This window comes from Vidua macroura, unplaced genomic scaffold (assembly GCF_024509145.1).
Source record: "Vidua macroura isolate BioBank_ID:100142 unplaced genomic scaffold, ASM2450914v1 whyUn_scaffold_203, whole genome shotgun sequence".
Classification (NCBI taxonomy): domain Eukaryota; kingdom Metazoa; phylum Chordata; class Aves; order Passeriformes; family Viduidae; genus Vidua; species Vidua macroura.
Window position 1 is genome coordinate 1 of NW_026530581.1, and position 62,110 is coordinate 62,110.

The window sequence follows — 62,110 nt, forward strand, 5'->3', positions numbered from 1 at the left end:
AAAATAAAAAGGAAAATTAAAAAAAGAAAAAGGAAAGAAAAGAAAAAAAAAAAAAGAAAAAAGGAAAATAAGAAAAAAAAAAAAAAAAGGAAAAAAGGAAAATAAAAAAAAAAGAAAAAGGAAAGAAAAAAAAAGAAAAAAAAAGAAAAAAAAAAAGAAAAAAAGGAAATAAGAAAAAAAAGAAAAAAGAAAGAAAAGAAAAAAAAAGAAAAAAGAAAAAAGAAAAAAGGAAAAAAAAAGAAAAAAAAAGGAAAAAAAAAGGAAAAACAGAATAAAAAAATAAAACAAAATGAAAAAAAATTAGAATAAAATAGAGCTAAATAAATTTAAAAAAATAGAAAAATGAAGGGAAGAGAATGGAATAAAAACAAACTCGGAGCAGCTCTGGCTCGCACACTCACAGATCCGCGTTCGGGATTCCTCTGAAAGGAGGAAATGAACTGAATTAATGCAGAAAATGAAAATCGGCTGCGGGAACAATTCATTTTCCCAACGAAGGGAACAGAATTTTCTATTTCCCTCCAGGACTCACCGAGCTCCGCGTTCAGCTGGGCTGGAAAAGGAGGAAAAAGGAGAATTTCCATCAGGGGAATCGGGCAGAAATTCCCATTTCCAAATTCCCATTTCCGAAATTCCCATTTCCGAAATTCCCACTTCTGAAATTCCCATTTCCAAAATCCCCATTTCTGAAATTCCCAATTCCGAAATTCCCATTTCCAAATTCCCATTTCTGAAATTCCCATTTCCAAATTCCCATTTCCAAATTCCCAATTCCGAAATTCCATTTTCAAAATTCCCACTTCTGAAATTCCCACTTCCCAAATTCCCACTTCCAAATTCCCATTCCCAAATTCCCATTTCCCAAATTCCATTTCCAAATTCCCACTTCCAAATTCCCATTTCCCAAATTCCCAATTCCAAATTCCCATTTTTGAATTCCCATTCCCAAATTCCCATTCCCAAATTCCCATTCCCAAATTCCCATTCCCAAATTCCCACTCCCAAATTCCCATTTCCGAATTCCCACTCCCAAATTCCCATTCCCAAATTCCCATTTCCCAAATTCCCATTCCCAAATTCCCATTTCCGAATTCCCATTCCCAAATTCCCATTTCCAAATTCCCATTTCCGAATTCCCATTCCCAAATTCCCATTTCCAAATTCCACTCCCAAAATTCCCAATTCCAAATTCCCATTCCCAAATTCCCATTTCCGAATTCCCATTCCCAAATTCCCATTTCCAAATTCCCATTCCCAAATTCCCATTTCAGGAATTCCCATTCCCAAATTCCACTCCCAAATTCCCATTTCAGGAATTCCCACTCCCAAATTCCCATTTCCAAATTCCCACTTCCAAATTCCCATTTCCCAAATTCCCAATTCCAAATTCCCATTTTTGAAATTCCCATTCCCAAATTCCCATTCCCAAATTCCCATTCCCAAATTCCCATTCCCAAATTCCCACTCCCAAATTCCCATTTCCGAATTCCCACTCCCAAATTCCCATTCCCAAATTCCCATTTCCCAAATTCCCATTCCCAAATTCCCATTTCCGAATTCCCATTCCAAATTCCCATTTCCAAATTCCCATTTCCGAATTCCCATTCCAAATTCCCATTTCCAAATTCCCATTCCCAAATTCCCATTTCAGGAATTCCCATTCCCAAATTCCCACTCCCAAATTCCCATTTCAGGAATTCCCACTCCCAAATTCCCATTTCCAAATTCCCATTCCCAAATTCCCATTCCCAAATTCCCATTCCCAAATTCCAAATTCCCATTCCCAATTCCCATTCCCAAATTCCCACTCCCAAATTCCCACTTCCCAAATCCCCATTCCCAAATTCCCATTCCCATATTCCCACTCCCAAATTCCCAGATTTCCGGGGCACTCACCGATCTCTCTGTCCCTTTGTTCTGTGGGAAATCGGGAAAAATGTTCCAGATATTCCAAATATGTCCCAAAATCACAGGGAAATCAAATATTATTTCCATTTGTACGGTATTTGGTAAGGTAGGAGATTTACATAAATGTATTTATATTGAAATATAGTTATATTTATATATTTACATTTATATATTTAAATATATTTATATATTTAAATATTTAAGTACAAATATTACATGTATTATTATTATATATATCATATTATAATATAGAGTATATATAAAAATATAATATAATATAATATAATATAATATAATATAATATAATATAATATAATATAATACAATATAAATTTTGTTATATAACACATATAATTATATTATATATATAATATATAAATAATATTTATAATTGTGGAAATATATAAATAGTATTTGCATATAATATATAAACAATTTATATTTATAATTAATTTTATTTATTTATACAATATATAGAGTATATCTTATATATACTATATATAAATAATACATATTTATAATTAATCCTTATTTATACAGTATGTATTATATATTATATGTAAATAACACATATTTTTGATTAATTATATTCATTTACACAATAAATATTATATATATTATTTATTATCTTTATAAATAATACGTATTTAAAATTAATTATAATTATTTTTACAATATATATAATATTTATTATATATTATATATATAAATCATATTTTCAATTAATTATATTTATTTGTACAATATATTATATATTATATGTTATGTATTATATATTATATATTATATATTATATATTATATATTATATATTATGTATTATATATTATATATTATGTATTATATATTATATATTGTAAATTATATATTATATATTATATATTATATATTATATATTATATATTATATATTATGTATTATATATTATATATTGTAAATTATATATTATATATTACATATTATATATAATATATTATATATTATATATCATATATTATATATATATATCATATATTATATATTATTTATTATTTATTATATATTATATATTATATGGAAACAACACACAATTATAATTAATTCTATTTATTTTTACCGTATATATTCTATATTATATCTATAAATAAAATATATTTCTAATTAATTAATTCTCCTGTTTTTTATTCATTTTTCCTGCGTTTCTCTCACCGAGCGCCTCCGAGAGCTCCTCTGCACAGGGAAAAAAAAAACCAAAAATTCCTCAAGTCGTGACCAGAACGAGGCGAAATTCCCAAATTTTTGGGATTTGGGGAATTTCAGCCTGGGGGAGGGGCCACACGCACCGATCCTGGCGTCTCGGATTTCTGCATTGGGGGGGAAAAATACCGGAAAATTCAAATTATTACAGAAAAAAAGCCTAAAAAATTCCCCTCTGTCCCATCCCTCATCCCGGGGGGAAATCCTGGGATTAGAACAGAATCAAAAAATCGATTTTTGAACAGAAAACTCCAATTTCACGTTAAAAATCTTTATTTTTGTGTCGAAATCCTGAGTTTTTAATTCAAAATCCCCCCGAGTTGGAATAAAAAATAGCGAATTTTATCATCCAAAGCCCCAAATATTCACTGAAAATCCCAAATTTGAATTTGGTTTGAATCCTCCCCCCGCCCCAAGCCGGGATTTGGGTGAATTTTGGGATTTTGGACTCACCCAGCGTCGCCCTGAGCTCCTCTGGGAATCCAAAGGGAAAAAAAAACAAAGTTAAAATAATTGAAAATAATTTAAAATAATTCAAAATAATCCAAAATAATCCAAAATAATTCAAAATAATTCAAAATAATTTAAAATAATTGAAAATAATTTAAAATAATTCAAAATAATCCAAAATCATTCAAAATAATTCAAAATAATTTAAAATAATTAAAAATAACCCAAAATAATTTAAAATAATCCAAAATAATCCAAAATAATCCAAAATAATTCAAAATAATTCAAAATAATTCAAAATAATCCAAAATAATAATTCAAAATAAGTCAAAATAATAATTCAAAATAATTCAAAATAATTTCAAGTTATTGGATGGGTTTTGGGATATGATACTATTATTATTATTTTTATTTTTATTATTATTTTTATTTTTATTTTTATTTTTATTTTTATTACATTTAAAATTATAGGATGGGTTTTGGGATGCGATGCTGGTTATTTATTTATTATTTATTTATTTATTTATTTATTCAAATTATTTATTTTCCACTTATTTATTCCACTTATTTATTATCAATTTATTGATTTAAATTATTTATTATCCATGTATTGATTCCAATTATTATATTATCAATTTGATTCCACTTATTTATTATCCATTTATTGATCCCAATTATTTATTATCCCTTTATTTATTCCAATTATTTATTGTCACTTTACTGATTCCATTTATTTATTATCCATTTATTGATCCCAATTATTTATTATCAATTTATTGATCCAAATTATTTATTATCCATTTATTGATCCCAATTATTTATTGATCCCAATTAGTTATTGATCCCAATTAGTTATTGATCGCAATTATTACATGATTCCAGCCCAAGTTCAGCAGGAAAATGAGGGAAAAAAGGAGGAATTTGGTGCTGGGAAAGGCAATGAACGACTCACCTGCTTCTCCTTCCTCTTCCTCCTCTTCCTCCTCTTCTCTTCCTCTTTTGCCTCTTTTTCCTCCGTTTCCTCTTCTTCCTCTTCCTCCTCTATTTCCTCCTTTTCCTCTTCCTTTTTTTCCCCTTTTTCCTCCTTTTCCTCCTCTTCCTCCTCTTCCTCTTCTTCCTCTTCTTCCTCTTCCTCTTCTTCCTCTTCTTCCTCCTCCTCCTCTTCCTCCTCCTCCTCCTCCATTTCCTCGCGGGTTTCACCTGGCAGGAATTAAAAACCAGGGAATTGCGAGGGGTCGGAAAATGAAATGAAATCCACGTGGGGCGCCAAAATAACGATTAAAAAATGCAAAACGACACAACCGGAAATAACGTTAATCACACAATTAACGTTAATCACGCGTTCATCGTTAACGAACGTCATTTGCATAATTAAATCCACGTGGGGCGCCAAAATAACGATTAAAAAATGCAAAACGACACAACCGGAAATAACGTTAATCACACAATTAACGTTAATCACGCGATTATCGTTAACGAATGTCATTTGCATAATTAAATCCACGCGGGGCAGAAAAATAACGATTAAAAAATGCAAAACGACACAACCGGAAATAACGTTAATCACACAATTAACGTTAACCACGCAATTATCGTTAATGAGCGTCATTTGAATAATGAAATCCACGTGGGGCGCCAAAGTAACAATTAAAAAATGCAAAACGACACAACCAGAAATTAACGTTAATCACACGTTTATCGTTAACGAACGTCATTTGAATAATGAAATCCATGTGGGACACAAAAATAACAATTAAAAAATGCAAAACGACACAACCGGAAATAACGTTAATCACACAATTAACGTTAACCACGCGATTATCGTTAACAAATGTAATTTGCATAACGAAATCCACGTGGGGCACAAAATAACGATTAAAAAAATGCAAAATTACACAACCGGAAATAACGTTAATCACACAATTAACGTTAATCACGTGTTTATCGTTAATGAACATCATTTGAATAATGAAATCCACGTGGGGCACAAAAATAACAATTAAAAAATGCAAAACGACACGGACAGATGTAACATTAATCACGCAATTAATGTTAATCACGCGTTTACCGTTAACGAACATAATTTGAATAACGAAATCCACGTGGGGCACCAAAATAACAATTAAGAAATGCAAAATTACACAACCAGAAATTAACGTTAATCACGTGTTTATCGTTAACGAACGTAATTTGAATAATGAAATCCACGTGGGACAGAAAAGCAACAATTAAAAAATGCAAAATTACATGACCAGAAATTAATGTTAATCACGCGTTTATCATTAACGAACCTAATTTGAATAATGAAATCCACGCGGGGCGCAAAAATAACAATTAAAAAGCACAAAATTACACGGCCAGAAATAACGTTAATCACTTAATTAACGTTAATCACGCGATTATCGTTAATGAACGTGATTTCAATAATGAAATCCACGTGGGGCAGAAAAATAACAATTAAAAAATGCAAAACGACACGGCCAGAAATAACATTAATCACGCAATTAACGTTAATGATGCGTTTACCGTTAATGAACGTAATTTGAATAACGAAATCCATGTGGGGCACCAAAATAACAATTAAGAAATGCAAAATTACACAACCAGAAATTAACGTTAATCACGTGTTTATCGTTAACGAACGTAATTTGAATAATGAAATCCACGTGGGACAGAAAAGCAACAATTAAAAAATGCAAAATTACATGACCAGAAATTAATGTTAATCACGCGTTTATCATTAACGAACCTAATTTGAATAATGAAATCCACGCGGGGCGCAAAAATAACAATTAAAAAGCACAAAATTACACGGCCAGAAATAACGTTAATCACTTAATTAACGTTAATCACGCGATTATCGTTAATGAACGTGATTTCAATAATGAAATCCACGTGGGGCAGAAAAATAACAATTAAAAAATGCAAAACGACACAACCAGAAATAACATTAATCACGCAATTAACGTTAATGATGCGTTTACCGTTAATGAACGTAATTTGAATAACGAAATCCACGTGGGGCGCCAAAATAACAATTAAAAAATGCAAAATGACACGGCCAGAAATTAACGTTAATCACGCAATTAACGTTAATGATGTGATTATCGTTGACGAACCTAATTTTATGTTTGAAAAAAACGACGTTTAATTAAAGCATTAATTAGCGGCGCCTCTGAATTGCCCCGGATTTCCCGAATCCCGCGGAATTCCACGTACCAACGTCCTCCTCCTTCAGCGCCTCTGCAGAAAACCAAATAAAAAAGAGGAAAAGGAGGAGAAATCCAAATTTTTTTTCTTGTCTTCATTTTTTTTGGGATATGGGATTCTCCTTATTCTTTTTTTTTGTTTTTTTTGGGAATTCTTGTTGTTTTTAATGATTTTATTTTGCGTTCCCTTCCCACTCCGCGTTCCCAAATCCATTCATGGAAAAAAAAAAACAAAAAACAAAACAAAACAAAAAAAAAAAAAACCCAAAACCCCAAACCCCCCGAAAAACAACAACAAAAAAAAACCCAAAAAAGCAAAAAAAAACCCCAAAAAAACAAAAAAAAACCCCCCAAAAAAAAAAAACCCCAAAACAACCCCAAAAAAACCAACAAAACAACGCCCAAAAAAACCCCAAAAACCCCAAAAAAACCCAAAGAAAACCCCAAAAAACCCCAAAAAACCCCAAAAAAACAAAAAAAAACCCAAAAAACCCCCAAAAAAACCCCAAAAAAACCCAAAAACCCCCAAAAAACCCCAAAATCCCAAATCTTTTTGGAGACAGACCCAAAGGCACTCACCGAGCTCCTTCCTCAGTTTCCCTTCGAAAAAGGAAAATAAAATTATTTGGAATTCTTTTGAAATCCGAGCAGAGGTTTTATCCCCTCTAAATTCCCATTTTTAATTAATTTTTAATTAATTTGGGGATTTTTTTTTTGTTTTTGGGGAGGGGGGATTAAAATTCTGAGTTAAAAAAAAAAAAAATCCGACGGCGCTTACCGATAACGGAAGTCCCGTTCTCCTAAAAATAAATTTAAAAATTAAACAAAAAAAAGGATTAAAATGGGTTAAAAACCCCGATTTCATCCCATTTTCAAGTCGTTAAAATTTATATTTTTATATATTTATATTTATATTTAAATGTTTACATTTATATGTATATTTTATATTTATGCTGATATATTTTTGTATTTATATATTTCTATTTTATCATTTAATGGGTATTTCTATTTCTAGTTTTTTACCTTTTTATTTCTATTTTTTGCTATTTTTGTATATATTATCTATTTATATATTTATTTAAGTTGATATTGATCTTTATATTATATTTATATATCTATATTTAAAATGAAATAAAAATTAAAATAGAAGTGGTTACACATTTTAACTTCAAAAAGTTGAATTTTTAATTCGAATTCAGGATATTTGTGAGGGAGAAATTCCAAATTTGGAATATTTATATTTATAGATTTATTTTCATACTTTTATATTTATATTTCTATTTATATTTGTATATTTCTTATATTTATATTTATATCTATGCTTATATTTTTACATTTATAGTAATATATTTTGTATTTATATTTATATTTATATTTGTATTTATACATATATTTTACATTTATATATTATATATTTATATAAAAATATTTATATATTTATATAAAAATATTTATATATTTATATAAAAATATGTAATTTTTAATATTTATAATTATAATTATATTTATATTATATTTACATACCTATATTTAAAATTAAATAAAAATTAAAAAATAAGGGTTACGCCCCTTTAACTCCAAAAAGTTCAATTTTTAATTTTATTTGTGAGGGAGAAATTCCAAATTTGGGTAAATTTGGTGTTTAGAAATGAGGAGTTTTGTCCCAAAAAATGAATTTAAGGCGTAAAAAAATGAGATTTGAGAGCTTAAAAAAAGAATGAAATCAGAGGCGTTTTGGGGATAAAATTGATATTTTTATATTTATTTTTTAATATTTATATTTATTTTTATATTTATATTTATATTTACATTTATATTTATATTTATATTTATATTTATATTTATATTAAATTTTTTCCCCCCCAAATTCCCTTTTAATTGTGATTTTTCGGTGTTTTAATTAAGCGGGACTCACCCAGCAGCTCCTTCAGGCGCCCTGGGGGAAGCGGAGAGAAATCAATCAAAATTAAAATTAAATTACAATTAAAATTACAATTAAATTAAAAAATTAAAATTAAAAGTAAAATTAAAATTAAAATTAAAATTAAAATTAAAATTAAAATTAAAATTAAAACGAAAATGAGAATGAAAATTAAAATGAAAAAAAAATTAAAATTAAAATTCGAATGAAAATGAAAATGAAAATGAAAATTAAAATTAAAATTAAAAAATTAAAATTAAAATTAAAATTAAAATTAAAATTAAAATCAAAATTAAAAATAAAACGAAAATGAAAATTAAAATGAAAATGAAAATTAAAATTAAAATTAGAATTAAAATTAAAACTAAAATTAAAATTAGAATTAAAATTAGAATTAAAATTAAAATTAAAATTAAATTAAAATGAAAAGCAGTTAATGAATTAATTGATGCCATTCGATGCAGAGATGGGTTTAGGTCGCTGCGGGTTTAGAAATAGAAATGGGTTCTGTTGTAATAGAATATAAATATAAATATAAATACAAATACAAATATAAATGTATAAAATAAAAACAAATATAAAATAAATATAAATATAAATATATATAAATATAAGTATGAATATATAAATATAAATATAAATATAAACAATAAAAAACAAATATAAAAATAAATATAAATATAAACATATAAATATAAGTATAAATATATAATTATAAATATAAATATAAACAATAAAACAAATATAAAAATAAATATAAATAAAACCACATATAGATATAAATATAAATATAAATATAAATATAAATATAAATATAAATATAAATATAAATGTAAATATAAATGTAAATATAAATATAAATATAAATATAAATATAAATGTAAATATAAATGTAAATGTAAATATAAATGTAAATATAAATAAAATATACATATAAATTTACATATAAAATTATTGTAAATGTAAATGTAAATGTAAATATGATAATGAATAAATATAAAAATAAAAATAAAAATAAAAATAAAAATAAAAATAAAAATAAATAAAAATAAAAATAAAAATATAGATATAAATATAGATATAAATATAAATATAAATATAGATATAAATATAAATATAAATATAAATATAAATATAAATATATACACATACTTATAAATATAAATATAAATATAAATATAAAGAAATATAAATATAAATATAAATATAAATAAATAAATACAGAAACGAGCAGGAATCCGTCACTCACCGATCTCGGCTTCATTTTCCCCCTAAAGGAAGAAAATAATTCAAATAAAAACGATTAAAAAGCGCCTCACGGGAACTGATCGAAAAAATAAAAATAAATTCAAATTTTAAATGTTTCTAAGGGAATTTAAATGAGATACTGGAAAAAAATTAAATAATTGCTTTAAAAAATTATTAAAAAAATTAAAATTTTAAATGTTTCTAAGGGAATTAAAATTAGATACTGGAAAATAATTAAATAATTGCTTAAAAATTATTAAAAAATTAAAATTTCAAATGTTTCGAAGGGAATTTAAATGAGATACTGGAAAAAAATTAAATAATTGCTTTAAAAAATTATAAAAAAAATTCAAATTGCAAATGTTTCTAACGGAATTTAAATGAGATATTGGGAAAAAAAAATAGAAATAACCAGAAATAATTTTATTATTAAATAATTTTTAAAAAATTAGAAAAAATTAAAATAATTTTAAAAAAAATTAAAATTCAAATTGCGAATGTTTCTAAGGGAATTAAAATGAGATATTGGAAAAAATTAAATAATTGTTTTAAAAAATTATAAAAAAAATTCAAATTGCAAATGTTTCTAAGGGAATTAAAAATGAGATATTGGAAAAAATTAAATAATTGTTTTAAAAAATTATAAAAAAAATTCAAATTGCAAATGTTTCTAAGGGAATTAAAATTAAATACTGGAAAAAATTAAAATAATTGCTTTAAAATAAATTTAAAAATTCAAATTTTAAATGTTTCTAAGGGAATTAAAATGAGATACTGGAAAAAAAATTAAACAATTGTTTCAAAAAAATTATAAAAAAAATTAAAATTTTAAATGTATCTAAGGGAATTAAAATTATATCTTGGAAAAAATTAAATAATTGCTTTAAAATTTTTTTTTTTAAATTGCAAATGTTTCTAAGGGAATTAAAATTAGGTATTGGAAAAAAAAATAAATAATTGCTAAAAAAAATTTAAAAAATTAAAATTGCAAATATTTCTAAGGGAATTAAAATTAGATATTGGGAAAAAAAATTGCTTTAAAAAAAATGTAAAAAATTCCAATGACTCACGGATCCGCGCGTCCCGCGCCTCTAAAGAAACAAAACCAAAGATATTTCTAATTATTCCTGAATTAATAATTAATATTAATTATGATTGATTTAATATATTAATAGAAATAGAATATAATAATCGTGTATTATTTTATAATACATAATAATATAAAATAAAATATAATTTATGTTAATAATAGATAATATATTATTATATTATATTATGTTGTATAATAACATATTTAATAGTAATAATGTAATATAATAAAAAATGAAAATAAAAATGAAAATAAAAATAATAAAAAATGAAAATGAAAATAAAAATAAAAATAAAATAAAAAATAAAAAATAAATATAAAAATGAAAATGAAAATAAAAATTAAAATTAAAATTAAAAATAAGAATAAAAATAAGAATGGAAATAAAAAATAAAAATAAAAATAAATAATAATAAAAGTAAAAATAAAATTAGAAATAAAAATAAGAATAAAAATTACAAAATAAAGATAAAAATAAAAATAACAGTATAAATAAAAATAAACATAAAAATAAAAACAAAAATAAAAATAAAAATAAAATTTACAAAAATTAAAATTTAAAATGAATAAAAAATAAAAATAAAAATAAAAATAAGAATAAAAATAAAAATAAAAATAAAGATAAAAAATAAAGATAAAAATAAAAATAACAGTATAAATAAAATAAACATAAAAATAAAAACAAAAAATAAAAATAAACATAAACATAAAAATAAAAATGAAAATAAAATTTAAAAATAAAAATGAAATAAAAATTAGAAATAACAATTAAAAATATAAATGAAAAATAACTAAGAATTAAAAATAAAAATAAAAATAAAAATAAAAATAAAAATAAAAATTAAAATTAAAATTAAAATGAAAATGAAAATTAAAATTAAAATTAAAATAGAAATGAAAATAAAAATGAAAATGAAGATAAAAATTAAAAATAAAAGAAATCATGGCAATTATTCAGGGCACCGACTCACCCAGGTCGGCCGTGAGCTCCCCTGAGAGACAGAAACAAAAAAAGGGAATTTCGAGAGGAAATTTTCATTTTTCTGACAGCCCCAGCGAGGATTTCTGGGGGATTTTTTGGGAATTTTTTGGGATTTTTGGGGGATTTTTTGGGGATTTTTTTGGGAATTTTTTTGGGATTTTTAGGGGTTTTTTGGGGGGATTTCGTGGGGATTTTTGGGGGATTTTGGGGGATTTTTTTGGATTTTTTAGGGGATTTTTTTGGGATTTTTCTTTTTGGGGGATTTTTGGAATGTTTTGGGAATTATTTTGGGGACTTTTTGAGGATTTGGGGGATTTTTTGGGGGGATTTTTTTGGGGGGATTTTTTTGGGATTTTTTTGGGGGGATTTTTTGGGATTTTTTTTGGATTTTTTTGGGGTCACAAACGCCCCGAACTCACCGATTTTCGTGTGTCGCTCCCCTGGAAAAGGGCGGGAAAAAGTCCGGATTTGGGGTTATTCCAGATGAATTAATTAACCGTTAATTAACCATTAATTAACCGTTAATTAACCATTAATTAAGGGCAGGACGGGACCTCACCGAGCTCCACCGTGAAGATCCCTGGAAACACAAATCCCGTTAATTCCCCCCTGGAATTTGGGGTTTTTCCCCTTTTTTCCTTTGCATTTTTCCCCTTTTCCCCCCAAATTCAGGCTCAGCCCCGCCCCGGCCCTGCAATCCCAGGGGATTTCCCCCCAAATTTTGTGGGATCAGAAGATTTTTTCCCCAAAATTCCGTGGAATTCAGGGATTTTCCTCCCGAAACTCGGTGAAATTCTGGGATTTCCCCCCCCCAAACCCTGCGGAATTGAGAGATTTCCCCCCAAATTCCCTGGAATCAGAAGATTGTTTTCCCCAAATCCTGTGAAATTTTGGGATTTTCACCCCCAAATTTCATGGAATTAGGGGATTTCCCCCCAGATTCTCTGGAATTTAGGGGTTTTTCCCCCAAATTATCTGAAATTCGGGGATTTTCCCCCAAATTCTATGGAATTTAGGGATTTTTTCCCCCAAATTGTCTGAAATTCGGGGATTTCCCCCCAGATTCTCTGGAATTGAGGGATTTTTTCCCCAAATTGTCTGAAATTCGGGGGATTTTTCCCCCAGATTCTCTGGAATTGAGGGATTTTCCCCCAAATTCCCGGGAATTCGGGATTTTCCCCCCAGATTCTCTGGAATTGAGGGATATTTTTTCCCCAAATTGTCTGAAATTCGGGGATTTTCCCCCAGATTCTCTGGAATTGAGGGATTTTTTTCCCCAAATTCCCTGGAATTAGCGGATTTCCCCCCAGATTCTCTGGAATTGAGGGATTTTTCCCCCCAAATTGTCTGAAATTCGGGGATTTTTCCCCCAGATTCTCTGGAATTGAGGGATTTTCCCCCAAATTCTCTGGAATTGAGGGATTTTTTCCCCAAATTGTCTGAAATTCGGGGATTTTTCCCCCAGATTCTCTGGAATTGAGGGATTTTCCCCCAAATTCTCTGGAATTGAGGGATTTTTTCCCCAAATTGTCTGAAATTCGGGGATTTTCCCCCCAGATTCTCTGGAATTGAGGGATTTTTTCCCCCAAATTGTCTGAAATTCGGGGATTTTTTCCCCCAGATTCTCTGGAATTGAGGGATTTTCCCCCAAATTCCCGGGAATTCGGGATTTCCCCCCAAATCCCTGTGACCAGGGCTCCCAGCGCTCCCTCGGTGCCGGGGCCAGTCGCACTCACGGATGGTGGCGTCGCACTTGGCTGCGGGAAAAAGGAATTAAAAATTCAAAATCGGAAGAAGAATTGAAATGAAAAAAAACCAAAATTAAAAACCAATTAAAATTTCTGCTCCGGCTCCTCCCCCATCGCTCACCGAGCTCTGCTCGGAGCTTCCCTGAAGAGAAGAGAAAGAAAATTCATCAATTCCAGCGCCAGAATTGAGCCCAACCAAAAAAAAAAAATCAACAGAATTGATTTTACTCATCAGCATAATTAATTTTTTTTTTTGCCATAAACATTCGCTAAAAACGAATATTTGAAGTTTTAAGTGCGGATAGAATGAATTCGAATAATTAATGCAAAATGTTATTGATGGAACCACAGTAATAATTTTTTTAATTGGGGTTAGTTACGTTCTTATTAAATATTAAATTAAATATTAAATTAAATTAAATTAAACATTAAATTAAATATTAAATTAAATTAAATTAAATTAAATTAAATTAAAAATTAAATTAAATTAAATTAAAAATTAAATTAAATTAAATTAAATTAAATTAAATTAAGTTAAAGATTAATTTATTGTTCGGGTTATGTTGTTGTGAATGAATTAATTATTAATATTAATGGGGTCTAATGGAAGGGGAATCCTCCAGGCCCAGCTCGTCTCCCATCTGGAGCCGTGCCAAATTTTGGACTCCCAAAATTTGGGGGGGAAAAGGAGAAGGATTGGGAGCGAGCAGCTGCAGGGGGAGGAAATTCTGGGGAATTCTGGAATTTTGGCACTTACGGAGCCCGGAGTCGCGCTCGGCTGCGGCACAGCGAGGGAAAAGCACCAAAAATCAACATTTTGGGGTTGTGCTTCACCTTCCCCCCCCTCCCCCGAGGACAAAACCAAAGCCAAAAATCCCCAAAAATTCCCGCCCGCTTCCCTCATTCCAGATTTTCCTCCCAGCAAGGGAATTTCCAATTTCCCGGCCATTTTCACTTTTTGTTTCATCCCCGAGAGATGAAATTTCCCATTTTCTCTTGGTTCACATTCCTGATTTTCCTCGTTGGGATTTGTCCTTTTTTCCCCCCCCCCACGTTCTCCATCCCTAACATTCCCAATTTCCTGCGTTTTCAATTCCCAGCTTTATTCCTAATAAAATATTACCTCTAACTTTATCAAACCGCAGCACTAATTAACAAAAGAGCCATCAAACCCCCCCCAAAAAAATGTTAATTAAAGCTGTCCATACCCAGCAGCGCCGTGAGTCTTCCTGTGGGATGAGGGAAAAAGGGGAATTAATCCAAGAAAAGGGCCTGAATTGACCCAAAATCGAGCAGTTTGAGCCCAAAAATCATCAGGTGAGGCGGAAAACGAGGAGCAGGACTCACGGATTTCAGCGGCGAGTTTGGCTGCGGAGGGAAAATGAAATTTTGGGGATTTTTTCTCCATGGGAAACGCAGAAATTTGGGTGAAATTTGGGGGGGGATTGGATTGATTTCCTATTTTTTCCATAGGATGGGATCAAGGAGGATCCGCCTGCCCCAAAACGAGGGGGTTTTATCCCAAAATTAGGGGGGTTTATCCCAAAATGAGGGGATTTTACCCCAAAATGAGGGTTTTACCCCCAAAACGAGGGGGTTTTATCCCAAAATGAGGGGGTTTTATCCCAAAACGAGAGGGTTTTATCCAAAACCAGAGGGTTTTACCCCAAAACGAGGGGGTTTTGCCCCAAAATTAGGGGGGTTTATCCCAAAATGAGGGGGTTTTATCCCAAAACGAGGGGTTTTTATCCCAAAATGAGGGGGTTTTATCCCAAAACGAGGGGGTTTTATCCAAAACCAGAGGGTTTTGTCCAAAACGAGGGGGGTTTTATCCCAAAATGCGGGGGTTTATCCCAAAATTAGGGGGTTTATCCCAAAACGAGGGGGTTTTATCCAAAACGAGGGGGTTTTATCCCAAAATTAGGGGGTTTTATCCCAAAATGAGGGGGTTTTATCCCAAAACGAGGGGGTTTTACCCCAAAATTAGGGGGTTTTATCCCAAAATGAGGGGGTTTTGTCCAAAATTAGGCGGTTTATCCCAAAACGAGGGGGTTTTTATCCCAAAACGAGGAGGGTTTTTATCCCAAAATGAGGGGGTTTTATCCCAAAATGAGGGGGTTTTATCCCAAAACGAGGGGGTTTTATCCCAAAATGAGAGGTTTTTACCCCAAAATGAGGGGGTTTTATCCCAAAATTAGAGGGTTTTATCCAAAACCAGAGGGTTTTGTCCCAAAATGTGGGGGTTTTATCCCAAAATGAGGGGGTTTTGTCCCAAAACGAGGAGGTTTTATCCCAAAACGAGGAGGTTTTGTCCCAAAATGAGGAGGTTTTATCCCAAAATTAGAGGGTTTTATCCCCAAAATTAGAGGGTTTTTATCCCAAAATGAGGGGGTTTTATCCCAAAACGAGGGGGTTTTATCCCAAAATTAGGGGGGTTTTGCCCCAAAATGAAGGGATTTTGCCCCAAAACCAGCAGGCAAATGGCACTCACTGATTTTCCGGTCGCGTTCCTCTGGGAAGAAGAAAAGGGAAAGGGGAAAAAAAAACAAAAAAAAAAAAGCAGGAAAAGGAGAATTAAGAAACAATTCCTTCGTTTCCGTGACGTTTTCCCGGACCAGGAATGGGGATATTTCCCCCCAAAATCTCCTTTAAAATGAGGATTTTGCGTTGCACTAACTGAGTTTGGCGCTGGATTCACCTAAGGAACAGGAAAGGAAATAAAAACCAACCTCAATTCACCCCAAATCCTGGGAAACAGTAAAATATGCAAAAATCCCCAAAGTGGCTCCTTCCACCCCAGAACCTCCAATTTGAGGGAATTTTTATTCCACAGAAACATCCCCCACTCTACAATCCTAAAAATTTGGTTTATCAAGGTGAAAAAAATTGCCCAAAAAACCACCTAAAAATGCATTAAATGGTCTAATTAAATTAATTTTTTTTTTTTACAGCCACGATTTGCATGATTTTTCATTTCAAGGCCAAAATCCCGACTTTCAACACAAAAGTCGTCGGGAAAAGTTTCCATTTGAGGACCCAAAGTGTTCATTTTAGGGGAGGAATGGATCCTTTTGAAAGCCAAATCTTTCATTTTTTTAAGGCCAAATCCCTCATTTTAATCCACGAAGATCCTTACCCAGATCCGAGGTCAGTTTGCCTGAAACCAAAAAAAAAAAAAAAAAAGGAAAATTCACATTATTTGGAGCTTTTCCAGGCCTGGATCCATCTCTGGGACCAATGGGAACAGGGAAAAAGGGACCCAAAATCCCAAATTCTTCAGGTTGGCGTTATCCCAAAACTTCCCAGGGATCCCAAAATATCCCAAAACTTCCCAGGGATCCCAAAATTAAAGAAAATCCAGACCCAGGGGTTGGAATTCCGTCGGGAAGAAAGGAAAAGGCACTCACTGATCCTCCTGTCCCGCTCCTCTGGGAAGGGGAGAGAGGGAAAGGGAAAGGAAATCAGTAAATTGGGAAAAAAGGGGGAAAAGGGGGAAAAAAGGGGGAAAAGGGGGAAAAAATGGGGGAAGTGGGGAAAAAAAGGGGAAAAAAGGGGGGGAAAGTGGGGAAAAAAGGGAGGAAAAAGGGGGGAAAAAGGGGGGGGAAGTGGGGGGGAAAGTGGGGAAAAAAGGGGGAAAAAGTGGGAAAAAAGTGGGAATAAAGGGGGAATAAAGTGGGGAAAGGTGGGGAAAAAGGGGGGGAAGTGGGGAAAAAAGAGGGGAAACGGGGGGAAAGGGGGAAAAAGGGGGAAGTGGGGGAAAAAAGGGGGAAAAGTGGGGGGGGAAGGGGGAAAGTGGGGGGGAAAAGTGGGGAAACAAGGGGGGAAAGTGAGGAAAAAGGGGGGAAGTGGGGAAAAAAGAGGGGAAAGTGGGGAAAAAGGGAGAAAGTGGGAAAAAAGGGGAGGAAAGTGGGGGGAAAAGTGGGGAAAAAAGGGGGGAAAAGTGGGGAAAAAGTGGGGAAAAAGGGGGAATAAAGGGGGAATAAAGTGGGGAAAAATGGGGAAAAAAGGGGAAAAGTGAGGAAAAAGGGGGGAAATGGGGAAAAAAGGGGGGAAAGTGGGGGGAAAGGGGGGAAAGAAGGGGAAAAAAAGGGGGAATAAAGTGGGGAAAAGTGGGGAAAAAGGGGGGAAATTGGGAAAAAAGGGGGAAAAGTGGGGGAAAAGGGGGGAAAGAAGGGGGAAAAAGGGGGAATAAAGTGGGGAAAAGTGGGGGAAAAAGGGGGGGAAGTGGGGAAAAAAGGGGTGAAAAGGGGGGGAAATGGGGAAAAAGGGTGAAAAAGGGGGGAAAGTGGGGAAAAAAGGGGTAGAGTGGGGGAAAAAGGGGAGGAAAGTGGGGAAAAAAAGGGGGGAAAAGTGGGGGAAAAAAGGGGGGGAAGTGGGGAAAAAGGGGAGAAAAGTGGGGGGGAAAAAGGGGGAAAAGTGGGGGAAAAAAGGGGGAAAAGTGGGGGAAAAAGGGGGAAAAGTGGGGGAAAAAGGGGGAAAAGTGGGGAAAAAAGGGGGGAAAAGGGGGCATCAAGTGGGGAATAAGGGTGGAATTAGGGAAGGGTTGGTTGAACTTGGTCTGGAACATTCCAGGGGTGGAAGGAGGAAAATCACTCACCCAGAGCTGCGTTTTCCCCTGGAAAAAAAAGGGAAAAAAAACAAAAAAAGGGACAAACGAGGTCAGTTTGGGGCAATCCCAGCAGGGAAACTGAGGGAATTAAAGCCCAGTTCGATTAAATTTGGACATTTTGGGCTGAGCTCAACTCGGGGACGGCCAACAGCATCAAAAGTGGGAATTTGGGCACGGAAATTTGGGGGGAATCCACCCGAAATCGCGAGGAGAGGGAAGTTGGGGTACCCTGGGGAACACAAGGGTGGGATTTTGGGGTGGAAGGAGCTGGGATTTGGCAGCTGATGCTGGGAAAAAAGAAAAAAAAAATGGATTTTCACCCACCCGGCTCCATCGCGGCGCCGCTCCCAGCCAGGATCGGCTCCCTCGGCCTGGAGAGGGAAAAAAAGGCAGGAATTGGGTGGTGGAGGCGTTTTCCAGGAAAATGTGGGAATTTGGGGAATATTTCAGCGAAGGGCAAGGAAGGAGTTTTTCCCGGTTTCCTAATTTTTTCCTAATTTTTTCCTAATTTTTTCCTAATTTTTTCCTAATTTTTTCCTAATTTTTTCCTATTTTTTTCCTAATTTTTTCCTAATTTTTTCCTAATTTTTTCCTAATTTTTTCCCGATTTTTGCCGGTTTTCCAGGTTGGGAATTGCTCCTTCCTGGGGTTTTTTTTTGGGATGAATCCCATCCCATCCTGAAGCTCAGCGGAGCCAGAATTGGGGATTTGGGGGAGGATATATTACCTTGCATTATATATTATATTATATTATATTATATTATATTATATTATATTATATTATATTATATTATATTATATTATATTATATTATATTATATTATATTATATTATATTATATTATATTATATTATATTATATTATATTACATTATATTATATTATATTATTATATTATATTATGTTATGTTATTATTATATTATACTACATTATATTATATTATAGTATATTATACAGTATATATTATATACAATATAATTAATATGTATTATATATATCATGCAGTACATAATACACTATATATTTTAATTATATAATTATATCTTTAATATTAATATTAATATTAAATATTAATACAGTAATATTAGTATATATTAATATTAATATATAATACTAATACAGTATGTCTTATATTTTATATATGCAATATGCAATATATAATGCAATATAAAAAATATATAATCTTATCTATTATATATAATATAATTAAATACATATAAATATATACCATGTAATAGAATTATATATTATAATATAGTTATATAATTATATATATTATACATATATGCTATACATATAATATATATTATATTATATATATTATATATATGATATATTTATAGTATATAGTTATATAATTTATTATATGTGTAATATATAATACTATAAAGTATAAGTTATATTTGAGAGAATATAGTTAATGTAATATATAATATATTATAACATATAATACATAATATAAATAATAATATATAATTATATAGCATTTAATATATAATAATATAACATGTATAATTATAATAATTTTAAAATACAGTATAATACAATACAATATGTATTATATTTATAATACAATTTAAGTAATATTATATAGTATAAAGTATATTGTATGTAATATATAGTATAGAATATAGAATATTTAACATGTAATATATAATATGTATTATATATATTATATATTGTATAATATATAAAATACAAAATACGTTATATATTTTTAGTATACATACTGCATATAATATACCTAATATAACAATTTTGATATTACATTATTAATAATTAATTGGCTAACAACTTTACCACTCCAGGTTAGGGAATCACCGGGATCCATTCCCCCAACGCTTTCCCCGTTTTTTTGGGATCCTCGGGCAGCAAAACCGGGATCACAAACGGGAATTCCTGGAGGCTCCCACGGCCCTTGGCGGCCGGGCCGAGACCCCCCCCGAAATTCCCGAGGCCGGGAAGGAGCCGGGCCCGAATTCCCCAATTGGAGAGGCGCGGACTCACCGGGCCCGGCGCGGTTTTGGGGGTGACCAGCGGGGTCTCAGTGCAGTTTTGGGGTGACCAGCGGGGTCTCGGTGCAGTTTTGGGGTGACCGGCGGGGTCTCGGCGCGGTTTTGGGGTGACCAGGGGGGTCTTGGCACGGTTTTGGGGTGACCAGGGGGGGTCTCGGCCGGGCCGAGGCCCCTCCGAAATTCCCGAGGCCGGGAAGGAGCCGGGCCCCAAATTCCCCAATTGGAGAGGCGCGGACTCACCGGGCCCGGCGCGGTTTTGGGGTGACCAGCGGGGTCTCAGTGCAGTTTTGGGGTGACCAGCGGGGTCTCGGTGCAGTTTTGGGGTGACCGGGGAGGTCTCGGTGCAGTTTTGGGGTGACCGGCGGGGTCTCGGCGCGGTTTTGGGGTGACCAGGGGGGTCTCAGCGCGGTTTTGGGGTGACCGGGGGGGTCCCGGCCGGGCCGAGGCTCTGGGGCCCGCGGGAGCAGCGGCGACAGCTGAGCTGGAACCGAGCCCGGGCCTAAATTTAGTCAGGAGGGGAGGGAAGATCCCGAAATGGCCCCGGAGGGAACGGGATCCTCCGGGAAGGAGCAGGGCAGGGGCGGAGCAGGACACGGACCGGGATCCTGGGGGACAATGGGATCCACTGGGGGACACTGGGATCCACTGGGGGGACACTGGGATCCACTGGGGGACAATGGGATCCTCGGGGAAGGAGCAGGGGCAGGGGTGGAGCAGGACGTGGTCTGGGATCCTGGGGGGATATTGGGATCCTCTGGGGGGACACTGGGATCCTGTGGGGGACACTGGGATGATCTGTGGGACAATGGGATCCTGTGTGGGGATATTGGGATGATTTGTGGGGACACTGGGATCCTCGGGGAAGGAGCGGGGGGCAGGGGCAGCCCAGGACGCGGCCCGGGATCCTGGGGGGACACTGGGATCCACTGGGGGGACAATGGGATCCACTGGGGGGAGACCAGGATCCGCTGGGGGACACCGGGATGATTTGGGGGACACTGGGATCCTCTGGGGGGACACTGGGATCCTGTGGGGGGATATTGGGATGATTTGAGGGGGCACTGGGATGATTTGTGGGGGGATATTGGAATCCTTGGGGGACAATGGGATCCTGTGGGGGACACCGGGATGATCTGTGGGGACATTGGGATCCTGTGGGGGGGGATATTGGGATCCTTGGGGGGACACTGGGATCCTCTGGGGGACAATGGGATCCTGTGGGGGACACTGGGATCCTGTGTGGGGATATTGGGATCCTGTGGGGGACACTGGGATGATTTGGGGGACACTGGGATCCTCTGGGGGACACTGGGAAGATTTGGGGGGACACTGGGATCCTCTGGGGGGATATTGGGATCCGCTGGGGAGATATTGGGATCCTGTGGGGGGACACTGGGATGATCTGAGGGGACACTGGGATCCTCTGGGGGACACTGGGATCCTGTGGGGGACACCGGGATCCGCTGGGGGGACACTGGGATCCTGTGTGGGGATATTGGGATCCTGTGGGGGACACTGGGATGATTTGTGGGGGGTCACTGGGACCCTCTGGGGGGACACCGGGATCCTGTGGGGGACACTGGGATCCTCTGGGGAGATGTGAGGATCCTTTGGGGGAGGATCTGGAATCTTCTGGGAATTCCTCCCCGAACCCCCCCCTTTCCGTACAACACCACCGGGCGCCGCCATGTTGCCCACGCCGGCCGCCATGCTTGCCGTACGGCGCCACGTCACTTCCCGTTCCGCCGGAAGCGGCGGCGCCTCTTTCTGCCCGCGCCGGCCTGAGGGGACGGACGGCTCCGGGCCGAGGCCGCCGCGCATCCGCCGCCATCCGGCCGCTCCCGCCGCCATCCCGCCGCTCCCGCCGCCGCCATGACGGAGCAGATGACCCTGCGCGGGACCCTGAAGGGCCACAACGGCTGGGTGACCCAGATCGCCACCACGCCTCAGTTCCCGGACATGATCCTGTCCGCCTCGCGCGGTGCGAGCCCTGAGGGAGGGCTGGAGCGGGGGCTGAGGGGGGCGCCCGGAGCGGGGCAAGCGCGGCTGGGAGCCGGGAGAACCCTCGGCGGGGATCGGAGGGGTGCCAGGCTGAAATGCGGAGCCCTCAGAGCAGCAAGAGCGGCGTGAGGACGAGGAAGAAGCAGCAGCATCTCCCTCCGCTTTTACTGCGTTCTGTCCTTATTTGCGCCCTCCCCTCGCTACCCCTGGGGTGACGACTCTTTGTTTTTTCGCCCCTCACCGCAGACAAAACCATCATCATGTGGAAGCTGACCCGTGACGAGACCAACTACGGGATCCCGCAGCGGGCGCTGCGGGGCCACTCGCACTTCGTCAGCGACGTGGTGATCTCCTCGGACGGGCAGTTCGCGCTCTCGGGCTCCTGGGACGGCACCCTGCGCCTCTGGGACCTCACCACGTCCGTCCTGGGGGGCTCGGGGGGCTGGGATTGAGGGGGGATCGGGCTGGGATTGAGGGGATCGGGCTGGGATTGAGGGGGAATCGGGCTGGGATTGAGGAGGGATCGGGCTGGGATTGAGGGGATCGGGCTGGGATTGAGGGGGGAACGGGCTGGGATTGAGGGGGATCGGGCTGGGATTGAGGGGATCGGGCTGGGATTGAGGGGGAATCGGGCTGGGATTGAGGGGATCGGGCTGGGATTGAGGGGGGATCGGGCTGGGATTGAGGGGATCGGGCTGGGATTGAGGGGGAATCGGGCTGGGATTGAGGGGGGAACGGGCTGGGATTGAGGGGATCGGGCTGGGATTGAGGGGGGAACGGGCTGGGATTGAGGGGATCGGGCTGGAATTGAGGGGATCGGGCTGGGATTGAGGGGGATCGGGCTGGGATTGAGGGGGATCGGGCTGGGATTGAGGGGATCGGGCTGGGATTGCAGGGATCGGGCTGGAATTGAGGGGATCGGGCTGGGATTGAGGGGGATCGGGCTGGGATTGAGGGGGATCGGGCTGGGATTGAGGGGGGAACGGGCTGGGATTGAGGGGATCGGGCTGGGATTGAGGGGGGATCGGGCTGGGATTGAGTGGGATCGGGCTGGGATTGAGGGGGATCGGGCTGGGATTGAGGGGGGATCGGGCTGGGATTGAGGGGGGATCGGGCTGGGATTGAGGGGATCGGTCTGGGATTGAGGGGATCGGGCTGGGATTGAGGGGATCGGGCTGGGATTGAGGGGGGATCGGGCTGGGATTGAGGGGGGATCGGGCTGGGATTGAGGGGGAATCGGGCTGGGATTGAGGGGGGATCGGGCTGGGATTGAGGGGGGATCGGGCTGGGATTGAGGGGATCGGGCTGGGATCGAGGGGATCGGGCTGGGATCGCGGGGAATCGGGCTGGGATTGAGGGGGATCGGGCTGGGATTGAGGGGATCGGGCTGGGATTGAGGGGGGAACGGGCTGGGATTGAGGGGGGATCGGGCTGGGATTGCGGGGATCGGGCTGGGATTGAGGGGATCGGGCTGGGATTGAGGGGGGATCGGGCTGGGATTGAGGGGGATCGGGCTGGGATTGAGGGGATCGGGCTGGGATTGAGGGGGGAACGGGCTGGGATTGAGGGGGGATCGGGCTGGGATTGAGGGGATCGGGCTGGGATTGAGGGGGATCGGGCTGGGATTGAGGGGGGATCGGGCTGGGATTGAGGGGATCGGGCTGGGATTGAGGGGGATCGGGCTGGGATTGAGGGGGATCGGGCTGGGATTGAGGGGGATCGGGCTGGGATCGCGGGGAATCGGGCTGGGATTGAGGGGGATCGGGCTGGGATTGAGGGGATCGGGCTGGGATTGCGGGGGATCGGGCTGGGATTGCGGGGAATCGGGCTGGGATTGAGGGGGGAACGGGCTGGGATTGAGGGGATCGGGCTGGGATTGCGGGGATCGGGCTGGGATTGAGCGGGGATCGGGCTGGGATTGCGGGGAATCGGGCTGGGATTGAGGGGGGAACGGGCTGGGATTGAGGGGATCGGGCTGGGATTGAGGGGGGATCGGGCTGGGATTGAGGGGGGATCGGGCTGGGATTGAGGGGGATCGGGCTGGGATTGCGGGGATCGGGCTGGGATTGAGGGGGGATCGGGCTGGGATTGAGGGGGATCGGGCTGGGATTGAGGGGATCGGGCTGGGATTGAGGGGGGATCGGGCTGGGATTGCGGGGATCGGGCTGGGATTGAGGGGGATCGGGCTGGGATTGAGGGGATCGGGCTGGGATTGAGGGGGGATCGGGCTGGGATTGAGGGGATCGGGCTGGGATTGAGGGGGGATCGGGCTGGGATTGCGGGGATCGGGCTGGGATTGAGGAGGGATCGGGCTGGGATCGAGGGGTTACGTGGTGCCGGGAGTTCGGTTTTTGGGGTTTTGAGCTGCTCTCCATAAATCCCGGTTTTTTGGGTTTTGAGGTGTTCGTTGTCCCCTTCCGTAAATCCCGGGTTTTTGGGGGTTTTGAGGTGTTCATTGTCCCTTTCTGTAAATCCCGGGTTTTTGGGGTTTTGAGCTGCTCTCCATAAATCCTGGGGTTTTTTGGGGGGATTTTGAGCTGCTCTCCCTAAATCCCAGGGTTTATTTTGGGATTTTGAGCTGCTCTCCCTAAATCCCAGGGTTTTTTTGGGGGATTTTGAGCTGCTCTCCATAAATCCCAGGGTTTTTTGGGGGGATTTTGAGCTGCTCTCCGTAAATCCCGGGTTTTTGGGGTTTTGAGCTGCTCTCCATAAATCCCAGGGTTTTTTGGGGGATTTTGAGCTGCTCTCCATAAATCCCAGGGTTTTTTGGGGGGATTTTGAGCTGCTCTCCATAAATCCCAGGGTTTTTTTTGGGGGATTTTGAGCTGCTCTCCATAAATCCCAGGGTTTTTTGGGGGGATTTTGAGCTGCTCTCCATAAATCCCGGGGTTTTTTTTGGGGGATTTTGAGCTGCTCTCCCTCTCCCGATGATTACACACGATGTTCTTGCTGATCCCACGGGATCTGACGACACGTCCTGCAATGATGATGGGAGAAACGTGGGGGAGCAGCCCTTGGTGGGGGTGGGGTGGGGGGGGGCTCAAGCTGAATTTTGGGGTGCCCACGGCTTCATTGTCGGCGTGCAGCTGGAAAAGGGTCAGAATTTCCAGACTCCAACTCTTCCCAAACCCAAAATCCTCCCTGAAACCCCTTTGATCCCGTCCCCCGCTCACCGATTAAATCACTCCGCGTCTCCTTTCACCCCCAATTCCTGGCTGGTTTTTTTTGTCCCTAGTTTATGGATATTTCTCGTGGTTTTGGGGTTCCCCACCCCCTGTTTTGTGGGTGCTGACCCCACTCCTGACCCCGCAGCGGGACGACCACGCGGCGCTTCGTGGGCCACACCAAGGACGTGCTGAGCGTGGCCTTCTCCTCGGACAACCGGCAGATCGTGTCCGGCTCCCGGGACAAGACCATCAAGCTCTGGAACACGCTGGGGGTCTGCAAGTACACGGTGCAGGTCAGCTGGGGGGGGGCTTGGGGGGTTTGGGGTCGGTCCTGGTGGGTTTGGGGCCAGTTCTGCTGGGTTTGGGGTCAGTTCTGGTCAGTTTGGGGGCCAGTTCTGGTCGGTTTGGGGTCAGTTCTGGTGGGTTTGGTGCCAGTTCTGGTGGTTTGGGGTCAGTTCTGGTGGTTTGGGGTCAGTTCTGCTGGGTTTGGGGTCGGTCCTGGTGGGTTTGGGGTCAGTTCTGCTGGGTTTGGGGTCAGTTCTGGTCAGTTTGGGGCCAGTTCTGGTCGGTTTGGGGTCAGTTCTGGTGGGTTTGGTGTCAGTCCTGGAGGATTTGGGGTCAGTCCTGCTGGGTTTGGGTTCATTCTTGTTGGGTTTGGGTTCATTCCTGGTGGGTTTGGGGCCAGTCCTGCTGGGTTTGGGTTCATTCTTGTTGGGTTTGGGGCCAGTCCTGGTGGGTTTGGGGTCAGTCCTGGTGGGTTTGGGGTCAGTTCTGGTGGGTTTGGGGTCAGTCCTGGTGGTTTGGGGTCGGTCCTGGTGGTTTGGGGTCAGTTCTGGTGGGTTTAGTGCCAGTCCTGGTGGGTTTGGGGTCAGTCCTGGTGGGTTTAGTGCCAGTCCTGGTGGGTTTGGGGTCAGTTCTGGTGGGTTTAGTGCCAGTCCTGGTGGGTTTGGGGCCAGTCCTGGAGGATTTGGGGCCAGTTCTGGTCGGTTTGGGGCCAGTTCTGGTCGGTTTGGGTTCATTCCTGGTGAGTTTGGTGCCAGTTCTGGAGGATTTGGGGTCAGTTCTGGTGGGTTTGGGGTCAGTCCTGCTGGGTTTGGGTTCATTCTTGTTGGGTTTGTTGCCAGTTCTGGTGGTTTGTTGCCAGTTCTGGTGGGTTTGGGGTCAGTTCTGGTGGGTTTGGGTCAGTTCTGGTGTGTTTGGGTTCATTCTTGTTGGGTTTGGGGTTGGTTCTGGTCGGTTTAGTGCCAGTCCTGCTGGGTTTGGTGTCAGTCCTGGAGGATTTGGGGTCAGTCCTGCTGGGTTTGGGTTCATTCTTGTTGGGTTTGGGTTCATTCCTGGTGGGTTTGGGGTCAGTTCTGGTGGGTTTGGGGTCAGTTCTGGTGGGTTTGGTGCCAGTTCTGGAGGATTTGGGGTCAGTCCTGCTGGGTTTGGGTTCATTCTTGTTGGGTTTGGGTTCATTCCTGGTGGGTTTGGGGTCAGTTCTGGTGGGTTTGGTGCCAGTTCTGGTGGGTTTGGGGCCAATCCTGCTGGGTTTGGGTTCATTCTTGTTGGGTTTGGGTTCATTCTTGTTGGGTTTGGTGCCAATCCTGCTGGGTTTGGGTTCATTCCTGGTGGGTTTGGGGCCAGTCCTGCTGGTTGGTCTCAGTCCCATGGATTTGGGGAGCGCTGGGGGGGGTCTCTGGCCATGTCCCCCCCCTGTCCCCACCCCGTCCCACCCCACCACCTCTCGTTCCCAGGACGAGAGCCACTCGGAGTGGGTGTCGTGCGTGCGCTTCTCCCCCAACAGCAGCAACCCCATCATCGTGTCCTGCGGCTGGGACAAGCTGGTCAAGGTGGCCACGGGACCCCCGGCGTGGGTGGGTGGGTGGGTTTCACCCTGAGACCCCAGGATTGACCCCCCCCCACCCTTTTTTTCCCAACCCAGGTGTGGAACCTGGCCAACTGCAAGCTGAAGACGAACCACATCGGGCACACGGGCTACCTGAACACGGTCACCGTGTCCCCCGACGGCTCCCTCTGCGCCTCCGGGGGCAAGGTAGGGCCTGGGGGCCACCCCGGGGGCATCCCCCAGCCCCAATTCCCGCTCTGGGCTCCCTGCCTTGGTCGTGGTCGGAGATGGGAAGGGGAGGCCTCGCTCCAGGGAACCTCTTTGAGACCTGGGACGTTCCTGAGCTCCTGGGAATCTTCCTAAAGCTCCTCAGGATCTTCACGGAGGTTCTTGGGGTCTTTTGGAGCTCCTGGGGACGTTCCTGAAGCTCCTTGGGATCTCCATGGAGGTTCCTGGGGTCTTTTGGAGCTCCTGGGGACGTTCCTGAGCTCCTGGGAATCTTCCTGAAGCTCCTTGGGATCTCCACGGAGGTTCCTGGGGCGTTTTGGAGCTCCTGGGAATCTTCCTGAAGCTCCTCAGGATCTTCACGGAGGTTCTTGGGGTCTTTTGGAGCTCCTGGGGACGTTCCTGAGCTCTTGGGAATCTTCCTAAAGCTCCTTGGGATCTTCACAGAGGTTCTTGGGGTCTTTTGGAGCTCCTGGGGATGTTCCTGAGCTCTTGGGAATCTTCCTAAAGCTCCTCAGGATCTTCATGGAGGTTCCTGGGGCATTTTGGAGCTCCTGGGGACATTCCTGAGCTCCTGGGAATCTTTCTGAAGCTCCTCAGGATCTCCACGGAGGTTCTTGGGGTGTTTTCGAGCTCATGGCGACCTTCCTGAGCTCCACAGAGGTTCCTGGGTTCTTTTGGAGCTCACGGGGACGTCCCCAAGCTCCTCGAGGGGATCTCCATGGAGGTTCCTGGGTTCTTTTGGAGCTCACGGGGACCTTCCTGAGCTCCATGGACGTTCTTGGGGTCTTTCGGAGCTCACGGGGACGTCCCCGAGCTCCCCGAGGGAATCTCCATGGGGGATCTTGGAGTCTTTTGGTCATGGGGACGTCCCCAAGCTCCCCGAGGGGATCTCCATGGAGGTTCCTGGGGCGTTTTGGAGCTCACGGGGACGTTCCTGAGCTCCACGGAGGTTCTTGGGGTCTTTTGGAGCTCACGGGGACGTCCCCGAGCTCCTCGAGGGGATCTCCATGGGGGATCTTGGAGTCTTTTGCTCACGGGGACGTCCCCGAGCTCCCCGGGGAATCTCCATGGCGGTTCCTGGGTTCTTTTGGAGCTCATGGGGACCTTCCTGAGCTCCATGGGGGTTCCTGGGTTCTTTTGGAGCTCACGGGGACGTCCCCAAGCTCCTCGAGGGGATCTCCATGGAGGTTCTTGGGGTGTTTTGGTCATGGGGACGTCCCCGAGCTTCTCGGGGGGATCTCCACGGAGCTCATGGGGACCTTCCCGAGCTCCACAGCGGTTCCTGGGGCTTTTTGGAGCTCCTGGGAATCTTTCTGAAGCTCCTTGGGATCTCCACGGAGGTTTCTGGGTTCTTTTGGAGCTCACGGGGACGTTCCCGAGCTCCCCGAGGGGATCTCCATGGGGGTTCTTGGGGTCTTTTGGAGCTCACGGGGATGTCCCTGAGCTCCTCGAGGGGATCTCCATGGGGGATCTTGGAGTCTTTTGCTCACGGGGACGTCCCCGAGCTCCCCGGGGAATCTCCATGGCGGTTCCTGGGGCGTTTTGGAGCTCACGGGGACGTTCCCAAGCTCCATGGGGGTTCCTGGGTTCTTTTGGAGCTCACGGGGATGTCCCCGTGCTCCCTGGGGGGATCTCCATGGAGGTTCCTGGGTTCTTTTGGAGCTCACGGGGACCTTCCTGAGCTCCATGGGGGTTCCTGGGTTCTTTTGGTCACGGGGACGTTCCCAAGCTCCCCGAGGGGATCTCCATGGATGTTCTTGGGTTCTTTTGGAGCTCACGGGGACGTCCCCAAGCTCCTCGAGGGGATCTCCATGGAGGTTCCTGGGTTCTTTTGGAGATCATGGGGACCTTCCTGAGCTCCATGGAGGTTCCTGGGTTCTTTTGGAGCTCACGGGGATGTTCCTGAGCTCCCCGAGGGGATCTCCATGGAGGTTCTTGGGGTCTTTTGGTCACGGGGACGTCCCTGAGGGAATCTCCATGGAGGTTCCTGGGTTCTTTTGCTCACGGGGACGTCCCCGCGCTCCCCGGGGGGGTCTCCCGGTGTCCCCCCACCGCGGCGGGGCCGTGGCGAGGCTCGGTGTCCCCCCGGTGTCCCCAGGACGGGCAGGCCATGCTGTGGGACCTCAACGAGGGCAAGCACCTGTACACGCTGGACGGCGGCGACGTCATCAACGCGCTCTGCTTCAGCCCCAACCGCTACTGGCTCTGCGCCGCCACCGGGCCCAGCATCAAGATCTGGGTACGGGGCCACGGGGATGGGAAACCGGGAATGGGGAATGGGAAACTGGGAATGGGAATGGGGACGGGGATGGGGATTGGGAATGGGAATGGGAAACTGGGAATGGGGACGGGGATGGGGATTGGGAATGGGAAACCGGGAATGGGGATGGGGACGGGGATGGGGATGGGGATGGGGAGGGGATGGGGGAATGGGGATGGGGGAATGGGGATAGGAATGGGGACGGGATGGGAATGGGATGGGGGAATGGGGATGGGGATGGGGATGGGGGAATGGGAAACTGGGAATGGGGATGGGGATGGGAACAGGAATGGGAAAGGGGACGAGGATTGGATTGGGGATGGGGATGGGAACAGGAATGGGAAAGGGGACGAGGATTGGGATGGGGATGGGGATGGGAATGGGAACGGGGACAGGAAACCAGGAATGGGGATGGGGATGGGAACAGGAATGGGAAAGGGGACGGGGACGGGAATGAGGATGGAGATGGGGACGGGGATGGGATTGGGATTGGGATGGGGATGGGGATGGGAACAGGAATGGGGATGGGAATGGGAAACCAGGAATGGAGATGGAGATAGGAATGGGGATGGGAATGGGAATGGAGATAGGAATGGGGAATGGGAACGGGAACAGGAATGGGGACGCTGCCCCCGTGCTGTGATGAAACACTCAGATGCCTCCGACCGCTCCGTGGGGAAACCCAGAGGCTGTTTCTGAGCCAGCTCCAGGCTGGGGCGGGATCCAGGTGGGATCTGGGCGGGATCCAGGTGGGATCCAGGTGGGATCCAGGTGATTCCTGACCTCTCCGGTCCCGCAGGACCTGGAAGGGAAGATCATCGTGGACGAGCTGAAGCAGGAGGTGATCAGCACCAGCAGCAAAGCGGAGCCGCCCCAGTGCACGTCCCTGGCCTGGTCAGCCGATGGGCAGGTGAGACCCTGAGCACCCTCACCTGGGCAGGGAAACCTCACCTGGGTGGGGAACACTCACCTGGGTAGGGAATCCTCACCTGGGTGGGGAACACTCACCTGGGCAGGGAATCCTCACCTGGGCAGGGAATCCTCACCTGGGCAGGGAACCCTCACCTGGGCACAGGGAACGTTCACCTGAGCAGGGAACCCTCACCTGGGCAGGGAACCCTCACCTGGGCAGGGAACCCTCACCTGGGCAGGGAATCCTCACCTGGGCAGGGAACCCTCACCTGGGCAGGGAACCCTCACCTGGGCACAGGGAACGTTCACCTGAGCAGGGAACCTCACCTGGGCAGGGAACCCTCACCTGGGCAGGGAAACCTCACCTGGGCAGGGAAACCTCACCTGGGCAGGGAATCCTCACCTGGGCAGGGAACCCTCACCTGGGCAGGGAACCCTCACCTGGGCAGGGAACCCTCACCTGGGCAGGGAAACCTCACCTGGGCAGGGAAACCTCACCTGGGCACAGGGAACGTTCACCTGAGCAGGGAACCCTGACCTGGGCAGGGAATCCTCACCTGGGCAGGGAACCCTCACCTGGGCAGGAAACCTCACCTGGGCAGGGAACCCTCACCTGGGCAGGGAATCCTCACCTGGGCAGGGAACCCTCACCTGGGCAGGAAACCCTCACCTGGGCAGGAAACTTCACCTGGGCACAGGGAACCCTCACCTGGGCAGGGACCTCTCACCTGGGCAGGGAACCCTCACCTGGGCAGGGAACCCTCACCTGCATGGGGAAGGAACCCTCACCTGGGCAGGGAACCCTCACCTGGGCACAGGGAACGTTCACCTGAGCAGGGAATCCTCACCTGGGCAGGGAATCCTCACCTGGGCAGGGAACCCTCACCTGGGCAGGGAACCCTCACCTGGGTGGGGAACCCTCACCTGGGCAGGAAACCCTCACCTGGGCAGGAAACTTCACCTGGGCACAGGGAACCCTCACCTGGGCAGGGACCTCTCACCTGGGCAGGGAACACTCACCTGGGCAGGGAAACCTCACCTGGGCAGGAACCCTCACCTGGGCAGGAAACCTCACCTGGGCAGGGAACTTCACCTGGGCAGGGAATCCTCACCTGGGCAGGGAACTCCCACCTGGGCGGGGAACCCTCACCTGGGTGGGGACCTCTCACCTGGGCAGGGAATCCTCACCTGGGCGGGGAACCCTCACCTGGGGACCCTTCACACGGGGACAAGGATTTGGGGAATGAGGGCCTGGGGACCCCTGAGCTGCCCTGGGGGTTGGGGGGGCTTTGGGGTCGCAGCACCTGGAGGAGCCACCCCGGGAAGGACCTGGTGGCCCCCCCACACCTGGGGCTCACCCTTGGCACACCTGGGGCTCGCTCACACCTTGGCTGGGTGGGTGAGTGACCTCCTGTCCTCGTCCCCAGACTCTGTTCGCCGGCTACACCGACAACCTGGTGCGGGTGTGGCAGGTGACCATCGGCACCCGCTGAGCCCGAATCCGCCGTTTTTATCCCCAAAAAGAAATATATATATAAAATCATCAATAAATGGCGCTTTACAGGAGCTGGAGTCGCCGTGCTGGGACTGGTGGGGAGAGGGGGGGGACAAAACCTCGGGAGGAAAAACGCTGCTGACGTCACTGGGGTGGGATTTGGGGATGTTCCTCATCCTGCAGAAACCCTAAATTTAAACAACAAAAAAAAACCCCAAAATAGGTAAATGTAAAACACGAGAAACCTCCGCAAGCTCTGGGGATTTCTGGAATATTCATTAGTGAGGAATTTCCCACAGGGCAGCTCCACTTTGGCCCCAAGGGCCTTTTTTTTTTTACCAATTTTGGGGGGTTTTGGTGATTTTTCCTGGCTGTTGAATGCTGCTCCAGAAGAGAAGGGCGAGCTGGGACCTGCACACGCAGCTCCAGGTCATCCTTAATTAATTAACAAGGATCAGGGCAGGATTTAGGAGCTGGGATTGGACCCATTCTTGATTTTGGTGATGTTGGGGTTCCCCCCCCCCCCCCCCGACCCCAGTTTTGGGGTAATTCACCCCAAACTCATCCTGGAAATGGCTCTTCCCGGGATCCAGCGACCTGGAGCCTTGGATACAACTTCTTTATTCTTTATTATTGACATGTCATAAAACTAAATCTCCATTTAATTCTCATTTTAGCCAAAAATATCCCGAACGAGCTCTGTAACGCCAACAGGAAATTCCCAAATCCACCAAAATCCGGGGAAACGTGAGGGAAAAGGGGCAGGGGGGAGCTCCCGAGTGGGACAGGATCCGGCTGGAAATAAGGGGGGGGGGGGAAAAAATAAATATCCCCAACTCGGGGAGCTCCAGAGCTGCGGGGCGGAAGCGGCTCCTCCCGGCCCCGTAAAGTGCCAGAGGGAAGAGGAAAATCCAGGATTTTCCCCCAAAAAATGGCAAGGAAAGGGAGATTGGAGGAGCGGGAGAACAGCAGGGGAAGAACAGGAACATTGGTGCTGGGTTGGGGGGGGTGGGGGCTCAGGTGAAACCCAAAAAAAAAAATCCAGGCACTGAAAAATGCGGATTTTGGGCAAAGGGAGGGAGTTTCAAATCTGAGAGGATTTGGTCCCAAACGCAGAAAAACTCCCGGTGGGGAGGGGGGGGGGGGTCCGGGAAGGGCCCAAAATTCAACTGGGATACAACTGGGGGAGGGAGGGAGCAGCTCCCAGCACCAGGAACCGAACGGGCAACCAGATCCAAGGGAAATCCATCCCAGTTCCAAACTGAAATCACCTCCAAAGGGGCGGACCCTGCCCCAATTTAACCCAAAACCGGCTCCAAAGGAGCGGATCCTGCCCCGTTTTAACTCAAAACCGGCTCCAAAGGGGCGGATCCTGCCCCGTTTTAACCCAAAACCGGCTCCAAAGGGGCGGATCTCACCCCATTAAACCCAAAACCGGCTCCAAAGGGGCGGATTCTGCCCCGTTTTAACCCAAAACCGGCTCCAAAGGGGCGGATTCTGCCCCGTTTTAACTCAAAACCGGCTCCAAAGGGGTCGATTCTGCCCCGTTTTAACTCAAAACCGGCTCCAAAGGGGTCGATTCTGCCCCGTTTTAACCCAAAACCGGCTCCAAAGGGGCGGATCTCGCCCCATTCAACCCAAACCCCAATTCCAAGGTGGATCCTGCCCCGTTCCCAACCCCAAACCCAACTCCCGAGGGGCCTCCCCATCCTGAGCTGAGCCAGCTCCGTGGCGCCGCTGCCGGATCCCGGCGCGGGCGGAGCAGCAGCAGCAGCAGGAGAAGAAGGAGGAGGAGGAGGAGGAGGAGGAAGAGGAGGAACCTCACGAGCGAAGCAGGTGCAGGAAGCCGAGGGCAGCACCCCCCACACCCCACCACCCCTTTTTTTCTTTTTTATGCCCCGCAGCCCCACGGCGGGGGGTGGGGTGGGGTGGGGTGGGGGCCAGCCCGGACCCCGTCAGGTGCAGATCTTGATGCGGGTGCCCTTGGCCAGGATGCGGAAGAAAGGGAAGACGCGCTCGCGGCAGCAGATGTGGAAGGTGTGGATGTGGCTCATGCTCTCGGCGTTGTAGAAGCACAGCTGGCCCCGCTCGTAGTCCAGGTAGACGCCGAAACGCCGCGGCTGCTCGCCGGGCGCCAGCGCCGTCTGCTCCGTGGCCGTCAGCGCCTGGTACTTCTTGCCGCTGGTGCCCACGGCCCAGATCTCCCGCTTGGGCGCCGGGGACGAGCCGCCGGACGCGCCCTTGTGCCGGTGCCGGGTGGTCTCGCGGGCGGCGCCCACGGCCCAGCCGCGCCGGCCGCCCACCTCCACCTCCCAGTAGTGACGCCCGGCGCTGAAACCGGGCGCTCCCAGCACGCAAAGGTCGCCGTCCGAGCGCCGGGCGCTGCCCGCCGCCTCCTGGCGCCGCTCGGACAATCGGACGCTGCGCCGGTCCAGCGAGAGGCTGAGCCGCGGGTGGGCCGTGGAGGGGTCCAGGGTCACGTCGGCTGCGGGGGTTGGGAGGGGGCTTAGGGGGGAGGGGGAGGGGGTCGTGGCACGTGGAGGGGTTTGGAGCAACGATTTCCAGCCCTTTAACACCGAATTTCCGCTTTTTAACGCCCCCCCGGTTTCCTGCCTTTCAATCCCGAATTCTCGCCTCTTCAAGCCCATGTTCCCATCCCTTCAACCCCAAATTTCCAATCCCTTCAATCCCTAATTTCCAGCCTTTTAACCCCCAATTTCCAATCCCTTCAATCCCCAATTTCCCATCCCTTCAACCCCAAATTTCCAATCCCTTCAATCCCTAATTTCCAGCCTTTTAACCCCAAATTTCCAATCCCTTCAATCCAAAATTTCCAGTCTTTTAGCCCCCAATTTCCAATCCCTTCAACCCAAAATTTCCAGCATTTTAACCCCAAATTTCCACTCCTTCAACTTTCAGGTTCTCACCCCTTCAACCCCACGTTCCCATGTTAACCCCAAATTTCTACTCCTTCAAGTTTTCACCCCTTTAACCCCCGATTTCCAATCCCTTCAATCCCCAATTTCCCATCCCTTCAACCCCAAATTTCCAATCCCTTCAAGCCCTAATTTCCAGCCTTTTAACCCCAAATTTCCAATCCCTTCAATCCAAAATTTCCAGTCTTTTAGCCCCCAATTTCCAATCCCTTCAACCCAAAATTTCCAGCATTTTAACCCCAAATTTCCACTCCTTCAACTTTCAGGTTCTTACCCCTTCAACCCCATGTTCCCATGTTAACCCCACATTTCTACTCCTTCAAGTTTTCACCCCTTTAACCCCTGATTTCCAATCCCTTCAATCCCCAATTTCCAGCCTTTTAACCCCAAATTTCCAATCCCTTCAATCCAAAATTTCCACCCTTTTAACCCCAAATTTCCACTCCTTCAACTTTTAGGTTTTCACCCCTTCAACCCCATGTTCCCATCCTTTTAATCCCAAATTTCTACTCCTTCAAGTTTTCACCCCTTTAACCCCCAATTTCCAATCCCTTCAATCCCCAATTTCCAGCCTTTTAACCCCAAATTTCCAATCCCTTCAATCCAAAATTTCCACCCTTTTAACCCCAAATTTCCACTCCTTCAACTTCCAAATTTTCACCCTTTTAACCCCAAATTTCCAATCCCTTCAATCCCCAATTTCCCATTCCTTTAACCCCAAATTTCCAATCCCTTCAATCCCCAATTTCCAGCCTTTTAACCCCAAATTTCCACTCCTTCAACTTCCAAATTTTCACCCTTTTAACCCCAAATTTCCAATCCCTTCAATCCCCAATTTCCAGCCTTTTAACCCCAAATTTCCACTCCTTCAACTTCCAAGTTTCCATCCCTTTAACCCCTGATTTCCAATCCCTTCAATCCCCAATTTCCAGCCTTTTAACCCCAACTTCCACCCCTTTAACCCCGGAATTTTCACTCCTTTAAATGACAAATTTTTACCTCTTCAACCCTCAATTCCAACTCCTTTAAACGCCCCCCCCCCGCCTCATTTTTCACTCCTTTAATCCCAAATTTCCCCCCATTTCCCCCCCTCCCCCCCACCTTGGGGCACTTTGCTGAAGACCTTTTCCATCTTTCTCATCACCACGTCCTGCAGGAAACAATTCCGGAATTTCTTCCCCACATCCACCGGCACCATCTCGGGCTCCTGGAATTTGATGTTCTCACACCTGAAAATGGGATTAAAAAAAAAAAATGGAGGGGTGGGAATTTGGAATTATTGGAATTCAGCTGCTCCAAGGTGTCTTCCCAGCTTTTCTCCTCACCCAAATATCCCAAATCACCCCCAAAATTCCATTTGTTCCCTGTCAGGAATTCTCACCATCCCGACCCACCCTGGGGAAGCTCCTGGGGTGGCTTTTCCCAGGAAAAAGCCCCGAGGAGGCTCCGCTGGGAATGGGGAATCACTGACCTGATGAAAGTGCCTTTGATGTCCTGGGTGCCAAACAGAGAGGGAGGAAAAAAATATTAAAAAAAATTTTAAAAATTAAAAAAAAAAGGGAAAAGTTTAGTGAGAGGGAGAGCCTGTGGAGACCTCGAGAAGCTGGAGGCCAGGGGGATGGAAGAAAAAAAAACCCAATCCCAATTTTCCCTTTTCTCCCAAAAAAACAGGGTGGAAGAAGCCCCAGTGAGCTGGAGCTGCTGGAGCCCATCCCAGGGCTCCCAGTTTCCCTCTTTGCTCAGACCCCCAATCCCAGTCTCCCCAGTCTCCCACCCCCCAATCCCAGTTTCCCACCCCCTAACCCCAATTTTCCCCCTCTCCCAGACCCCCCAATCCCAATCTCCCCAGTCTCCCACCCCCCAATCCCAGTCTCCCAGACCCCCAATCCCAGTTTTCCCACTCTCCCACCCCCAATCCCAATTCCCCCCATCTCCCACCCCCCAATCCCAATTCTCCCCATCTCCCACCCCCAACCCAATCTCCCCCATCTTCCACCCCCTAACCCCAATCTCCCCATCTCCCACCCCCCAATCCCAATCTCCCCCATCTCCCACCCCCCAAACCCAATTTTCCCACTCTCCCACCCCCCAATCCCAGTCTCCCCCCTCTCCCACTCCCCAACCCCAATTTTCCCACTCTCCCACCCCCCAATCCCAGTCTCCCCCATCTCCCACCCTCCAATCCCAGTTTCCCACCCCCCAATCCCAATTCCCCCACTCTCCCACCCCCCAATCCCAATCCTCCCCATCTCCCACCCCCCAATCCCAATCTCCCCCATCTCCCACCCCCAACCCCAATTTTCCCACTCTCCCACTCCCCAATCCCAGTCCCCCCCATCTCCCACCCCCCAATCCCAATCTCCCCACTCTCCCACCCCCAACCCCAATTCCCCCCATCTCCCACCCCCCAATCCCAGTTTCCCACCCCCCCAATCCAATTTTCCCACTCTCCCACCCCCCAATCCCAATCTCCCCCATCTCCCACCCCCCAATCCCAGTCCCCCCCCCCACCCCCCCAATCCCAATTCCCCCCATCTCCCACCCCCCAATCCCAGTTTCCCATCCCCCAATCCCAATTCCCCCACTCTCCCACCCCCCAATCCCAGTTTCCCACCCCCCAATCCCAGTCTCCCACCCCCCAATCCCTCACCTTGAGCAGCTGCAGCCCGTCCTGCCTGCCGGCGGCCTCGGCGTCGGCGATGAGGCGCCGCAGCGCCGCGCCGCGCTCCTCCAGCGCGCCCAGGTTGCGCCGCTGCCGCGCCAGCAGCGCCTCGTGCCGCTCCTGCAGCTGCCTCAGCAGCAGCACCTGCTCCCCCGCCAGGAACCTGTGCAGCACCTCGAAATCGGCCTCCAGCTCCTGCATCTCCACCTGCATCTGCTCCTGACCGGGGAGGAGAAACAAAGAAATTAAAAATTTAAAATCATAAACGTAACCCGTGGAGGTTTGGCGAGTTTTCGTGGGGTTTTGGTGGCGTTTCCTGAGTTTTGGTGGGGTTTCGTGGGGGTTTTGTGGGGTTTAGTGGGGCTTCGTGGGAGTTTTGGTGGGGTTTTGTGAGTTTTGGGGAGTTTTGGTGGGGTTTTGTGAGTTTTGGTGGCGTTTCCTGAGTTTTGGTGGGGTTTAGTGGGGTTTGGTGGGGTTTAGTGGGGGTTTTGTGGTGTTTCATGGGGCTTCGTGGGAGTTTTGGTGGAGTTTTGTGAGTTTTGGTGGGGTTTTGTGAGTTTTGGTGGAGTTTTGTGAGTTTTGGTGGAGTTTTGTCAGTTTTGGTGGAGTTTTGTGAGTTTTGGTGGGGTTTTGTGAGTTTTGGTGGAGTTTTGGTGGGGTTTAGTGAGTTTTGGTGGGGTTTTGTGAGTTTTGGTGGAGTTTTGTGAGTTTTGGTGGGGTTTTGTGAGTTTTGGTGGGGTTTTGTGAGTTTGGTGGAGTTTTGTGAGTTTTGGTGGGGTTTAGTGAGTTTTGGTGGGGTTTCATGGGGGTTTTGGTGGGGTTTTGTGAGTTTTGGTGGGGTTTAGTGAGTTTTGGTGGAGTTTTGGTGGGGTTTCATGGGGGTTTTGGTGGGGTTTTGTGAGTTTTGGTGGGGTTTAGTGGGGTTTGGTGGGGTTTAGTGGGGCTCTCTGAGTTTTGTGGGGGTTTCATGGGGGTTTTGGTGGGGTTTCGTGGGGGTTTGCAGGTTTTGGTGGGAGTTTGGTAGGTTTTTGTGGGGTTTTTGGTGGGGTTTCATGAGTTTTGGTGGGGTTTCAACTCCTCAAATTGGACTTTTGTATCCTCTGCCTCCCCACTCGAGCTTTGGGCTGACAAAAGGGGATTTTAGCAACCTGGGACTGAGGGTTTTTTTTGGTGTAGTGCAAGCTGGGAAGGGAGAAAGTCGGGAAGAAGCCTCGGGAGCAGCCGGTGCTCACCCTCAGCACGGAGATTTTCTCCTCCTCGCTGGATTTCTGCTTCAGCACCGCGTCCAGCTGCTTGCGGAGCGGCTCCAGGTGGCTCTGGAGCTTGTTCTGAGGGAAAGGGGATGGAGCTCAGGCCTTGCAGATCCCCTGCTCTCACAAACCACCCCCCCTTTGTCCCCCTTTTCCCTCCCTGACTCCACATCCAGGTGGGCACAAACCCCCCAGGTGCCTCCCCTGTCTCCAAACCCCCCCCTGTTTTTCCTGCCTCCTGCAGTGTTTTGCTGTTTTTTTCCCCCAAAAAAGATGGAAATGAGCCTTTCCCCATCTTAATCTGGTGCTTCCCACCTCTAACCGGGCTGTATCACCCCCAAACTTCCCCTTTTTCCCCTCCCCAGTCACTGAACTGGAGCCTTCCAGTGCCACCCCCAGAGCCCTCGGTGCCCCAAACCCCACAAAAAGCACAAGAAACCCCAAAGAAACCCACAAAACCCCATGAAACCCCACAAAAAAAACCCACAAAACCCCAAAGAAACCCCAATGAAAACCACAGAACCCCACAAAACCCCACCAAAACTCATCAAACCCCACCAAAACCCCCACAAAACCCCACCAAAACTCATCAAACCCCACCAAACCCCCCACAAAACCCCACCAAAACTCCCACAAAGCCCCAAAAACCCCAGGAAACCCCATGAAAACTCATTAAACCCCCATGAAACCCTGCCAAAACTCACGAAACCCCACCAAAAACCCCACAGAAACCTACCAAACTCCCACCAAAACCTGCAAACCCCCACGAAACCCCCACAAAACCCCCATGAAACCCCCACAAAACTCACCAAACCCCACTAAACCCCACCAAACCCCACCAAAACTCACAAAACCCCACCAAAACTCACCAAACCCCAGCAAAACTCCCACAAAGCCCCATGAAACCCCATGAAACCCCCATGAAACCCCAGCAAAACCCCATAAACCCCACAAAACCCCATGAAAACTCATGAAACCCCACAAAACCCCCATGAAACCCCACGGAACCCCTACAAAACTCCATGAAACCCCCACAAAACTCACCAAACCCCACCAAAACTCACAAAACTCAACCAAAACCCTATGAATCCCCCACAAAACTCACCAAACCCCAGCAAAACTCCCACAAAGCCCCATGAAACCCCACAAAACCCCCATGAAACCCCCACAAAACTCACCAAACCCCACCAAAACCCCACAAAACCCCCCGGAACCCCACCAAAACTCCCATGAAGCTCCACGAAACCCCACAAAACCCCACAAAACCTCACGAAAACTCATGAAACCCCACAAAACTCACCAAACCCCACCAAAACTCCCAGGAAGCTCCATGAAACCCCACAAAACCCCCATGAAACCCCCACAAAACTCACCAAACCCCACGAAACCCCACCAAATCTCCCATGAAGCTCCATGAAACCCCACAAAACCCACATGAAACCCCCACCAAACTCACCAAACCCCACCAGAACTCACCAAACCCCATCAAAACCCCACCAAAACTCACGAAACTCCATGAAACCCCACCAAAATTCACAAGACCCACCAAAATCCTCATGGAACCCCCGCCAAAACTCCCACGGAGCCCCATGAAACCCTGACAAAACCCCATGAAATCTCATGAAACCCCTACAAAACCCCACCAAAACTCACAAAACTCCACCAGAACTCACCAAACCCCACCAAAACTCCCACAAAACCCCTATAAAACTCAGGAAACCCCACAAAACCCCCATGAAACCCCCACAAAACTCACCAAACCCCACCAAAATTCACCAAACCCCACCAAAACCCCCACAAAGCCCCATGAAACCCCACAAAACCCGCATGAAACCCCACGAAACCCCATGAAACCCCTACAAAACCCCACGGAACCCCTACAAAATCCCATGAAACCCCCACAAAACTCACTAAACCCCACCAAAACTCCCAGGAAGCTCCATGAAACCCCACAAAACCCCCATGAAACCCCCACAAAACTCACCAATCCCCCCACAAAGCCCCATGAAACCCCATGAAACCTCCAAAAAACTCACCAAACCCCACCAGAACTCACAAAACCCCTACAAAACCCCATGAAAACTCACAAAACTCCACCAAAACCCCACAAAACCCCACCAAAACTCATGAAACCCCACCAAAACCCCCACAAAACCCCATGAAAACTCATGAAACCCCCACAAAACTCACCAAACCCCCACCAAAATTCACCAAACCCCACCAAACCCCCCGGAACCCCCCAGATCCAGCCCCACCTTGCAGTCCTGCACCACCTCGTCGAGGGGCACCACGCTGTGGTGCTTGTGCCCGCGGGCCTCGCGGCACACCACGCAGATCGCCGCCTCGTCCACCTCGCAGAAGAGCTTCAGCGGCTCCTGGTGCTTCTCGCAGAGCTCCGGGGGACCCCCGGGAGCCGAGGCCGGGCCGGGCCCGGGCCCCGCGGGGCGCTGAGGCCGCGGGTGGAGCTGCCGGATGATCTGCACCATGTTGGCGAGCTGCAGGTTGGGGCGGAAGCTGCGCTGCAGGAAGGTCTTGCGGCACTGCGGGCACGTGAAAACCGCGGGGCGCCGCGGAGGGGCCGGGGGAGGCGGCTGCTCTTCCTCCTCCTCCTCCTCATCCTCATCCTCCTCGTCCGCCTCCTCCTCCTCCACGTCCTCCTCCATCACGTCCTCGTCGTAGTCCTCGTCGCCGAAGTAAAGCCCGCCCTGCGCGCCCCCCCGCCCACGCGGCCGCTTCTTCCTCCTCCTCCTCCTCCTCGTCCTCAGCGGCGTCCTCCCAGAGCTCGGCTTCCTCCTCCTCCTCCTCCTCCTCCTCCCACATGTCGTCGTCTTCCTCCTCGTCCACGCCGGCCTCCTCCTCCTCCTCCTCCTCCTCCTGCTCCACGTCCAGCTCGTCTTCCTCCAGCTCGTCCTCGTCGTCCTCCTCCTCCTCCTCCTCCTCCAGCTCGGAGCCGCCCTCGGAGCCGCCCGCGGGGGGCTCGGGGCCGCCGCGGGCCCAGAGCCGGGAGATGCAGCCGCGGCAGAAGTTGTGGCCGCAGCCGATGGACACCGGGTCGGCGAAGTAATCGAGGCAGATGGCGCAAATCGCCTCCTCCTGCAGCGTCTCCACCGGGTCCGGCCGGGAGCCGGGGCCGCCCAGCGCCGCCGGGGCCGCCATGCCGGGGGGCGAGACCCTCCTGCTCTTCCTCCTCCTCCTCCTCCTCCTCCTCCGGGGCTCCTGCTGCCGCCCCCCCCCCCCGCGGGCTCTGGCGGCCCCCCCAACCCGCTCCGAGTCCCTCTCCGGCCTCCCCCGGCCCGGGCACAACTCCTGAAGCGCCGGCGGAGGCTTCGCCGCCCCCGCTGCCCACCCCGGGCCGGGCCCCTCTAGGCCTCACCGAGCCTCGCCGCTAAGCCGCGCCGGTGTCCCACCGCGCCCGCCGCGGCCGCGGCCGCTGCCGGAGGAGCCGCTCGGTGCCCGCTCGGTGCCCGCCGGGTCCCGCCCGGTGCCCGCCGGGTCCCCCCGGCCGCGCTCGCCCGGCGGCGGCTCCGCCACAGACGGGAAACGCCGCGGCACTTCCGCCTTCCGGCGCGGGCGCCGCCCCTTCTGCTCAACGTGACCGGAAGCGGCTCCGGTTGCCCGAGCAACGGGGGGAGGGGTCAGCGCGACACTTCCTGTGGCGTTTGTCCGCCCGCGCAACTCGTTGCTCTTGGAGGACTGGAGGCGGGGCCGGGGGCGGGGCCTTGGGCGGGGCATTGCCTGTACACCCCGCCCCCAGCGCAGCCCGGGGCGCTCCGAGCTCCGCACCCCGATCCCGATCCCGGTCCCGATCCCGGTACCGGTACCGGTACCGGTACCGATCCTGGTGCGACTCCCGGTCCCACTCCCGCTCCCGGTACCGGTCGCACTCCCGCACCCACCCCCGATCCCGCTCCCGGTCCCGGTCCCCGTCCCGCACCCACTCCCGCTCCCGGTGCGACTCCCACTCCCGCTCCCGGTCCCACTCCCGCTCCCGGTCCCAGTCATGCTCCCGGTCCCGCTCCCGGTCCTGGTCCCACTCCCGGTCCCACTCCTGCACCCACTCCCGGTACCACTCCCGCTCCCGGTCTCGCTCCCAGGCCCACTCCCGGTCTCGGTCCCGGTCCCACTCCCGGTCCTGCTCCCACTCCTGCACCCACTCCCGGTCCCACTCCCGGTCCCGGTCCCGCTCGTACTCCTGCACCCACTCCCGGTCCCGCTCCCTCTCCCGATCCCGATCCCACTCACGGTCCCACTCCTGGTCCGACTCCCGTTCCCACTTCCGTTCCTACTCCCGGTCCCCCTCCCAGGCCCACTCCCGGTCCCACTCCTGCACCCACTCCCGGTCCCGCACCCGCTCCCGGTCCGTGTCCCGGTCCCGCTCCCAGGCCCACTCCCGGTCTCGGTCCCGCTCCCATTCCCGGTACCTCTCCCATTCCCGGTCCCGCTCCCATTCCCGCTCCCGCACCCGCTCCCGGTCCGACTCCTGGTCCCACTCCCGCTCCCGGTCCTGTTCCCGGTCCCGCTCCCGATCCCGATCCCACTCCCGGTCCCGCTCCCGCTCCCACTCCCGGTCCTGTTCCCGGTCCCGCTCCCTCTCCCGATCCCGATCCCACTCCCGGTCCCGCTCCCGGTGCCGCGCTGGGCTCTCGCGCGGCTGTTTTTTTCCCCGAAACGTCTCTTTCTGTCTCTTTTTGTCTCTTTTTCTCTCTTTTTCTCTCTTTTTCTCTCTTTTTCTCTCTTTTTTCCCCGCGGGGCGCGCTGCCCGTGGCGCGGCGGGGCGCGGAGCGCGGAGCGGTGTTTCTGTAGTGTAGTGGTTATCACGTTCGCCTCACACGCGAAAGGTCCCCGGTTCGAAACCGGGCAGAAACACTCGCTTTTCACTCCCCTTTTCTTCTCTTTTCCTCCCTTTTTCCCCTTTTTTTTCCCCCCTTTTTTTCCCCCTCACTCCGACACTTTCAGCGCATTTGCCCCCCACTTCTCCTCTCTTTTCCTCCCTTCCTTCCCTTTTTCCCCTCTTTTCCCTTTTTTTCCCCTCACCCCGACACTTTCAGCACATCTGCCCCCCACTTTTCTTCCCTTTTTCCCCTTTTTTTTCCTTTTTTCCCCCCTTTTTTTCCCCCTCACTCCGACAATTTCAGCACATCTGCCTCCCATTTTTCCTCTCTTTTCCTCCTTTCCTTCCCTTTTTTCCCATTTTTCCCCTCACTCCGACACTTTCAGCACATCTGCCCCCCACTTTTCTTCTCTTTTCCTCCCTTCCTTCCCTTTTTTTCCCCCTCACCCCGACACTTTCAGCACATCTGCCCCCCACTTTTCTTCCCTTTTCTTCCCTTTTTTCCCTTTTTTTTCCCCTCACCCCGACACTTTCAGCACATCTGAGCCCTTCTGCCATCATTTTTCTTTCTGTCATTTTGGATCTCAGCCCTCCCTTCCCCTTCCTGCCTTCCCCAGCCAATTTTTCCTGCATCACTTTCCCGTTAAAAATTTTTTAATCTCAACCTTCCCCATCCCCGCGTCGTTTTTTTTACCCTCTTGTTTCGTTTTTCCCACCCCAATTTCACGCGATTCCTCCGCGGCCTCTGCTCCAGCCCCGCCCTGGCTCCGGCCTTATCAGCTCCCCACATCTGCTCCTCCAGGGGCACCCAGGAGGAGGAGGAGGAGGAGGAAAAAGAAGAAGAAGAAGAGGAAAGAAGAAGGAGGTGAAGAAGAGGAAAGAGCAAGAAGAAGAAGAAGAAGGACGGGAGAAAGAGGAAGAAGGAAAAAAGAAGGGTGAGAAGGAGGAAAACGAGGAGGAGAGAAGGAAGCAAGAAGGGAAAAACAAGGAGGAAGAAGAGGAGAGGAGGAGGAGGAAGAAAGAAAGGAGGAGGAGGAGGTGAAGAAGAGGTAAGGAAGAGAGGAGGAAACAAGGAGGAGGAGGAGGAGGAGGAGGAGGAGGAGGAGGAGGAGGAGGAAGCACGCCCATCTCCCTCAGGCAGCAAGTCCCGACCATCCGACAATCCGGAGGAAGCACACCCTCCTCCTCCTCTTCATCCCAAATATCCATCACTCAGAGGGACGAAGCACACCCTCCTCCTCCTCTTCATCCCGAACATCCATCACCCAGAGGGACGAAGCACACCCTCCTCCTCCTCTTCATCCCGGACATCCAGCTGCCCGGAGGGAGGAAGCACAGCCTATATCACCCCATAGGGAGGAAGCACACCCTCCTCCTCCTCTTCATCCCGGACATCCAGCTCCCCAGAGGGACGAAGCACACCCTATATCACCCCATAGGGAGGAAGCACACCCTCCTCCTCCTCCTCCCGACCGTCCAGCTGCCCGGAGGGACGAAGCACAGCCTATATCACCCCGAGGGAGGAAGCACAGCCTATATCACCCCATAGGGAGGAAGCACACCCTCCTCCTCCTCTTCATCCCGGACATCCAGCTGCCCGGAGGGAGGAAGCACAGCCTCCTCCTCCTCCTCCCGACCGTCCAGCTCCCCGGAGGGAGGAAGCACAGCCTATATCACCCCGAGGGAGGAAGCACACCCTCCTCCTCCTCCTCCCGACCATCCAGCTGCCCGGAGGGAGGAAGCACAGCCTATATCACCCCATAGGGAGGAAGCACAGCCTATATCACCCCATAGGGAGGAAGCACAGCCTATATCACCCCGGAGGGAGGAAGCACACCCTCCTCCTCCTCCTCCCGACCGTCCAGCTCCCCGCGGCCCCATGGCGGGGCCCAGCCCGGCCGAGCAGCTCCGCGCCGAGGCCTCGTGCCCCGTGTGCCTCGAGCTCTTCCAGGACCCCGTGTCCATCCCGTGCGGCCACAACTTCTGCCGGGCGTGCATCGAGCGCTGCTGGCGGAGCTCCGCCGCCTCCTCCTTCTCCTGCCCGCGCTGCCGCAGCGCGGCCCCGCAGCGGAGCCTCCGCCCCAGCCGGGAGCTCGCCAACGTCGCCGACATCGCCCGGCGGCTTCTCCCGGCACAGGGCATCCTGTGCGGGCGGCACCGGGAGCCGCTGCGGCTTTTCTGCCGCGAGGAGCGGGCGCTGCTGTGCCTGGTGTGCGGCCGCTCCCGGCTCCACCGGCTGCACCGCGTGGTGCCCGCCGAGGAAGCCGCCCAGGAGTACAAGGTAAGACCCCCCTCAGCCCTCGCGTGGGGAGCGGCTTCCTGCGGGGGAAAACGCTCCTCAGCTCCCGTGGGCAACGGGAGCTTCGTGGCCTCCCCCGAAAAAAAAAAAAAAAATCATTTTCCGTGAGTTTTCCCAAGAGGAAGGGAGGTGGGAACTCTGGACTCGGCTCCTTTGGGTCCTTGGCCGCTTGTGGGAGGTGGTCGGGTTTAAACTCCCCCCCGGCGGTGATTTCAATCCCCGAGGTGTGTGTGGAAGCGCCCCCCTCCCCCCGAAGTGCCTCTCTTCGGTGGTGTTTTTAATCCGCTCCGTGTTTTTTTAAAACAGCGCTTTCGCCGTTTCTTTCGTTTCGAACGAATGGGAGTTGTTTTCGTTCAGTTGCAGCTAGTTTAGAAACCGCTTCTCCTCTCCTTTTCTCTTCTCCTGAAAAAAAAAAAACAAAAACAAAAACAAAAACAAAAAAAAAAAAAAAAAAAAGAAAAAAAAAAAAGAAAAAAAAAAAGAAGAAGAAAAAAGACTTCTGGAAAATCTTATATAAACTTAAAGGAGTTATAAACCGACGCCAGTTCTTGTGGATGTAAACACCTGCTAAAGAAATCCGCCCAAAGACGGCGGTCTTTATCCCAGAACCCAAATTTTCGGAAGCCAGGAGTGTGGTTTTTTTTTCTTTTGCGGGGGGAAATCTTTCTTATCTGGGGCTCCCAGCCCTCCCTGGACACGGGGCTGGCTCCGGCTCAGCTCCTCGCGGTTCTTGGGCAAAGCGTCTCCCACCTCAGACGAGGGACAGAGCGAATTTTAGTGGGGAAAACGGATTTTTCTCAGCCCCTCCGAGCTCGCCTTTTATTTCCCCGCAGGAACAGATCCAAAGCTGCCTCCAGGCTTTGAAGGAGGAGAGAGAAAAATACCTGGAAAGCCGAAAATCCGGTGCTCAGAGGAGTTTGCACCTGGTGGGAGCCCCCGAGAGAAGCTGGGGGGGGGGTCGGGGGTCCGTTTGGATCCCGGGGCGGGTTTGGGTCTCTCCCCTCTACCCCGGAGGTGTTTTGAGGCCAAATCTCCCGGGTTTGGCTCACGGAGCGTGGGGTTCCGTGTTTATCTGCCGGGGTTCACCGGAGGCTGCGCCGGGGAGATAACGCGGAGCTGGGAGGGAGGGGAAGGGAGGGGAGGGGAGGGGAGGGAGGGGACGGAGGGGACGGAGGGATCTCGGCCCTTCTGCCGCCCCCCTCCCCTCACCGCCGCTCCCGGCAGGACAAAACCAGGAGCGAGGGGCAGCGCGTGGTGCGGGAATTCCAGGAATTGCGGCGGTTCCTGGAGGAGCAGGAGCGTCTCCTCCTGGTCCAGCTCGGGGACCTGGACAGGGCCATCGGCCGAGCCCGGGACGAGGCGCTGGCCAAGGTCTCGGAGGAGTTATCCCAGCTGGACACGCTCATCTGGGAGATGGAGGGGAAATTCCAGCAGCCCCCGAGCCACTTCCTGCAGGTGAGAGCCCGGAGCGCTGGGGCTGGGAGGGGAAAAGGAGGAACGAACAAAATCCAGCACCCGGGAGCCCAAATGATCCCCTCGGGAGCTCCCCTGGTGTCACCGCCACAGCCCTGGGGATGCCCCAGGTGAGACAGAGCTCGGACACCTCTGGGAAGTGGACTGGGCGTGGATTAGGATGGGTTTTAAAGTCCCTCCAACCCGAACCGGGCTGGAGTTCTCTGATCCCGGGATTTGAAGGAACAATTTGTTCCTCCTCTCTAACCATCTCCTCTCTCCTCCCACCTTTAGGAGATCCAGCAGCTCCTGGACAGGTAACGCAGCTCCTTCTCCCTTCTCGCACCCCTGGGGCCATCCAGGTGAATCCCGAGGCGCAGATTTCCTTCCAGCAGCTCAAATTCCCACCGCGCTGCTCGGGAATTTGGGTCTGGGGGAAGGAAACTGCCCAGAAAGGGCAGGGAAAGGGGGCTTGGGTTTGCTCCTGGCATAAATCCTCAGCCCATCCCGTAACGGCCCCCGGAATATTTAATGAGAATAAAATGAACCATCAGATTTTGGGGGGGGGGGGTTGGGTTCAACCCTTTTTTTTGGCCTCTTTGCAGCTGTGAGATGATGACGTTCCACCCCCCGGCCGAGATTTCCTCCGACCTGGAGAGGAGCCTCGGGGATTTTGTCCAGAGGAACATCCTGGTGAGGGGCACCTTGAGGAGATGCCAAGGTGCCGAGCGGGACCGGGAGGGGACGCGGGGCCCGGTGTGGGAATCCAGAAGGAATGGGGTCCCCGGGAGTGAGATCTGCCAGAAACGGGGTCCTTGTGTGGGATACCCAGGAACTGCTCACCAGAGAAGGACCCAGGAGGTTTTCCCTGAGGCATTTCCCGGGGCAAAACCAGTTGGGAAGTGGAGAGAAGGGAAAAACCAGCCCAGCAAAGGGAGTTTCACCTCCCAGGTCTCACCTGGAAAGCAGATTAAGGGTCGCTGGTGGGAAAATCTAATCCCACGTGGGTGCAAAGCAGGGGAGAGGATAGAGAGGGGATAAATCCACATGGACAAATCCTTGGGGGTGAGTTTCGCTTGGCCAGGGGGTCCATCCCGTGGGATGAAGGTGTTGTCGTCCAACCCTGAGTCTGTGAAATCTCTCTCCCCAGACAGCCTCATGTTCCTGCTGCAGGAGCCGGGTGAGTTTGGGGGCAGGAAATTGGGAGGATTTGGGCTGGTGGGAGAGTTCCCCGTGGAAAAACCAGTGCCGTTCCTGCTGCGGGGGGGGTGAGGGAGAGCACTGCCGCTCCCGATGTTGACGCTCTTGCTGCAAGGCCCGAACATCCCAAAAAAAAAGAGCATTCGCGCTTCCCTTTCCCTGCCTGGCGATTCCTCACTGCGAGGACGGCATCGGGTTGGGAGGGACCCTCCGGGGCGTTTAGTCCCAACCTTGCTCTGTCCTTCCCCGGTGCCTCTGCCCCACACTTTGTCCTCTCCCCCTTCTCCTCCGCCCTGTCCCGGGGGGGGCTCTGCCGGGACACTCCGAGGCCGGTGCCGCCCCCACCCCTCAGAGCCGCGGGAAGTGGGAGAGAACGGGAGGTGCTGGGGGGGGATTTGGGGGTGGGGGACAGGAGCATCTCCACGCTGCCGACTCCGCTCCACCGCTCCCCTTACCCCGCAGCCGCCCTCACGCTGGAGCCCCGCACGGCTCATCCCCACCTGCAGCTCTCCGAGGACGGGAAGGAGGCGCGGGGGCAGCTGGTGCCGAGGGACGTCCCGGACCACCCCGAGCGCTTCGACTTCGAGCCCTGCGTGCTGGCGAGGGGGGGCTTCGCCTCGGGGCGGCATTTTTGGGAGGTGGAGGTGGGGCAGGGAGGGGTCTGGGCGCTGGGCGTGGTGCGGGAGTCCGCGCGCAGGAAGGGCCCCCTGAGCCTGACCCCCAAAGAGGGGGTGTGGGCGCTGGAGGCGTTTCATTCCCTGACCTCCCCCCGCGCCAACCTCCGCCTGCACCCCCCGCCCCGCCGGCTCCGGGTCGCCCTGGACTACGAGGGGCGCCGGGTGGCTTTTTACAGCGCCGGCGACGACGTTCCCATCCTGGAATACACCCGGGCCGCCTTCAACGGGGAGAGGGTCCTGCCCTGGTTCAAGATCGGGATGGGGGCGAGGCTGCTGGAGGTGACGCGGAGCGCTCGCTGCCAGGACCGCGCGGTGGCCGGGCAGGTCGTGTCCCCTCTGGACTGGGTGGGATTCGGGTTCTCGCTGCGGGTCTGCCCCTGAGGGGGCTCCCGGGATGCGTCCCGAGTGGTGCCGCTCCTTCGCCGCCCCCTCTGGGAGCTCTGCGATGGCCCCAGGGATCCAGGAGGAGCCTTAGGGGTCGGAGAGCTCGGTTCAGAGTGTGGGGTTTTTAACCTTGTTGTGCCCTTGGCGGGATGAATCCTCCCGGTTTCCTCTCTTCCCAAAGTGCTTTTTCTCCAGGGTGCGTCCTGAGCCCTTCACCCCTCGGTCTGGGGGCTGCTCCCCGTCCCTGTCCGCATTCCTGACGTTCGCCTCAAATAAAAGAACGTTTCGCCTTGCACCCTCCCCCTCCCTGCCCCGCCGGGGGTTGTGTTCCTCTGGATTCCTGAGCCTCTGGGTGATAAATCAGGAAAATCCGCGCGGGGTGAGGACACCTCGCTGAGCTTCCGCCTCCCCAGCCACTCACAGAGACCGCGGAGGGACACACACCCTCCTGGAATCCAATTTTTTGGATTAATCCCCAAATAAACGTTATTAATCCCCAAATAAAAGGCTGTGCCCCCGTGCTGGCCGCTGGGGAAGGACGAGGTGGGATCAATCCCAGGGCGGGTGATGCCTCAGCCCGGAGACCCGGCACGGGCAGAGAGGCAGGACACGACTTCTGGCGCTTCTCACCGCCATCGATTTCCTCAAAAACGCGCGATTTTCTTCCGAGGAAACCCAAAAGAGGAAGCGGCGGCAGCGAAACAGCCCCGTTGTTAACTCCGGAACCGAGAAGAGGAACCGGGAGCGACGCCGCGCCCGGAATAACAGGCGCGGGATGAGTGGAGACCCCCGTGACGGAGCCCCCCTGCCCATCCCCACGGGTCGCACCGGGACCCTGGCGGGGACAGCTCCCGGCCGCGTCCCGGGAGCGCTCCTCGGGGCGGCGATCCCTGTTCCCCGGCTCCCGCAGGGTCCCTCCCTGCGTCTCTGATCTCCACCCAGGGAATCCCTTGTCTCCGGAGCGATGCAAAGCGTTTCCCACCCGGGCTGGTTTTCCAGGCTCTGCCGACTCCTCTCCCCGCCTGATTCCCCATTTCAAGGCGAAGGAGCCGAGCCCGAGGCCCTGCCGCTGTTTCACCGGGGTCCGCCCTCTTCCCTTCAGCCGAAACTTTCCCGGCGGCGTTTTTGGGGTGTTCGCTGCCGGTCCTGCCGTTCCCACAGCCGGCGACTCCTCCCTGGCTCTTCCCGGTGGGAAACGAGCGCTGGAATTGGGATTTGCACCTCTGTGGGCCCCCCAGCTGGGTGGCAAGAGATCCTGCCGCTAAAAGTTCCATAAAAATAAAAATGAATTTATCCACGGAGCTCCGTGCAGGAGCAGAGGGTGAAAAATTCCCCTGGAGAAGTTTCCCGGTGAGTTCAGAGGCCGGACTTGGCCACAGGGATGGAGGTGAAAGGGTGTCCCGGACCCCAATTTGTGTCCCAGACCCCAATTTGTGTCCCGGACCCCAATTTGTGTCCCGGACCCCAATTTGTGTCCCAGACCCCAATTTGTGTCCCGGACCCCAATTTGTGTCCCAGACCCCAATTTGTGTCCCGGACCCCAATTTGTGTCCTGCACCCCAATTTGTGTCCTGGACCCAAATTTGTGTCCCGGGCCCCAATTTGTGTCCTGCACCCCAATTTGTGTCCTGGACCCCAATTTGTGTCCCGGGCCCCAATTTGTGTCCTGCACCCCAATTTGTGTCCTGGACCCCAATTTGTGTCCCGGGCCCCAGTTTGTGTCCAGGACCCCAATTTTTGTCCAGGACCCCAATTTGTGTCCTGCACCCAATTTGTGTCCAGGACCCCAATTTGTGTTCTGGACCCCAATTTCTGTCCTGGACCCCAATTTCTGTCCCGGACCCCAATTTGTGTCCTGGACCCCAATTTGTGTCCCGGACCCCAGTTTGTGTCCCGGACCCCAGTTTGTGTCCCGGACCCCAATTTGTGTCCTGGACCCCAATTTGTGTCCCGGACCCCAGTTTGTGTCCCGGACCCCAATTTGTGTCCTGGACCCCAATTTCTGTCCTGGACCCCAATTTCTGTCCTGGACCCCAATTTGTGTCCTGCACCCAATTTGTGTCCCAGGCCCCAGTTTGTGTCCAGGACCCCAATTTGTGTCCTGCACCCAATTTGTGTCCCGGACCCCAATTTGTGTTCTGGACCCCAATTTCTGTCCTGGACCCCAATTTCTGTCCTGGACCCCAATTTGTGTCCCGGGCTCCAATTTTTGTCCAGGACCCCAATTTATGTCCTGGGTCCCAATTTGTCTCCCTGTGCCGACGCCCTCAAGGTTCTGGTTTTGCTTTTCCCTCCTTTTTTTCCTCGGATTTGCCCCATTTGTGGTCCCCGCCAAGCCCCTGGCAGCTCCTCGCCCACCTGGGATCCTGGACATCCCGTGTCTCCCGGGTTTTTTTGGGTTTTTTTGGGGAGAGGTGGATGGCTTTGATGCAAAAAGGAGCGGGGTGGAGCAGCTCGAGGGATAAAATCCTGGAATTGTGATGAGGAAAAGCCGGGAGAGGCGGCGGGGGGGAGACCTGACGAGCAGGCTCAGCCCAGCCGTGCCACGGATTCACCCGGGACAGGGAAGGAGAAGCAGAGGAAGGATCCAGCCCCGTCGGAGGGATAAACCCGGCAGGGTCTGGATCCCTTGGGAAGGAATTCCAGCGGGGATTCGGCTTCCTGAGCCAGGAGAGGAGGACTCCGAGGAAGGACAGCCGCCCTGGAGGACCTGGTAGGTGCCACCTGCTGAATCTTGGGGACATTTAGGGACACACCGACCTCGGGAACGTTCCTTTGGCAGGGAAGAGGCCGTTACCGCGTGGATTTGGGCAGAATTTGACCCAATTTGGGCAGGGAACTGCGGGGATTTGAGTCGGGGTTTGAATCCAGAGGTGTTCTCCCCTGGGAAATGCCTTTCCATGAGTCCCTCGGGGTATTTCCCACCCCGCTTTTCCTTAGTTTGTCGTTTAAAAGCCGCGCTTGGATTCGAGGCTTGCAGATTCCAGGGGCATCCTGAGCTCCTCTCGCTCCCACAGCTGGAAGACCTGAAAAATGAGCTGGAGAAGAGGCAGGCGAAAAAAAACCCGGAGATTTCCCACCAGGACAGCCCGGCACAGGGGCAGGAAGAGAAAAACCAGCAGCTGGTGAGGGAATTCTGCTCTTCTGAGGGAAAATCAGAGGGAGGGGGGCCTGTAGAGGTGGGGAAAATTGAATTAAATCCCCGTGGGAGGGCTGGTGGTTCCCTATATTCCCGAATAATTCACGCCGAGCTGCCTTTCCTTTCTCTCTTCCCCCAGGAGGTGAAAAGCTCCATCAGCAGGTTTGTGGCCTCCCTGGAAAAAAAAAAAATCTTTTTTTCCGTGAGTTTTCCCAAGAGGAAAGGAGGAGGGAACTCTGAACTCGGCTCCTTTGGGTCCTTGGCCGCTTTTGGGATGTGTTGACCCACGGGGATTTGGTCTCAAAAATCTCAATTTAAAGTCTTGGCTCTTCGCTCAGTCCTCCTCAAAAATTCCTTCCTTGCTCATAAAAAAAAATAAGATTTAGGAAAAAAAGAAAAGGAGATGAATCCAACAAGGGAAATTTGGCCTTTGATCTCCAGGATTTCCAAGGGGAAATGTCAGGGGAGGCTTTTGTGTTTTTTTTTTTTTGTTTTTGTTTTGTTTTGTTTGTTTGTTTGGTTTTTTCGTTTGTTTGTTTGTTTGGTTTTTTTTTTTTTTTGGTTTTTTTTTTGGTTTTTTTTTTTTTTGGTTTGGTTTGGTTTGGTTTTTTTTTGTTTATTTTTTATTCTAGATGTGGGAAAGTGACTTTCCAGCTGCCCCTGGATGCGGCTCCGGGGCCGGAAGAGCGAGTTTATCACTTCTCGTGGAGGAGCAGTGCCCTGAAGGAAACCCTGAGGAAGCTCCAAGGTATCCAGAAGGAGAACAAAAATAGATTTAAGTCATATTTTGGGAGAGCTGGGAGAGCTCAGCTGCCCTTCTCCCATGCCGGGTATAAATTGGGAATAGAAACATTGCAGGGAGAATCTTGAGATGGAGGATGGAGGAGAGGAAGGGGAAAAGGGCTTTCCCTGGTGTGGAGAAAAACAAAAAACAAAAAAAAAAAAAACAAAACAAAACAATTAATCAAAACAAAAAAACAAAAAAACCCAAAACCAACAAAACAACAAAACAAAACAAACCCCCCCCCAAAAAAACCCCAAACAAACAAACAAACAAAAAAAAAAAAAAAAAGAAAAAAAAAAAGAAAAAAAAAAAGAAAAAAAAAGAGATAATTTCAAAATCAGGCTGAACCAAGGAGGTTTTTAATGAATTTTATTTATTTCAGCCCCACCAGCCAGGTTTTGTCCCGTGGTGCTGCAGACTCTGCTCGTGTTCCTCCCGCACGTCACCTCTTCCCTCTCTTCCCTCGGTGTTAGTTTTATTTTTTTCGGGATTTCTGTACCGCTCTTGCTGTGGTTTTTCTTCAGATTTCCTGGGGCGAAACCCATCTTTTTCTGCTTCAGGGACGGCACCTCCCATAAAAATCCGGGGGCGACTCTCGGGGTCGTCCCCGTGCGGCTCTCCCAGCTTGGCTAGCTCGGGGATCGCCCGGGCTAGGAGGGCTTTCGCCACCTTTGGGGATGTTCGCCAAGGTCCTCACGCCCAGCTCTGTCCCCCGCAGCCAGCGTCACCCTGGACCCCGACACGGCTCACGCCGACCTCGTGCTGTCCGAGGACGGGAAGAGCGTGCGGCGCGGAGCCGCGGGCCGCCAGCTCCCGGACAACCCCGAGCGCTTTGACTACTGGCCCTTCGTGCTGGGCCACCAGGGCTTCGTGGCCGGGCGGCACTGCTGGGACGTGGACGTGGGCGACGGCGGCGACTGGGCCGTGGGGGTGGCCAGGGAGTCGGTGCGGAGGAAGGGGCGGCTCAGCCTCGGCCCCCAGGGCGGCATCTGGGGGCTGGAGAAGTGGGGGGGCCAGATCCGGGCGCTGACCACCCGCAAGGTGACCCTGGTGGCCCTGCGGTGGTTGCCCCGCAGGGTCAGCGTCCACCTGGACTGCGGCGGGGGGACCGTGGCGTTTTTCGACGCCGAGGACGGGGGGCTCCTCTTCGTCTTTTCCCGCGTGTCCTTCGCCGGAGAGAGGGTCCGGCCCTGGCTCTGGGTGGTGGGGGCCAGGTCCCAGCTCCGCCTGTGTCCCTGAGGGGGGAAAAAGCGTCCCCCCCAGCTTTTCACAGCCCCTGGGTTGGGTTTGTGCTTCCTTCTCCGCCGGGAGAAGGGAGAAACCCGGGGAAAAAAAAAAAAGCGAGGCAAAAGAGAGGGAAGGAGCTGTGGCCAAGGGGCCGTGGGGCAGAGAAACGGGAAACAGTGGGAAAACGGGAGAAATCAGGATGGAAAGGCAAATTTGCCCGAGGCTTGCCTGACTGGCTGTACATAATCCCATCTGAGCTGGTCACCTCCAAACCAAGGGCTCCGAATTCCTTTTTGTTTTTTTTTTTAGCCTTTTCCCCAACCTCCAATGGGTGGAGTTGCCGTTTTCTCTCTGAAAAAGGTCCCCGTGGTGACCAGGTCTGTGGCTTCTGTGATTTACATCGTTATTAATAATAAAAAAAGGCGTGATTTCCCCCTCGGTGTCCCTCCTGACTGCCGGCAGTGGCTCGTGGCTTCCAGGGAGAAGGGCCGGGGCAGCCCCTGGGCCACCTGCACGGAGCTTGCGGCTCTTCCAGGCTGCAAACACCAGGAATGGGGCTTAATTAAACAAAATCCCAGCTTGATCCTCACACCCAGGAGCAGCAAACACCAAACAGAGAAGTTAAAACACGTAAATGTCGGGTTTTTACTTCATCCAAAGCCAGGGGAGAGGAGAGGAAAGGGATTGGGGTGGTGCAGGACGGGGTGGGGCAGACGTGGCTCCGTTTTCAGCCGCCAGATTTGGGGGGTGACAACTCGGGACAGCGACCCCGAGGGATGGTCAGCATCGCTGGGAGTGGAAAGGGGCTTCAGCAGACGCTGGAAGTCCCTGGAAGAGCCGGGAATGGTGAAAAACCTCGGGGATTTGGGGAGGCTCAGGGGCACAGGGTGATCCGGGAGCCCTCGCCCCACACCAGGAACCAGGGGTGCACGCTCTGCCCCTTGAACGAGGCCGCTGGGAAGGCGAAGATCAGGCTCTTCTTATCAGCATCAAAAAAAGCCACCTGGCCCCTCTCGTAGTCCAGGGCCACCCGCACCCTGCTGGGCGCCCGGATGGCGAACAGCGGGATGCGCTCCAGGGACGTGAGAGCCCAGAACTGACCCTGGCAGAGCCCCATGGACCAGAGCTCCCACTCGGCGCTCCCGGGGGTCTCTCCCCCGCTCCCGGGGGTCTCCCTGGCCACCCCCAGGGCCCAGGACCCCGCGGGGGCCACCTGCACGTCCCAGCAGCGCCTCCCGGTCGCGACGCCCTCGCGGCCCAGCACGGAGGGGTCGGTGCCGGGTCCGGTTCCCGGTGCGGGTCCGTCCTCGGGAGGGTCCCGGGAGCTTTCCCAGCTGACGCTGGTCCCGTCGGGGGTCACGAGCAGCTGGGGGTGAGCCGTGCTGGGGTCCAGCGTCACCGTCACTGTGCCAGAGGGGATCCCGGTGCGCATCCTGCCTTCCCTCCTCCCCGCGGGGGCTTTTCCCCCCTCATTTCCCACCCTTCGTTCGCCGCCTCCCGCCAGCTCGTGGCCCACCCCTCATCCCCCCCACCCCGGGACTCACTTTTTTCCGGCAGCTCGAACACCAGGATGTCTGAAAAAAAAAAAAAAAGGGAAGAAAGGGAGGCGTGGACTGATATAAAATGCAGGGATAAGCGGGAACGGGAATGTGAGGGAATGACGAACGGAACAGGATTGCAACCAAACGCTAACTGCAGTTAAAATAGCTGCAATAAGGTACAGCACACGCTCTAAGTAAACAAAATTTATGGTTGCGCGTATACGTAATAATTATGTGATAAACATATAATAAACACAATTTTAATGTGTAATAAAATCAATGAAATTCATCGCTTCGTCCCCCAGCCTGTTCCAATACCTTGGAAGCTCCTCAGTGTCTCCTCCAGGAGAATGTTTTCCTCCCTGAAGTTTTGAATTTTCTCCTCCAGCTCTGGAAGAGGCGACGGGGGCAGCTGGAGGTTTTCATTTCCGAGGCTGGAGAAGGACGGAAGGAAGAGGTTGAGGATCCACGCCGGGGGCAGCCCAAGGAATTCCCTGTGCACAGCCACAGAGGAGCCTCTAGGGATGGGCTCAGACCCCTTCGTCAGGGATTTGGCCACAAAACCAAATACTTTGGTCTCGAAATGAGGCCGAACACAGGATCCAACCCCCAATCCCAGCCCGGGGCGGGAGGAGGAGCTCGGGAAGCGCCGTCCGTACCTGCTCAAGGTGCCGTTGATGTCCTGGAAGGGAGAGAAGGGACTCGGTGAACCACTCAGAATGGTGGAAGCACTTACACTGGAAGAGATCTTCTAGACCCATCGGGAAAACCGCTGAGGCACCGGATTGGGGTCTGGGGCGGGACGCGGCCCCACCGCAGAACGGTTTGGGTTGAAGGGACCCCCGGAGACCACCTCGTTCCGCCCCCTGCCGTGATCCCACGACACTGGGTTGCTCCAAACCCCGCCGGTCCCGGGGTGGGGGGTTCCATCTCCTTGCCCCTCGTCACCTGCAGGAAGGTCCTGGCCGGCTGCTGGCACCTCTCCTCCAGCTCCTGGACGCGGGTGTCCAGCCGGGAGATCTCCTTCGTCAGGTTGGTCACGTTTTCCTCCTGCACCCTCCCGATGTCGCTCTCCAGGTCCCCCAGCCGGGCCAGGAGGTGACGGGAAAGCTCCTCCAGGGAGAGGCGCAGCCCCTGGAACTGGGACAGAATCCGCTGCCGCTCGGCTTCGGTCTTCTCCTGCGGGGTGGGACACACGGGGAGCGGAGCTGGGTGGGAAGGGGGAGTCAAAGCCCCTCCCTGGAGAGGGACCCCAGCCCCAGGGACGACGTCCCCCCCTCTAAATCCATCGGGAGACACCCACTCCCCCACCCCCCTGCTCCAAAGCGTTTACCAAACACTCCCAGTTTCTCCTCATTTCAGCCTCCCGGAACTCCAGGAGTTTGTCTCTGCCGTCCTTCAGGGTTTGCAGCCGAGCCTGGATTTGTTCCTGAGGGGACGAAAAATAAAAGACCCCGTTTCTCCGGACATTGGGACAGCTTCAAAACCACACTCCGGGCAGGGGTGGGGGTTGGAGTGCGGGCAACTCCCTTTCTCCTCCCGGTCCAGGAAAACCATCCCGCTCTTATTGTCCGCGTTCCTGCCGATTTAGGGATTGGCAGGCCGCTGGAGCTGGACAGAGGCTGGAATTCCGCAGCAGGGGAGGAGGATGAAGACCCCGATCCTTCCAGGCTCGGAGGAGAACAGAGAGAGCAGAAGCGCCGGAGCGTGTCCTGTCCCGTTAAACTGCAGAGGGGGTGCAAACCCGGGGGGACATTTCCACCGCGGCGGAGCCGGCCCAGCTCCTGGATGGAAACTCTTCCCTTTACCTTGTATTCCCGGACAGCCTCCGGCACCGGGAGCACGGTGTGGGCGCGGTGCGCGCGGGACTCGCGGCAGATCGCGCACAGCAGAGCTCCGTCCTCCTTGCAGAAAACCTCCAGGGGCTCCCGGTGCCTCTGGCATCCTTCCTCATCCTCCTCCTCCTCCTCCTCGCCGTCCCCGATCCCCAGGGCTTCCCCTCGGCTCAGCCGCCGGGCGATCTCCAGCACCCTCGCCAGCTCCCGGCTCGGGCGGAGGCTCCGCTCCGGGGCCGTGTCCCGGCACCGCGGGCAAGCGAACCCCGCCGTGGGCCACTCCCAGCAGCGCTCGATGCACGAGCGGCAGAAGTGGTGGCCGCAGTGGATGGACACGGGGTCCCGGAAATATTCCAGGCAGACGGGGCAGGAGGCCTCGCCCGGCAGCGCGTCCCGAGCGCTCGGCGCGTCCATGGGGTCCCCCGGTGGTGCGGGAGCCGCCGCTTTCATTTTCTCCCCGCGCCGCGGAAGGCGGTGCCTTCCTGCCCCCCCCTCTCCCCCGCTCCGCGGGCGCGGAGCCCGGCGGGGCTGAGGATGGAGGGGCGGGCAGCGGCCAAAATCCGCCCGACCGGGCCCCAAAACCCCCGCTCCGCGTGGAATTCCTGGGATCCGCAGCCCGGTGAGGAGCCCCGAGGGTGAGACCGCATGGAAGGGGGGTGGGAATGGGAGCCCGCTCCCACCCCGCGCATCGCAAATTAGGACCAATCCCCCCAAATCTCGGCTGGGGATTTCCCCGGGCTCTGATGGATGCGACCCCCGGAGGTCCCAGCTCCGAGCAAAAAGGGCTGGAACCTCCCGCCCTTGTCCTTGGATTATTTTTAAATTTAAATTCAGATTTAAAGAGATTTTTATTGAGTTTTTTTTGGGTTTTTTTTTTTCACCTGAAACGGTGAGAAAAGGAGGCAGGCTGCTCCCAGCCCTGGATCTACCTGCGCCTCGAAGCAATTGAGCAAAATCCTGCAGGAAACCTTGGATTACTGATTTTCTTTCCCTCTGGCACTGAACAAATCTCTCCTTGTCTGTCAAACCCGAGCCTCCAGCTCCCTCTTGAGCCCACGGCCGGCGAGAATTCAGTGATTACACGTGGATAATCGAGGAGGGAAATCGCTTGGAAAGGGGGTCTTGATCCATCCCAACTCTTCGCACATCTCACCCCCCGAAAAATCAAACTTAGCCCCAGATTAACCCAAAAAAAAAAAAAAAAAAGAAAAAAAAAAAGGTGTTTTGAGCACGAAGCCGCCCACCAGGTTTCAGTCTGAATGTTCCGAGCACCGGAAAACCCGGAACCTCAAAAAGCTCCTGTAGAGAATTAACAGCGGATGAGTTTTTGACCGATTTCCTAAAAAAAAAGAAAAAGAAAAAAAAAAAGAGCATCACTTCGGTGCCGGTGGCTTCTGCCCATGAAGGGCTCCGGAGTTCACGCTGGGGGTCCAGGGCGGGCTCTTGGAAAAAAAAGGAAAGTTAAAAATAGGAAGTTCTGCGGTCAGCGGCTCAGCCCCGACCCGTGAGAGAAACGATTTCCTGTGTAAAAGGAGAAGTGAAAGGAACACTAAAAGTATTTTTGAATAAAGGTGCTTGTAGCTGCACGTACGGGTGGGGGTGTTGGAGTCGGGAATTTAGGAATGCTGAATAATCGGGAGGCAGCAAAGGATGAGCCAAGAATTACTCCAAGCTCCGTCCCCATGGCCGTGCCCTTCAATTAATCAACTAGGAGTGACTCAATAAATACACATATAAATTGAATTTATCGGTTAATAAATTTAAGAATAAATAAATTGAAAGCAGTGAAACCAGGCTGGTTCCCGGCTCAGACCTCAAGGGGAAGCTTGGGGCAGCCTCTCGCTTTCCCTGGGTGTTTTTTTTGGTGGGGGGAGAAGGGAGTGAAAGAGGAGCTGCAGGTGGATTCCAACCAAGCCCGTAAATGATGAAGTTTAATTTCCGTTTAATTTCCATTTAATCACCTTCCAACCCGCTGCGAGCCGGATGGGAAAGGGGGATTCTCTGTCCCTCTCCGGCTGGGCTGCGGCTGCAGTCCGGTGTCAAACCCGGTGCCAAGCCCGGTATTAACCCCGGTGTCAAACCCGGTATTAGCCCCGATGCCAAGCCCGGTATTAGCCCCGGTGCCCAGCCCGGTATTAGCCCCGGTGTCAAGCCCGGTATTAGCCCCGGTGCCAAGCCCGGTATTAGCCCCGGTGCTAAGCCCGGTATTAGCCCCGGTGCCAAGCCCGGTATTAACCCCGGTGTCAAGCCCGGTATTAACCCCGGTGCCAAACCCGGTATTAGCCCCGGTGCCAAGCCCGGTATTAACCCCGGTGCCCAGCCCGGTATTAGCCCCGGTGCCAGGCCCGGTATTAACCCCGGTGTCAAGCCCGGTATTAGCCCCGGTGCCAAGCCCGGTATTAACCCCGGTGCCAAGCCCGGTATTAGCCCCGGTGCCAAACAACCCAGCGCCACACCCGGTGCCGAACCCGGCTCATCTCTGCAGCGAAGCTGCTCCGCTCTCGCTTTCTGCTCGGGGCCGAGGCACCTGCAGGAAGCGGAGCAGCCGCGGCCGCGGGGGAAGCGAAACCGGCCCGGCCCCGGCGCCGCGGCCATGGCCGAGCGCGGCCCCGCCGGGAGCCTCCGCGCCGAAGCCTCCTGCTCGCTGTGCCTCGGCCTCTTCCAGGACCCCGTGTCCATCCACTGCGGCCACAACTTCTGCCGCCCGTGCATCGAGAGCTGCTGGCGGAGCTCCCGGCAGAGCTTCCCGTGCCCGCGCTGCCGGGAGACGGCCCCGGAGCGGAGCCTGAGACCCAACCCGGAGCTGGCCAAGATCATCCGCATCGCGCAGCGCCTCAGCCTGAAGGGGCGAGCCGGGGCAGGGGAGCGGCTCTGCCGGAGGCACGGCGAGGCTCTGAAGCTCTTCTGCGAGGAGGACCGGACCCCCGTGTGCCGCGTGTGCCGCCAGTCCCCGGAGCACCGGCTCCACGCTGCCGTCCCCATCGAGGAAGCGGCGCAGGAGCACAAGGTGGGAGGTGGCCGGGTGTCCCTGAGGATGAGGGAGGAGGAGGAGGAGGGAGGCCCAGGGGAGCGTTGTTTTCCTTGCAAAGGTCTGGATTTCTGCGCCTTCCACCCGTTCTCTGCGTCCCGTTGGGTGACGGCCGCCCCCACCCCCCTGCCCGCCCCCAGTCCCATCGGCGGATGGAGGGAAAGGCACCGACGCGGTGTTTTCCCCTCCGCTCAGGAGAAATTCCAGGCTCACGTGCAGATCCTCAAGGACAGGAGAGAAAAGATGCTGGGGCTGAAAGCGGCAGAGGAAGGAAAAAGCCTGGGCTTGCTCGTGAGTGACCCTTCCCTCGTCCCTCCGGCCGTGGTGATGGATGTGGAGGGGCACACCTGGCCTACCTGTGCCTGTCACCGCCCTCACGGGTGGACAATTTCTGCCCCCCCCGTGAATTTTGGTATATCCAACCTAAACCTGGATTTTACCAGGTTATTTTGGATCTTTGCCCGTCCCTCCATGTGCTCACAAGAGGGGAATTCCCAGATTCCCCTTACTAATAGACAGAAAACAGGGATATTTTTTGCTTTGTTTTCCCTTTCCCCGA

The 62,110-nt window shown here is 50.2% G+C and overlaps 3 protein-coding genes, 3 long non-coding RNA genes and 1 other non-coding gene across 9 annotated transcripts; 5 read left to right on the forward strand and 2 right to left on the reverse strand.

Annotated features, from left to right (window-relative positions):
- Positions 1 to 532: 532 nt before the first annotated feature.
- LOC128802846 (uncharacterized) lies at positions 533 to 4,582 on the reverse strand. Its single transcript, XR_008435592.1, has 6 exons — positions 4,546 to 4,582; positions 3,597 to 3,617; positions 3,230 to 3,250; positions 3,096 to 3,116; positions 1,897 to 1,917; positions 533 to 553 (listed from the first exon to the last, which is right to left on the reverse strand). It is a non-coding gene; the product is annotated as an uncharacterized LOC128802846 (long non-coding RNA).
- A 17,586-nt stretch (positions 4,583 to 22,168) lies between these two features.
- Positions 22,169 to 32,377, forward strand: RACK1 (receptor for activated C kinase 1). The gene is made up of 8 exons (XM_053969428.1): positions 22,169 to 22,396; positions 22,663 to 22,834; positions 25,729 to 25,876; positions 27,320 to 27,415; positions 27,508 to 27,618; positions 29,738 to 29,878; positions 30,699 to 30,809; positions 32,239 to 32,377. The coding sequence occupies exons 1-8, from the start codon at positions 22,288 to 22,290 to the stop codon at positions 32,302 to 32,304; spliced, it is 954 nt and encodes a 317-aa protein (XP_053825403.1). The 5' UTR covers positions 22,169 to 22,287; the 3' UTR covers positions 32,305 to 32,377.
- Positions 27,625 to 29,663, forward strand: LOC128802851 (uncharacterized). Its single transcript, XR_008435593.1, has 3 exons — positions 27,625 to 27,797; positions 27,860 to 28,826; positions 29,282 to 29,663. It is a non-coding gene; the product is annotated as an uncharacterized LOC128802851 (long non-coding RNA).
- Positions 30,812 to 31,246, reverse strand: LOC128802852 (uncharacterized). The gene is made up of 3 exons (XR_008435594.1): positions 31,196 to 31,246; positions 30,986 to 31,120; positions 30,812 to 30,831 (listed from the first exon to the last, which is right to left on the reverse strand). It is a non-coding gene; the product is annotated as an uncharacterized LOC128802852 (long non-coding RNA).
- Positions 32,378 to 43,947: 11,570 nt separating the features above from the next.
- On the forward strand, positions 43,948 to 44,020 carry TRNAV-CAC (transfer RNA valine (anticodon CAC)). The gene has a single exon. It is a non-coding gene; the product is annotated as a tRNA-Val (tRNA).
- Positions 44,021 to 45,350: 1,330 nt separating this feature from the next.
- LOC128802847 (zinc finger protein RFP-like) lies at positions 45,351 to 50,292 on the forward strand. Its single transcript, XM_053969424.1, has 8 exons — positions 45,351 to 45,410; positions 45,548 to 46,266; positions 47,118 to 47,210; positions 47,509 to 47,739; positions 48,031 to 48,053; positions 48,342 to 48,457; positions 48,887 to 48,916; positions 49,399 to 50,292. Exons 2-8 carry the CDS (start codon positions 45,865 to 45,867, stop codon positions 49,992 to 49,994), a joined length of 1,491 nt encoding a protein of 496 aa, XP_053825399.1. The 5' UTR covers positions 45,351 to 45,410; positions 45,548 to 45,864; the 3' UTR covers positions 49,995 to 50,292.
- A 1,857-nt stretch (positions 50,293 to 52,149) lies between these two features.
- On the forward strand, positions 52,150 to 55,999 carry LOC128802848 (E3 ubiquitin-protein ligase TRIM39-like). 3 transcript variants are annotated; one of them, XM_053969426.1, is made up of 4 exons: positions 52,150 to 53,122; positions 53,276 to 53,298; positions 53,769 to 53,884; positions 54,639 to 55,999. In XM_053969426.1, the coding sequence occupies exons 1-4, from the start codon at positions 52,898 to 52,900 to the stop codon at positions 55,157 to 55,159; spliced, it is 885 nt and encodes a 294-aa protein (XP_053825401.1). In that variant the 5' UTR covers positions 52,150 to 52,897; the 3' UTR covers positions 55,160 to 55,999. The 3 variants fall into 3 exon arrangements, with proteins under 3 accessions (XP_053825401.1, XP_053825400.1, XP_053825402.1); XM_053969425.1 differs by having other exon boundaries at positions 52,150 to 53,298; XM_053969427.1 differs by lacking the exon at positions 54,639 to 55,999 and adding an exon at positions 54,303 to 54,629 and having other exon boundaries at positions 52,150 to 53,298.
- Positions 56,000 to 62,110: the final 6,111 nt, after the last annotated feature.

Coding starts and splice junctions, on each gene's coding strand:
- RACK1 (XM_053969428.1), top strand. CDS start 22,288: ATGACGGAGCAGATGACCCTGCGCGGGACCCTGAAGGGCCACAACGGC. Junction 27,619..29,737: donor TCTGCGCCTCCGGGGGCAAG/GTAGGGCCTGGG, acceptor CGGTGTCCCCAG/GACGGGCAGGCCATGCTGTG. Junction 30,810..32,238: donor CCTGGTCAGCCGATGGGCAG/GTGAGACCCTGA, acceptor CCTCGTCCCCAG/ACTCTGTTCGCCGGCTACAC.
- LOC128802847 (XM_053969424.1), top strand. CDS start 45,865: ATGGCGGGGCCCAGCCCGGCCGAGCAGCTCCGCGCCGAGGCCTCGTGC. Junction 47,211..47,508: donor CTCAGAGGAGTTTGCACCTG/GTGGGAGCCCCC, acceptor CGCTCCCGGCAG/GACAAAACCAGGAGCGAGGG. Junction 47,740..48,030: donor CCCCGAGCCACTTCCTGCAG/GTGAGAGCCCGG, acceptor TCCCACCTTTAG/GAGATCCAGCAGCTCCTGGA.
- LOC128802848 (XM_053969425.1), top strand. CDS start 52,898: ATGAGTCCCTCGGGGTATTTCCCACCCCGCTTTTCCTTAGTTTGTCGT. Junction 53,299..53,768: donor GTGAAAAGCTCCATCAGCAG/GTTTGTGGCCTC, acceptor TTTTTATTCTAG/ATGTGGGAAAGTGACTTTCC. Junction 53,885..54,638: donor AACCCTGAGGAAGCTCCAAG/GTATCCAGAAGG, acceptor TGTCCCCCGCAG/CCAGCGTCACCCTGGACCCC.